The sequence below is a fragment of the Vigna angularis genome, chromosome 10 (assembly GCF_016808095.1).
Source record: "Vigna angularis cultivar LongXiaoDou No.4 chromosome 10, ASM1680809v1, whole genome shotgun sequence".
Classification (NCBI taxonomy): Eukaryota; Viridiplantae; Streptophyta; class Magnoliopsida; order Fabales; family Fabaceae; genus Vigna; species Vigna angularis.
The window spans coordinates 8,364,040-8,436,128 of record NC_068979.1 but is presented as its reverse complement, the minus strand read 5'-3'; the positions used below and the strand labels follow the sequence as shown (position 1 = coordinate 8,436,128).

The following is a 72,089-nucleotide window of genomic DNA, read 5'->3' as shown; positions in this document are numbered from 1 at the left end:
CGCCCAAGCCTCCACTGGGCGCCCAAGCTTCACGGTTGACTTTTCTGCACTCTGGTTGACTTTTCTGCATTCCAACTATTTGGTACTTTAACTCTTCCTTCAAATCATTCCAATAGCCTACAAAATCAAGCGAATTTGTTGATAAAATCATCAAGTATAACCTCAACTCTCTTATTCACAAAACTAAAGCAAAAACATGAGTCAAAGCAAGTTTCTAAGTCAAAAATGATGTATTTAGTATCAAAATTACATCACAGATAACAGTATTTTAAATCGTTATCACTTACCTCCTCAACAAGACGAACTTCAACCTTCAGATGTACAACTTTATTTGAATCTTCAAATATGATGTCGTGTTTGCCCCCAACTGCATACACATCACACTTGCTTAAAATCTCATTTATAAGAGATGACGAAGTTAGGTTCAATCAAGTAATAAACAATGCACAACGTGGCAGAGAGTTAAAAGGGAAGTTGTCATCAAACGTGGGCTCCCCATTTGCCACATCAAACAAAAGTTAACGTCGTTCAATTTTAAGGACTAATTATAAGAGTTTCAAAACTAAGAGGACTAAAATGAACAAATATTTCGGATAGGGACTAAAACCAAAATCGCTTGATAGTTGAAGGACTAAAAACATATTTAACCCTAAAAAATATTTAGATGATAAGGATAATAACTGATGACTTTTTAAAAATAAATTTCAAATGAATAGGTAATAGGAAATATATAAATGAATTATAGATATTATTTTTGTATTTTGTTGTTAGATTATAAATAAATTATAGATATTATAAATAAGTTATGTTGTTATATTTCTAATAAGATAGATGATGATCAAATTTAACCAATCATTTTGAGTTGGATAAATATTTTATATTAAGGATTTCTCATCTTTTGTTATTTTTTTTTTGGTGTTATGTAAATGTGTGGTTTTTGGTGTGTTTAATATTTTGAGACTTAATAATAGTTTAATTGGACTTTTAGAAGTATATAAAAGAAAAATGGTTAAGTGGAAGGAAACACTACCTTCAAGTAAGTGGAATTAATTGTTATATATATTTAATACGATGACAGTTAGATAATTGAATGATATAAGTTCATATGTATGATCTTTATAGAAATGATCATGTTAAGGAGTGATTATGAAGGACTCAGTATAACTTGAATTGATAAAAATATGTTTTTTATTGTAAGAAATTATATTATCAAAGTAGATGATGAAATAGATAAGTTTAAAATGACTCACTATAAAAATAATTATTTTTAACTGATGTGTTATTTTTTCTCTGGGTTTTTAAATCCTGTTAAGAGCATTACTCGCAGTTTGTTATATTTCAGAAAGAGTAAGTGTTGCTAACAGCTTATTTGAGGTTTTAATAATTTCTAATTATTTGAGGTTTTAACAATTTCTAAAATGACATATGAAACCTTGGTACTGTCTGTTGTTTGAAACCTCAATTACTTTTTTGGGTTTATAAAACTCTAATTACTTCTTGAAATTTATAAAAGATCTATTAATTTAAACAAGTTTAACCATACATATTTTCTCCCTACAATCAATAATTATTACATGTTATAAATAATAATTATTATAATAAGGATCATAAAACCAATAATATATGACAAAATGATAGTGATAACTTTGGTGAAATTGAAAACAAAGTTTTAATAATGAAAATAGGAAAGTTTGCTACTAATAATTAGATAAGTCTAGCAATATACATTAAACAAGTGATTCATATGTTGATTAGACGAGTCTAACAATATACATTAAACAAGTTTTTTCATATCCAAATGAGACGAGTCTACTAATACACATTAGACGTGTATGTTCATTCACTGGTTAGATGAATCTTGCAATATACATTAGACGAGTATCTTCATATACTATAATTAAACAAGTTTATTAATACACATTAGATGAGTCTATTAATACAGTAACTAGACAACACAAAAGATAAAACAAGTCCTTTCATGCATTAATTAGATGAGTCTAACAATACACATTAGGTGAGTTTATTTATACATTGATTAAACAAGTCTTGCAACACACATTATATGTGTTTGTCCATACACTCATTAAATGAGTTTAACAATATACATTAGACGAGTTTGTTTATACACATATTATACGAGTCTATTATTACACATTAGACAACTCTGTTTATTCTCTTATTTGTGTTTTGCAATACACATTAAATAAATTTATTTATACACATTAGAGGAGTGTAACAATACACATAATATGTCCATATACTAATTAGATAAGTCTAACATTAGATATTAAATAAATCTATCATACACTGATTATACAAGTCTAACCATACACATTAGACAAAATATATGTTCATACCCAAATTTGTATTTATAACAAATATATTCAAAGTATTTTTTGCATAGTTTATATTTCCAGAGAGTTTATTCTGTATTTTTTCCCATGTTATATCTTTTTCTTTTTTCCAAAATTTACTCTTTACATTTATATGTATGAGATTTTAAACTTATGAATAATTTTTCACGTTAATTTTATTTAAAATATAATTATAAACTTAAAATTTTCATTATTATTTTCCTCAACCTCTAAATATATTTTAATATAATACATATTAAATATATTTTAATATAATACATATTAAATATATTTTAATATAATACATATTTACTAACATAAAAAAGCACAAAACATCAACCTTGCGTAAACATGAGTTTATTCAAAAACATTAAACTCAACGAGAAAAAGCATTACAGTGAAAATATGAGAGTTATAATTAAGATTGACTAAGGGGTAAAGTTTGACGGGGTGTCAGAAGTTACAGGTTCAACTTCCTTCACCAACAATTTGAAAATATAATATTGATTGATTAGTTTGGATAAAACAGTGACGATGTGATGTGTTTAATTTCTTCTACTAACAAATACCAACAAAAAAGACCAATAATATGACAAAATGATAGTGATAACTTTGGTGAAGTTGAAAACAAAGTTTTAATAATAAAAATGGGAAAGGTTGCAACTACAATAATTAGCATAAGAAATATAATACAATATAAAAAATAAAGACAAATTATAAATTATTAAAAAATTTACTTACGATTTACTATGTGACCTAATATATTAAATAGCGTTGTTATAATTTCGCCTTAAAATAGTTTTTTTAAGTCTTTATTGTAAAAGAATTATTGCTGAATTTACAATAAAAAAGAATTAGATGATTGAAAAATACATCTGATTGACATTAAATTTCTGAGCACCATATCCTTGGTGCAGTTTTTCACAGCTTAAAAACATAGTCGACAACAAAGAAAACATTATGGAAGATAGAAACTCCGCATGCACACTGTATTTATTTGAAAGTTGGAAGTTCGAAGAACACCGCTACTCATGAAGAATCAATAATTGTATTTTTGAGTCGAGATTTATCAAAAGTTTATTTTCACCAGAAACTATGTCCATGACTGCTAGGAAGCAAAAGACCAACATGCTAAATACAAATGATTCTGCATGCACAAAATCTCTTATTCACACAAAACCACTAATCCTGCATCATTGATTTTGAGATTTGGAAATCTGTGATGTTTCCTTAATCCTTTTTTTTTCTTCGAGCACTTAACAAATATATAACACCAGACAATGTGACAGTAAAATAAAGGTTCTTTTATATGTACCATACAATTTCTCAAGAAAAGCATATAAAACAATATGAGGTTACAAGCTACTCGTGCAGCACGTCAAATATCCTATCATTTTATCATAAGGTCGATGTTGGACTTTCAACACACCCTTTTCACGCCGAGATATATCTCGTGCGTGATAATAGAAATTTGAGTGGTTCTAATGGCCCCATAGCGGATGAAATAAGAAAATAAAATGTCCACTTAGAACTCGTTAAATACAGTTATGGAAATCTGTAACCAAAATTATAAAGAACTCAAATTTTTGTCCAATTGTCATATACCACGGGATCCGGATGATCCACAGAAAACCTTTTATTTTCTCAATTCTGGCTCCTTACCATTGTGACAAGCCAGATAATGGATATCCTTGAAGCTGAAGCAGCACCATTTTTTTATTCTGAAATCAAGAGGCAATGTAGCAGCAAAGGAGACAAGCTAGGTGATGAGTAATGAGGTTTTCTGATTGCCAACACTACGAGGACATGCCAGTTATGCAACAGAAACCCATTTGAATACTATTTTGGCCTGTATTATGTCACAAATAATAGTGCACAATGTTTGGTAGAGATGTGACAAACTCACCTAATGAGTAGGAAACACATGCTACAACCACATGCTCACGTTCATCATCAGTGCTGCCTATTTTCTTCACCAATAGGAATGGATCATGAATTGTGCCTATATATAGAGTTAAGGACTTGGTTAGACCACCAAAACATTGAGCTTCCTTTGGAAAAGTACACAACATAAAAAGGGTAATAACCATGGCAAACAAGTTCCATATTCGCTCAAACAGTTTCCCTACTGGATCTCATCCTAGCATCAGTAGAGTAGAGGAAGAGCTGAACAAGCTCAAAACTTGGGAAGCCACTTCCACATCCACATCAAAGTCAATCGGCACTGGCTTGTCCTTGTTATCAGATTTGCATATTTGCTTGGAAGATATTCTCAACATGGCTTCAACCCAGAAGCTGATTTCTAACCATCAGGGTGAGAAATGCATAGAAGAGCTTCTGGATGGTTCAGTGAGAATTTTGGACATCTGTGACATCACAAGGGACACCTTGTTACAGATTAAAGAAAATGTTGAATCCCTTCATTCTGCTCTCAGAAGGAGAAAGGGGGATTCGAGCATTGAAAGAATTGTAGCCGAATATACATTGTTCTCAAAGAAGATGAAGAAGAATGCGAAGAAGTTGATGACAACTTTAAAACAGATGGAGAACAAATTTGGAGTATCCCCGGTGTTGGATGAAGACCAACAACTTGTTTCTTTGATTAGAGTGGTTAGGGAAGTCATTGGAACGAACATGTCTGTCTTCCAATCCCTGTTAGCTTTCTTGGTTGTGCCTGCTTCAAAGTCAAAGGCAACCAAATGGGTATTGGTAGCAAAATTAATGCACAAGGGAGTGATAGCATGTGAAGAGAAGCAGAAGAATTTGAACGAGTTGCAGTGTGTGGAAGCATCTTTAAGCAGCCTTCTGAGTGAAGGAACCAATGTTGCAAACATGGAAGCTGCTAATGAAAGATTGGAAGCTTTGGAGAATGGAATTGAAAGCATAGAAAATGGTTTGGAGAGCGTATTTAGGCGCATGGTTAGAACAAGAGCCTGCCTTTTGAACATCATGACTCAATAGAAACTACACACTATTCAGTCATCATTTTCTCTCCAAATCCTCCATAGCATCCAAGTTTTAGGGATCAACGAGGATTGGAAATTTTTGTCCTATTAATTTGTACATGTACACAATTCAATAGTTATATACAATCAAATACAGCAAAATGTTATCTATACTCTATATTCGATATACTTTTGTTTCAAGTCACCTTTTTCCTTGAGACTATTCCTGCACTGTTATACTGTTTCTCTAGGTAAACGTGCAATGCTCCTTAACACCTGCAAAACGCAATTGAGACATAATAAGTTTATTTATTTTGTTAATAATATGGAACTCAAAATCACAATAAATTAATTTCTAATCGGTGAAAATATTCTTCTCTTACACTGAGATTAAACATCTGAAATATGAAGACAAGATTTTATAATACTACAAACAGATTAACAAGTGGTAAATTGATTTATATTTTTTAGGCTTTCACTTTCTTTTACCATAGTTATAAAATAGTCATAAACTATTCCCAAGTAAATGTTTCAAGTGACAACACAATCTGCATTTTTTATCTGTATCAGTGTCAAACATAGAACAAAACCATCAGCTCGGTAAAATCAGAAGAGGACAAACAAGCACAAATGCCACTCGTGCACACGCCAAACTAATCTAATGCAATAATTTGCGCATTATTTTGTTCTTTGAATTGTAATAAGCTTATCTGTCACTTCAATTATTGTACATTTTCTAGTATATCTCATGAGATCAAGATCTCAACCTTTCAAAAACAAATTCAATTCATTGCAGTTTTAGCTCCTTCATTTTGAGACAACTTAGTGCACATCTCTGAAGCAATAAACAGCAACAGTATATTTTATATTTGAAATCAAGAGGGTAGTGCTGAAACAGAAAACTAGTTGATGAGTAATGATGTTTTCTGATTACCAACACTCAAAGAACATGCAGTTATGCAGCAAAAACCTATTTTATTATCATTGTGTCTTACAGAATATCACAATGTTGGGAAGAGGTGTGACAATCTCACCTAATTCAAAGGGAATCCCATGAGGGCACCACATGTGTTCTATGCATGTTGATTAAGAGAAGGTACTCATCTTTTTCTAGGCATTTATTGAAATCATGGAATGATTAATGAATTGTCAATGGCCACTATATATATAATGAGGTAAAGGACTAAGTATGAGTGCACAATTCTGCAAAAATAACAAACAAAAGAGAAAGTAACAATGGCAAATATGTACCATGTTCGCTCAAATAGTTTCTCTTCTACTTCTCATCCCAGCTCCATCAGAATAGAGGAGGAGCTAAGTAAAATGAGGACATGGGAAGCCACATCCACGTCCACTTCTGAGTCAATTGGCACTGGCTTATCCTTGCTTGAAGATGTGTTCATTTGCTTGGAAGATTTTCTCAACATGGCATCAACTCAAAAAGTGATTTCGAACCATCAAGGTGAGAAATGCATGGAAGAGCTGTTGGATTGTTTGGTGAGAGTTTTAGATATCTGTGGCATTATAAGGAACACCATGTTACAAGTTAAGGAAAATGTTCAAGCCCTTCATTCTGCTCTCAGGAGGAGAAAGGGAGATTCAAGCATTGAAAAAAGTGTGGCTGAGTACAATTTATTCACAAGAAAGATGAAGAAAAGTGCCAAGAAGTTGATCTCATCTTTAAAGCAGATGAAAAGTAAATCTAGAGCATCCCCAGTGTTGAATCAAGATCAAGACCCTGATGCTCTGATGAGAGTTCTTAGGGAGGTCATTACAAAGAACATGTCCATCTTTCAAACCATTTTGTCTTACTTGGCTGTGCCAGCTTCAAAAGCAAAGCCAACTAAATGGTTGATGGTGGCAAACTTGATGCACAAAAGGGTAATATCATGTGAAGAAAAATCCCAGAATTTCAACGAGTTGCAGTTTGTGGAAGGATCTTTAGGCACCCTTGTAAGTGAATGTACTGATGTTTTGAAGGTGCAGGCTTTGCGTGAGGGATTAGGGGGTTTGGAGAATGCCATTGAAAGCATAGAAAATGGTTTGGAGAGAATGTTTAGACGCTTAGTTAGAACAAGAGCCAACCTTTTGAACATAATGACTCCATAGAGGTGCTCAGTCGTAGTTTTATCTGCAAATTTTGCCTAAAAATTTGTAAATGTATATATATATATATATATATATATATATATATATATATATATATATATATATATATATATATAGACGATTCAATAGTTACACAAACAAATACAACAAAAAGTTCATAGACAATATTTGGATCTCTTCCTTTTGAAGTTATCTTTTCTTTCTTAACTGCCAGACCAAGAATTACTTTTAATGTGTTGTTCTCTACCTAAACACTATAGTGAGTGAGATTGGTCAAATAAGTAAGTTGAATAATCATTTGTCTTTGGAGAAATTTAATAAGAAAACCTTCGATTCACTGATACTTTTGATCAGGGTTGGAAGCAAGAATAGAAATGAGTCAAGTAATCATAGGAGCTAACATGATCCCATTCATTTATTAAAAAAGTTATACTTAAACGTTTTTAAAACCCTATTTAGATAAAAAGAAATCAAAATTTTAAGCCTTAAAAAACTTAATCAACCTAACTGATTTATATATATTTAATTTGGGAATCTAATTAGACATTTTCATTTATTTATTCTGTTTTATTTGCGTCACTTCTACCGTTCATATTTAAAATAATTGTCACACAATTTATAGTGTTAGGAATAATATAGATTATGAGTTTTTTTTTTATAAGTTTATGTTTTTGTTAGAATCATGAGTTGTGTGTGCGTGTGTTCCAACCAATCTTAGCTGGTTGGAAGTGTAGCCAACATATTTTTCCTCCTATAAATGTAATTTGAATTGTTGAGATATTTCAAGTCCTCTATAAATATATTTTCTATTTTAGTTTCAAGTAGCTTATTAAATATAAGTTTACATATAAAAAAAGTTTAACATATTTAAATTAAAATATATATAAATTAATTTGTTCTTAAAGTTTAAAAATCAAAATATATCAAAATCTTTTATATATACAAATTTTACTTAATCCTAAAATAAAATTGAAGAAATATATATATTAAAATATGTTATATATATATATATATATATATATATATATATATATATATATATATATATATATATATATATATATATATATATATATATATATATATATATAGTTTGCTATCTTATGTAATTACCAAATTTTGTGACATCCCAAAATATAGTAACTACATCATATAATTTAGGAGTCAACATTCCCAATAAAGAGAACAGTTAGAGTATGACTTGCAATTAAATACGGAATTACAGTCATCCAAAATATAATACAGAATTTTAAACTTAGACAGTTTAGAATATTTAATATCCAAAAGTTTAAATATCTAAATTCTAAGTAGATTGTGCAACAACATCATTCTCCTCCAGCTCTTGCTCCAGAGGTATTTCCTCAACAACATCTGCTCTCATCCAAGTGGATCATCATCGCAAAGAAAAAAAAACATACACAAGCAGCACACAACACAGAAGCAAGGGTGAGCTAGATAAACAGGCAATAATCATACTGTTCAATCAATTAATAATCATCATGCTTAGTACATATAAAACAGTTAATACATAACACTTTAAACCATGACTCAAACACTCACGCGACTCATCCAGATTAGTATAACTGTCGAAATATTGGTCGTCTTTGCACTTGCGTAGTTCAGCTGGCACTCCCCAACACTATGCAAGGTAAATCCCCCAATCTGTCTATGTCTAAACTCTAAGACTATAGACGAGGACCTCCCTCTACTCTCACCACTTACACTGCTCTCCTCTATCTGAGTATGAACAGTGCTTCGAGTGTAGGGATAGACATACCAGTTCAAAGCTCCATACAGTTATACAGAACAACATCATCACTCCACACATCACTTTCAGTCATCTCTCCCTGAGATGTCCTCTTCATATTCATTTACATCATCATATGTAACACCCCTTTTTAGAGTATTACAGTAAATTTTTTTTTTTAAACAAAGCATTGATTCACATTTAAAGTCACAACACTTAATATTATTACACAATAATATCGTCAAAGTTTTCAAGAGTATTTATTGAAGTACAAACCAAATACTAAAACTCTTTAAAATTACAAACCACACATTTCACAATTTAAAATACATGTTCTAAAATCCCATAGAGGTTTTCACATTGCATCCTCGCACTAAACTTCTTCAACTTTACCTGAAACATCATCTACTCCCGTATAACGATACAAGTTATACGATCATCGTAGACACATAAATAGGGTGAGCTAACCAATTACAGAAGGACATAAGTTATAAATAAACTTTTTTTTCCCATTTCAAACAACAAAATAATAACATTAAATGTTATATCTTGATATTATATCGTATAAAATAAATGGACACGAGTCTCACTTTGTTTTCCATTCCTCACACATGGATATTAGACTTATCGGTTTTTTGTCCTTCACACACAACTAATGGACACTGGCCCTTCACACGCAGCTATTGGACCTATCTCGGCTCTATCCCACATATAAATTTGATAAACATATATCAACACCGGTTCCTCATATGAACCGTGGATAAGAGTCGTCCTCCACCCGCAGCTTCGGACATATCTTCCTTGTCCTTCAAGGTCTTACGAGTAAAAACTTTGGTGATCAACATCTATTCACCAAGCACAATACTCAGCACGAGAGAGAAACTTAAGGTAAGACATCCATATTCCTTCGTAAGAGGAAAATAACAGGACTCGAATCCACCTATCGCCTTTTTCAGGTAAAAGGAATTATCCTTTTAATTACCGAGATAAAACATAAATCTCTACTGGTTATACACGATAATACTAGAGAATCATCAATGGTTATTCTATCAAATCTCAATAAACTAATCTCATGCAAAAATTGCATTAAATCCAAAAATCACATTCAAGACAATTTGTTGTCAAATCTTACCTTTGCTCAGTGTTTTACTCATAAATTTTTCTACAGAACTCTGAATGAGTTGATTCTTGTTTTATTGGATTCTAAACTCAAACATCTTTCTTTAGACACCAGATTCGAAATTTTTAGACCACAGAGTCCACTGCAGTACCGATTTTAACGTTCTAATTACGTTTTTTATAGTTTTCAGTGATGACCTTTACTCACTATTTTACTCATTATTCTCTCCACAGAATTCCAAATGGGATGATTCTTATTTGGTTGAAATATAGATTCAAAATTATGTCTTTGACCACTAAATTCTAAATTTTTTTTTTATACCACTTTACTAACTGCAGTACAGTTTCCAAAAGTACAATAAAAAAAAAATCCAAATTATCAAACACTTAATAATACTGGAATACTACATATATATTTGTTATAGCTTCTGACTTCTTATTGAAAATCGGACCGGTCAAAATAAACTTATATATATCTAAAACCTGTAATAAATATTTCAGTTCGATCCAATGGTTGATGAAGTGGAACTCTTAAATTTTCCTTACGTGGTTTAAAGATAGAACTAAGCTGAAAATTCAAATACCTCAAAATGCGAAATCTATATATCCACCTTTATACATTATTTGGCTAATCCAAACGGTCGAATTCACTATTGATGTCTTACAAACCATATATCAAAATTTCAGATCAATCCAACGGTTAACTTGGCTAGAATTTACGTTTTCCCGAGGGAACTTAGTAGCAGAAAATAAGGTGATCATTAACTTATTCCATCATGCGAGATTTATTCCTCTAAGTACAGGCCTCAAAGTAACCATCCGAACGGTCAAGGCAAAATAATATATCTTTTGGTCCACATATAAAAATTTAAGGTCAATCTAACGGTTCACTAGGTGGGAATGTATGTTTTACCGTAGAGACTTAGTAGCAGAAATAAAGCAGTCATCAAATTACTCCAGCATGCGGAATTTAATTCTCTAACTACAGATGATAGAATAATAATCCGAACGGTCAAAGAAAATTAATATGTCTTATGTCCCATATATCAAATATTTGGCTATATCTAACGGTAAATGAAGTAGAATTGGACAGTGTACTAAGGTAACTCGAAAAATAGAAAACAATAGGAAACTAAGATTCACAAGAGTAGACAGATAGCTATTGTTAATAAATTCCAATATGCTCCTAATTAGATTCATGATCATGAAATATGAAATTGTAATATCTAAGAGATGGTTTAGCTTCCCTTACCTCAAGTCCAGTAAGGAATCCTTCACTCCTACTGCTTCTAGTCCACAGCTAGTTTTTCACTTAGCTTGCTCTCAAATTCACAATTTGACGAAAGTTCTTAGTTAACTCACGTTCTCCTCCTCTGCCCTTTGATATCCCCCCATTTCATTTCTTAAATAGAATTCACTTAATAATTGGTAGGAGAAGTTTTTCAAATGAATGGGTCCCAACTTTCATAAATTAAATTCCATGTCTCCCGTAGATTCATTTTTCTCATTTCATGGTTCATTTCATGTTTTGTCTTTTTTGGTGCATGAAACCAAGAAAGTCAAGATGCTATGTTGGAAAGTAAATAACTACTATTTGTGTGGGGAAACCAAAACATAATTGCACATTATGGAGGAATAGAAGAGTAAGGTACGGTTTATTAAGAAAATTATTGCATAGGGAAGCTTAGCTTAAGAAAAAATAAAATAATGTTTAGTGTTTAAATGGCTAAGTCTAACGTCCATTCAATAAGCCTCTATTACTAGTAAGATGACTTAGCACAAATAATTTTCAGAAAACACCAACAAGTGGCAATAAAAAAATGTAACCAAGCATGAACTTTGAAGAGAAAAATGTTACTGCCTATTGATGTCAATTACAATATCAGAAATTTTTTTTATTTAACATATTCCGCATTTAATTCCTGAAAAATAATTAATTCAAAATAATATCACTTAGTTTAACTTTGATTCATAAAAAAATAATTTTTAACGTAATAAATGATTTTATGAATATTGTCACTCAACAAGAGATTCTTATAAACTAAACAAAATAATATTGATCGTAATTATTTTGGGTCTTACATCATACATACACGTACACAATAATCTGTTAAGCAACCTACATCAAACAATCCAAATGTATAAACATACATGACACTTTGCCAAGCAAACAACATTAATCAATCCAATACACATTACCAGACAATAACAGTCCCAAGAGAACCACTAAACAGTACAAAACCCCGTAAAATCATACTTAGACAAGGAAACTAACTTTGAAACCATCACCAACAGTTTCGGAAAGGCCCAAAACCCCTAAGACGACCTAGAGAACGTCCAAAAATGATATTCGGAGCCCCGAAAACCACCCAAAACTGTCTTGGATGATTTTCCGACAACAATAATCTATTATCATATGTGATAATCGATTATTTGCGAGAGCTTTGAAGAGGATACAACTCTCTGACTAGAATAATCGATTATCAAGTGAGATAATCGATTATTCTTATCAGTCTGTGACAGTAACGTGATTTTTTTCTGGTTTTGGTGCATCTTAGACATATTCAAATGAACAATTTCAAATCTGTAACACTAATATTGATATGAAACATGTTTATAGATGAAAGTAAAGTATTGCATTGGTCATTTGGATAGGAATTAGATGTACTAAACCAACTCAATTTCTACTCCAAAACATCAAACTCAATAACTAGAGGACCCCAAACCCAATTTTAACACTTTGTACCTATTCTGACCAATTTGGTGACTCAAACAAGTCACAATCCACTTGCTAAGACTGCCCCAATAGCCCAATTATACCCAGAACCCCTAACTCTCAAATTCACTACCTGACTCTTCATTAAAGTCCCAATTTTATTAACTCAGGACCCAATTTCAATCCTACCATGTTGCTAATGGCTTTGCTCAATTTTATGACCCTAACCAGTTCTAATAGACTCATACCAGCCAGCCCCACTATCCAATTTCACTCAAGACTCCCTAGGCTCAAATCCTCTACCTCAATTCCTCTCAAAAGGCATAAAACATTACTCTCTTAACCCTTTACTCTTCTCACAAGACCAACTCATCAATTTCATTCCAACCACTCTTTACTACCCAGTTGGTCAACGGAGAAGAATCAGATGTCTGAACGCATCAGTCTCACTTCGACGCCAACACATATGACTAGTCACAACGTACTGGACCAGGCCAGGGCTGCTCTATGATCAGGGATGTGCCAACTCAGGTTTTTAAGATTCCTCTATCCTACCAACACAATACTCTCAACAAGTCCCAATTCAGCAACCTAAGTTATCCAAACTGCCCTATAGTGTTTTAGACTCTACTTGCCCCATTTCCCTTATCTCACTTCCCTTTACCGTAAGCTAACACAGTACCTGCACACCTATTTATTAACCCCAAGACCAACATTACATACTCCAGTCCTCTCCAACAACAGTCAGTACAACCAACAAATATATCCAGGTAAAATCAACATCAGTACAACATGATCACACAATTTCTTCACTTTCAACCAACACAATTTAAACATGTTCATCACCAAAACAGCATAACAGTAAAAAGCAAAATAAATCAGACAAGCATATCATACATCATCTAAAATTGTAACTAGCTCCCCTTACCTTGAATTTGAGCAGCACAACCCATTAGAACGCTCTAACAGTACCTCACAGCAAGGACCTAAACAGTGCCCTACAACCACCAAAAATGTGATGGAAATCGCTCTTAGAGCTGGGATGGACAGAGAAAACAAAAGGACAGGCTACCAGCTGCATGCAACCAGTAAAGTGGCATGCCCTAGGTTCCAAAAACAGTGGAGGAGAAGGGAAAACGACTTACCAGTCGGAATGAAGAAAACGTTCGGTAGAAATGGAGCTCTCTACGTCGTGGATGCTTGGGCAACACAAAAATCAAATTCCTACGGTTCTTTGAGCTGGAAATCTAGAGAGAAGGCAGAGAGAGTTTAGGGCATGAGAGTTTTAGAAAGAAGGAGAAATGAAGTTCAGGGGAAGAAAATGAGTTCTGAAGAGCCCCTCCTAAGGTCAAATTGGCTTTGGTCTGATGGGCTTGGCTGCCCCACATAAGGCCCAAAGGCCCTTTTATAAATTTACAGGCCCTTACAAATTTTACTTAAAAAAAATTTATATTCATAAGAATGACTTATTTTAAACATAAGGTATTTTAATAACTTTATTTTTAATTTAAAATAAAAAAAATCATAAATCATTTAAATACTCTTAATTTTAAAACTTAAATGAAAATATTTTTATATACTAAAATTTGATATACATAAATTAACAAACTCATGTATACATCTATATATATATATATATATATATATATATATATATATATATAAACATATTTTTCACATTTTTAAAGATAATGATTTTAATTTTATAAATATACTTTTTTTTACTGAGCAATTATTACTAAATGAAGTCTTTAAAAAGGTTACCAAAGTTTTCTTTTTCCTTTTTATATCTACAGTTGATTCTAATATTAAAAAAAGTAAAAATTGATAAACAATTATTTTGATAAATTAATATATTTTTGTTACAGCAAGAGTAAATAAAATAAATGTGATTTTATTTTCTTATATATAGTGTATCACGCCCCGTGAAGTGAAGGGAGAGTACAAAACCCTTTCCTATACTAATTCCAATCCCTATCACAGTTTCTTCACGTTCCCCTATTCGCAACCCGCAATTTCCCAAATCTAGGATTTCGGCAATTGTAGTTGTCGTCTCCGCTGCAAACCACTGCTCACACCACCGGCGGAATTGTTGCTACTATCAGGTCTGTTTTCTCTCTCTGCTCTTGTATTTGTATCGTGGAATGAATGGAATTTATTGTTTTGATTGGAAGGCGTAGAATGACAGAAGAGTGTTTTGAGTAATCGGGATCTAATCAAACTAGAATAGGATACTGAGCCAAAATGTTGGAACCGAGGTTTGGACTGAGTGTGTTTGGAAAGCCATTGATTTATCATACGCGTCCTGTCGAGAATCAAAATAATTGAGCTGAGTGTTTTGTGGTGGTTCCAATTTTTGCTGGTTTTTTAATGTTTATTGTATTCTGATCAAAATTCAGAGAATGTTTAGTTGTATCTAATTATTTGATGTCGGTGCTTGCCCCAAATTACTTTGCTCTTTGTTTTCTATTGCTTTCCAAATTTTAGTTTTGTGTTTCCCTTGAATGTAATTTCAGTTGTAAGGAGAAATGAGTTTCTTTGAAGGATTCTAATAAACATGTCATTGAAAGTAAAAATTGAAGTTGTTTATTGTATTTTGATCTAAAACTCTAAATGTATACGATAGTTATTATATCTAATGCTTTAATACTGGTCCTAAATAATTTGTTTTGCAATGCTTTACGAATTTTAGCTGTTATTACAATACTGTTATTATGGATAATGATTTATTTGTTCTAAAATATTACATCCAGATTCTTGATGGGGAAAAATGAGTTTCTCACACCAAAAGCAATTGCCAATCGAATCAAAGCAAAAGGATTGCAGAAGCTTCGGTGGTATTGCCAGATGTGCCAGAAGCAGTGCCGAGATGAGAATGGATTTAAATGCCATTGCATGAGTGAAGGGCATCAACGTCAAATGCAAATTTTTGGACAAAACCCACACCGTATAGTTGAGGGCTATTCCGAAGAGTTTGAGAGCTCTTTTCTAGAGCACATGAAGCGCAGCCATCGATTCAGCCGTGTGGCAGCCACTGTAGTTTATAACGAATACATAAATGATAGACACCATGTTCATATGAACTCCACCGAGTGGGCAACTCTTACTGAATTTGTCAAGTACTTGGGTCGAACGGGCAAATGTAAGGTGGAGGAAACACCCAAGGGATGGTTCATTACATATATAGATAGAGATTCAGAAACCCTTTTCAAGGAGAGGATGAAGAATAAGAGAATCAAGGCAGATATGGCAGATGAAGAAAAGCAAGAAAAGGAGATCAGAAAACAAATTGAAATGGCTGAGCAAATGATGCAGCAGCCTACTCCTGAGGCTGATCAGCCACAATCTGAGCCTCCAAGGGAACTAAATATGGAAGATGGAATTAAGATAGGGTTTTCTCTTGGGTCTTCATTGGTTAAACAACCTGTGACCAAGGAAAAACGTGAGGCATCAAGGGTGGTGTTTGAGGAGGCTGATGAAGAGAAATATGGGGAAAGAAATCCTGGAAACAATTTGAAGAGGAAAGAAAGTGGTGGTGGAAAATCAACTTTGGAGGAAATGATGAGGGATGAAGAGAAGAAAAAGGAAAAAATCAACCGGAAGGATTACTGGTTGCACGAGGGAATTGTTGTTAAGGTTATGAGCAAAGTTTTGGCAGAGAAGGGCTACTACAAGCAAAAGGGTGTTGTGCGGAAGGTGATTGACAAGTATGTTGGAGAAATAGAAATGCTTGAAAATAAGCATGTGCTCAAAGTTGATCAGGCAGAGCTTGAAACTGTGATTCCACAAGTTGGTGGCCGTGTAAAAATTGTCAACGGCGCGTATAGAGGATCAATTGCTAAGTTGTTGGGCGTGGATACAAATAATTTTTGTGCTAAGGTGCAGATCGAGAAAGGACCCTATGATGGCAGAGTGCTTAAAGCTATGGAATACGAGGACATTTGTAAAGTAGCCTAGTGAGTTGGATGAAATTAATAACTCAGTGCTTTATATTGCTTGTAGTGTTCGTCAGTATATATATTTGTCTGATGTGTTATCCTTATAGTGTTATATAGAAGTCCTTCCATGTCAAGTTTTTGTCTGCATACCAAATATCAAATACCCATAAAAAATATTATAGACAAGGACTTAAAACTTATGCAAATTCTAATTTTTCAATAACTCTTTCATATAAATGTTTAAATAAGGAACCTATATCCAAAATACTAATTTTTCAAGAACCCAATTAAGTATTTAATTGTTATCTTATATTGGATGAAATCTTGGATGATCATGTATTTCTAAAATTTCGGAAAAAAATTCATAAAATTCTTTCTTAATTATCTGTATGTCGTGTCGTGACTCACATTATCATCGTGAAATGTTTGTTCACATGTCTTAATAGGTAAAAGTTCATATTTTAGAAGGCTTATGTAACAAAAACATTTGTTTTAGTGTTCGGGGTACTGGTAAAGGAGACGGATTCGGTGATTTATTTTCGAAAAAATTCATGTAACTTTTTCTAATTTTTATGTGTTGATGGTCAATTTGAATTATTTAAAAAAATATATGAAAAATTAATTAAAAATTGAGTTACGTGAATATTTTTTTCATCGAATATGTCTCCACAGGACAGTACTAGTTTTAAATAGAAAAGGAAATCGATGCCCAAGTTTTCTTGAAAAAAGAAGCCTTGTTGCTGAAAAAAAAAATGCAGACAGGAATCGTGTATTTTAATAAAGAAAAATCTTGATGGAAAATTCTAAAGTTAATAGAAAATAAAGAAATGTGATATTAATGAATAAAAGACAGTTTTTTAAGCAAAAAAAAAACTGAGAACATTGTTTATTGTGTATTTACAAAAAATTATAATAAACTATGTAACCTACGTAAGTTTTTGGTTCTTTTTCAATTAGGTCCTCATAGTGTTTTATCTCTCAATTAGGTCCCTAAAGATGAAAAATTTGATCAATTAAAATCTTGCCGTTAATTTGGGTGAACAGCGTTTAAAAATGTTGTGCGTGGCAGGGTGAAATTAACAAGTTTTACTGACGTGGCAGAGTATGGTGTACTGAGTTTGATAACTTCCATAACATTAAATTTTATTGAAATAAAATTACTGAATCATTGAAAATGCAACGTTTAAACTAAAAAACATTAAATGAATGAAACGCAACATTTAATTGAGTGAGCACGTTAATTGAGTGATAACTTATTAGAAGAAAGAGAATTTTAATTTCATTGTTCAGTGGGTGCGAAATTGGGATTTTTGGGAAAGTAGGGTTTTATCGAGGCAAAAAATTGTTGACTGGGTGCGAAAATTCGTATACGTGGTGAGAAAGTAGGCTTCGTGTGAAGATTTTGGAGTGATCTATCGGTTCTAAATCGGTGAAATCAGGAAGCTCATGGCGGTGAATCACGTGGAAGGCAGTGACGAAAGTGTTTGAGGTGAATCACGTGTTCAGGTTAGTAAATGCGTTTTTCATTGAATTGTTTGATGATGTTGTCCTTTTATGGTTGTCCCACAATGTTGCATGCTCTATCCTGTTTCAATTTTGAGTGCAATGTGGTCCCCCAATATTAAAGTGTTGTTGGATTGTCTTTTTCAGTGGGTTGTGGTTTGCATATATTCTTACTAAATATTGTTGTCCTTCCTTTTTTATTACTTTAAAGGTTAAATATAAGTTTATTTTGTATGTCATGGAGGAAAATTTCCAAGTTGTTTTCCACCACGGTGGAAAGTTCATAAATGAAGGGAAACTTAACTATGAGGGGAAGAGTACAACTTTGTCGTTTGACCCAGACATGTGGAGCTATTTCCTTGTAGTGAGTGTAGTGAAAGGGCTAGGTTATGAGGGGTTTAAGGAGTTGTGGTACTGCGTAGGTGGTGGTTCTGTGTTAGAAAATAGGTTGGAGCCTTTGTTGGATGACATAGGAGCCATGCACATGATTACCTTAGCTAGGCTTAATGGTGAGGTGCATCTTTTTGTTGTTCACACAGTTTCTAAACCTGAGGTCATACATATGTTAGAATATGTTACTCAGAATACAACTGAAGTAGAAACTGTTCAGGCTGAATGTCAACAGGATATTGGGGTGAATGTCAACAGGATCGTGAAAGACAATGTGAGGTGCCTGCCAATGAAGGTGAGAGAGGTCAATATGATGGTATGACTGAAACTGTTGTTGTTTCAGAAGAAAGATGTGAGGGTGATCATGTTGTTGAAGGTGAAATTGAGTGTGAAGGGGATGTTAATGATGATGGTGGTGATGTTCATAGTTGGAGTTCTAGTGGTGAGGATGTTAATGATGATGATGGCAATGATGAGGTTAATTATGATTGTATGGAAGGTCTGGTTGATGTAAATGTTGAGTGTGATATAGAAGAGGAGGTAGGAGATGGAGTTGGTAATGTTCAATGTTATGGACCATCATGGACTCAGATATCCAATAGTGATGTTGATGATGGAATAAATAGTGATGATGATAAAGGTTTGTCTGATGATGAATGGGAATCCGATGAATTAGACAGTGCAGTAGAAAGTGATGGTGAAGATGATGAAGACGAGGGTTATGGGAAGTTTGTAACATTCTCTATGCCTAAGACAATGGTAGATTATAAATGGGATCTGGGCACTTATTTTGCTGAGAAGCAAGACTTTGTGGATGCCATAAAAACGTATGCAGTACAAAATGGCAGAAATATTAAATATGTTAAAAATGATAAGAAGAGAATTAGGGTAAAATGTATGAGTGGTAAAGGAGCATGCCCCTGAATGGCATATTGTGCTTATATGGAAGCCATTAAAACATGGCAACTAAGGACTATTATTGACAACCACAACTGTAGTAGAGAGCACAAAGTAAGATTACTTAATTCAAAATGGCTCAGTAAGAGGTTGGAAAAAACTGTTAGAGAAAATCCCAAAGTAAAAGGAGTGGAAATTCGTGAAAAGATAAATAGAAAATGGAATGTAAGTGTATCTAGATGCATGGCTTATAGGGCAAAGGTTATTGCTTCAGACAATGTTGATGGGTCTTTCAAAGACCAATATAAAAGGATTTATGATTATGCGAATGAGCTCCTAGGTCGTAATGAAGGATTCACAGTGAAAGTCAAAGTTGAAGATACTGGCAGTGAACCCATTTTTAAAAGGTTTTATACTTGTCTGAAGGCCTGCAAGGATAGTTTTGTGTCCTGCAAGCCAATTATTGGGCTGGATGGTGCTTTTTTGAAAGGAAAATATGGTGGTGATATATTAACAGCTGTTGGTAGAGACGCAAATAATCAAATGTTACCTCTTGCGTAAGTCGTGGTGGAAGTAGAGAACAAGGATACTTGGAAATGGTTCCTTGAACTTCTGGTTCAAGATCTTGGTGGGGAGGTAGTGAGTTCATCATTTACATTCATGTCTGACCAGCAAAAGGTAATGCACATGACCTTTTCCCCCATTATGTTCATTAACATTCTTATTGAAATAATATTTCTAACAACACTGTCATTATTCTGATTAAACAGGGACTACTGCAAGCTGTACAAGAAGTGGTTCCTGGAATTGATCAACATTTCTGTGTTAGGCACCTAACGCAAATTTCAGAAAAAAAAATTCCCTTGAAAACATCTCAAGCGTTTGATGTGGAAGGCAGCATCAGCAACCCATCCACAAACATGGGAATCAGAAATGAGAAATATAAAACAACTCAATGATGAGGCTTTCAAATACTTATTAAAAATTCCTCCCAGGTTTGTATTTATACTTCTTTTCTTTAATATTTGAACATGGTTATGTGACTTGGGTAGATACTGGTAGACTTAAATGTTCATTATACTTAAACAATGTAGATACTGGTCAAGATCAAGATTTAGCAGCACACCCCAATGTGATACTTTGGTCAACAACATGTCAGAGGCTTTCAACAGTGTTTTGGTGCATATAAGGTCTAAGCCAATCATAAGCATGTTGGAGGACATTCGCCTTTACTTGATGAAGAGATGGACAACTAACAGGAGTAAAATACAATCATTGTCTGGGACATTTGTCCTAAAATCAAGAGTAGGCTAAACAAGGAGTCTCAGTTAACTAAACATTGGATTCCGAGGTAACCTTTACTCAATTTTCTTTATCATTTGTGTTAGTATGTGAACTTTTTATTCTTTATTAATTTCCTTCTTTTTACTTTACAGTTGGTCAGCAAACAAGGTTTTTGAAGTTCGCCATGTGTCCCAAGCTGGGGACAAGTTTGTAGTGAATTTAGATCAAAATTTGTGTACATGCAGGAAGTGGGCTATCACTGGCGTACCATGTTGCCACTCCTTGGCTGCTATGAAATTCCTAAATCTAGATGTAGAGGACTTCATACCATGTTGCTTTAGGAAGTCAACATATGAAGAAATCTACTCTTCAATTGTCCATCCAATAAATGGTAACAAGATGTGGGAGATTACTCCATATGTTGATGTCCTCCCTCCACCAAAAAGAATATTTCCTGGGAGACCAAAGAAGAAGCGAAGGTTGGAGCAATGGGAGTTGGTCAAGGACGACAAAAGAATGAGGAAGGGTGGTTTAAAGAAAAGATGTGGCATTTGTAAGGACTTGGGCCACAACAGAACCTCTTGCACCAAAGCAACCCAGACACGTGATGTGAACTCTCTCTAAACACAAGATACTAACCCATCAACTCAACCAATGATTCCATCATCAAATCAGGATGAAGTTGTAGGTGAAGGGGATAAATGATGAATTGTAATGTTTAGACAATTGTATAAGTCCTATGACCAACATTTTGATGCGTGTGAGATAATTTTGTATAACTCAACACTTTGTTAATCTTTAGACAATGTTAGTGTTGTTTTATCACTGCTTATTGTATCCTTTGAACAAGTGCAAACTGTGGCTTGTGCCATGAAATATTTTGGATTCACTGCATATTGAATCTTTCTTGTTGCTTATGACAATGACTATTTATGTCTCAGTTGTTATTAACTATTTATGTATAGTTTGTGACTATGTACAGCTTATGACAATGATTTATTCATATTTTGGATTGATTAACCAATATGAAAGTGAGTGAAGTATAATGACAAATATGAGAAACAGGAAACCAAATATGAAAATGACTAAATCTAAAGCCTGACAAATCACAATTGCGTATTGGTGACTTTTTTAAGTTCAATTCGTAAAGTGAAACAATGTATCTAAAGCCATGTGAACATATCAGATTCTTACTCAAACACAACTCTCTTTAGTCATATCAGATTCCTACTCAAACACAACTCTCTTTAATCATATCAGATTTCATACCATATAAAACCAATATACGCACCTCTCTTTAGTGATAAAAGATTCCATAACCAGAATTCAATTTCTTACTCAAACACATCAAACAACTCTCATTTTCATTAAAATGGAATAAAGGTGCATCATTCAAAGACATCATCCCATTCTCATCATCATTGAAACTAAAACTGTGTTTATTACACATAAAACACAAACCAAAATGATGAACACCTTCATCCACTTTTCAACAATGAAGACACATTTCTGTAACTTAACTAACATTTTCCTAATATTATTCATTTCTTCACTGTTCAGCAAACTTTGTTTGTTTCCTTCACACTTCAAGCATGTCCCCATTTCATGTTCCACAACATCACTGCACCATTTGAAGTAGTTGCAACCACTGTCTTCAGTACCACTCTGTAAACACAACAATCTATTCTCAGAAACAGTTCCACATAATACATAGCTGAAATCGATCATACCTTATACTTTGAGCATCCCCAAAATTGCTTCCCACGATTCTTCATAGTTTTAGCAGTTCTCAACGCACATCTCTCTCCATAGTGACAAATCGGTGAACACACATTAAAGTTCTCCTTCCGCCACACATTGCAGCTCGACGAACAGCATGAATGATCCTTGGACATCGTCTTAGAACAAGTTCGTTCAGCACCCACCTGCGTCGCACAGAAACACCCTCCAACAATAAACTAAACAAGGTTCAAGACCAACATCGCTCTCCTCAGGCACACATTTAAATTAGGGATTTGAGTGTTCCAATTTAGGGATTTATTGAAATCCCAATTATTTTGATTTTGTTTCCCCAAATAATGTTGCGTGCTCACTTAGTTAAACGTTGCGTTTTATTCATTTAATGTTTTTTAATTTAAACATTGTGTTTTCAATGATTCAGTAATTCAATGGAAGTTATCCAACGCAGTACACCATACTATGCCACGTCAGTAAAACTTGTTAATTTTACCCTGCCACGCACAACATTTTTAAACGCCTTTCACCCAGATTAACGGCAAGGTCTTAATTGATCAAATTTTTCATCTTTAGGGACCTAATTGAGAGATAAAACACTACGATGACCTAATTGAGAAAATTCTTCAGAAATAGGGATGTTCTAAATGATTAAACCTAAGTTTTTTAGCAAAAGAAGAGAAAAATGAGGTTAAAAGAGCTAAATAAAATGATAAAAGTGTAACTTTTAATAAATTTATATCTAATTTGTAATATTTGTTTGATTAGACATGCAAAATGAGTTTAAATTCTTAACGTGATGTTCAAACTGGATTGAGGAGTAAAAGTAATTTTTTTAAAAATTGGATCAAATTAAACTTGTAGATTAAATGGCTTTGATCCGTAGGTGATTTGACCATCACCATTATTTATTAATTCTTTTATAAATTTTTATTATAATTATTTATTACTTGTAATTATACAAATCAATAATATAATTAATTTTAGAAATTAAAATGTTACTCAATAACATTTAAATAATTTGGATGTTTATTAACTTTTTTTAATTAAATTAGATAGGTTTCAATTATAATAATATTTAGTATAAAAATGAAAGTATTGATTTTAACAAATATATAAAAAAAAATTTAAAAAAAAAACATAAGTCGTATATAATTTTATGACTCACGAAAAAGTAAACTTCATTAAACTGATTCATTTTAATTTTAACTTTGAATTTGTGGTGAGATAACTTATACTAATGAACTGATATGGCTCACTTTTAACACCTGATCATATATAATTAATACAGTTATATATTTGTTATTATATATTTTATCATAAGGTTATAATAATAATAAAAATAAAAAATAAAAAATAAAAAAAATCAAAATGCTACAGTCCAACTCTGAAACAAAGTGATATTTTGGGTGCTGGTGGACTGAAGGGCATAAAATCTGAGTGACATTATCTTGAGTTTCTGAGATATTTAGATTGAATGGCCCCACCAATGTTCTTGTCTTAGAAATATCTTCCATTCAGCAGTGACTGTCTCTGCATATATTGTTGATCCTGTAATGCTTACTGCATTATCTCTTCAGCTCAAATATTGGTGAAACATTCTATTGGTAGAAATGGAGACTGAGTTGGTGAAACGCAGAATTCACATGATCGCAGCCCACTTTGCTTCCAAGGATGATACTTCAGCTACCCATGTTCTGCCAATGGTAATAATACACTCTGCTCTTTTCTTTCTTTCTTTATTTCCATTAACACTCTTTTATCTTCTTACTTTGCTCATAATAATGGAATTTTAATCTTCATGTCACTACCTTTGAATAAATTCTGAAATATCACTTACAGAATGTCTGGTTTTCTATGGTTTCATCAACCTAATATTGCATATTTTCATGTATGTTCTTTTAATAGACCACTATATTTGTTTTGTAGCTTCTGGTTTACAACTTCTGATAATCTGTATGTACTATCCTTGTTTTTCTTGAATATATATGTTCACCATCAGAACTGCAGTGGCAGTCTGAATTCTGTGCTCAGGAGATGCGATAATAAGGTGTATTTTGCACGCCAAGCATCTTCTTCTCTTGGTTATTTTATGAGGCAAACTTCAATTGAAGAGGTACTTAATGTGTTCTTATTGTTTTGAAATACTCCACAATGTTCTATTTACTTCTCTTTTTGGTGAATGATTCATTTCTCACTGGCTTCTTTGATACAAAATTTTTTCAGGGTGGCTCAACTTTTGCTCCTAAAACTCATCATGGTGTTGGTGCTACATCTGAATGCGCTTCTACTGCAAGAGCACCATGTTTTGCTAGACCTGCGGTGGCAGAATCACTCTCAAAAAATTCAGTGGTCCAATCACTGACTCCGGAGCAGGGCTTTGATACACTTGAACCACCTACATTTGCCAGGCCAAACAGACAGACTAGAGGAGATCAGTTGCCTTCTGAGAAGAAAACGTGCTATTCTGAAATTGGTGGTTAGCACTTTTGAGCTCAGAAAGTTATTTGATGTTATGTTAGATGATTAGCTATAACAAACAGAAGCATATAAATTATTTGAATTATTGGTGAAACGTCTTTTATGGTGTCTGTCAACTGCTAAATAATGATTGTCAATTGTGCAGGAATTGAGTGGTCTCCAAGGATGGATGTTGCAGAATCAGAAAGCAAATATGTGATCACAGTGGAAGTTCCAGGTGTGAGTATCAGTGACATAAGAGTGGAGGTTGATGATCTAAAGTAAGAAGCATATCTTATACTAATCATTTTAATCTTTGCAATTTATGGTACTAAGCATTTAGTTCTGCTTAATCAATAATAGTAAGGGAATGTTGAAGAAAAGGATAAGGCTTAATAAACTATTGTTGGATACTAGTTTTATTGAAAGTCATTATTGTGTTTTTTGGAATGGTTCTTCTTGGGAATCCAAATGAGTCGAAGTCCCATAGATAGAAATGAAAAGATAGAATACTATATAAAGGTGGTGAAAGTCCCATTAACTCATTACCTTAAGATTTTTGACAGATAGTGGTATCAATCCCTTTATATAGTTGGGCACCAATGTTATTGGTGTTTGTGTCTTCCCGGTTAAACTCCTCCTCCTTAAACCCAACGGTTCTTTCATTTGTTATGAATGTTTTGAAGTACATGAGCTGTTTTCATTCTGATAAAAGAATGAATATGTGAACTGTGACAGGTTGTGTGTGAAAGGTAGACGCTCTACAAGCTCTTGGACAATTTCTAGTTGTCCAAATGCTTCATTTTCTTCATACCATCGGAGGGAAATATTGTATGGACCATATGAGGTGGTGTGGCAACTTCCTTCTGGTGTGAACAAGGACAGAATATCAGCTGAATTTTTGTGAGTTATATCTGTGTTTCTTAATGTTAACTCATGAATTAAAAACTCTTCTAATTTGGTCTATTGCATTATATGATTAGTACTTGTTTTAGTAGTTTTGGTTATTGGATCACTAAATCATTATAGTAACACAAGATGGTGTGTTAAATTGTAAGCTTGAAATTCAATTAAATAACTGAGAAATCCATTGAATACCTAATGTTCTTGGCTAAAATGGCAGTTAGATCATGATGGTATTTTAAGTACAGAAAACCTGAATCTATGCCAATGTTAATGCTTTGTTTGGCATCTACAGCACTTCCATGGATTTATGATTCATAGATTTTTCAATCTCAATGCAGAAGCTATATGATTTATAACATCTACTTAGAAAATACCTTTTTATGCAGAAGTAGTATGTTATGCAGAGGTTCAAATATATGTGCTTTACATTTATACATTTGAAGCTGATGATTTGTTGTTTCTTTCTCCATTTTCAGGGATGGACTTCTACAAATCGTAGTTCCTAAAACTATAGTATGAGTGAGAAACATTGATTTATAGCACATATATGTGTAAGTAAGTATATGCATATACCTACAGAAGCAAAGGGTATTCTGCATCAGTTATGACATGCCCTATATATAATGAACAGATATTGAATTTCATATACAATTTTATTGCTAGACAGAAAATTTAATCAAATTAAGTATCTTTTTATTTATAATGAGTAGCTGGAGATTAAAAGTTAAAACTCTCTTGAAGTTAATTTTCAAGATCAAGTTATCAGTATGAATGTCAAAACAAAGAAATATTAGATTTTGGAAAAAATTTATTCATAAAAATTGAACACAGAAAAAAAATTATAATAACTTAGATACCATGCTTAACTTGCAGAACTAGATTTCCCCCACAATTTTGAAGCTTACTTTTATATTTATATACTATGTTTAACAAATAGTTTATGAATCAATAACAGTTACCTTTTATAAATATTACAATAATTACAGTGATATAACCGGCTTTTTTGGTTTGAAAATTTAATGTGGTCAAAGTTTTCTTTTTTTTCTTTTGAACAAAATAATATGGTCAAATCAAGTACATTTACTGTATTTAATGTTATTCAATATTAAACATAATGATTTTTTAAAACTCAAGCTACAAATAAAGGTGCACAATAAGGCAGTTTTATTATGAAACTGTCACTTTCATCCCTGTTTTATTAACACAATATATTATTGTTAATCTAATTACTTTCTTTATTTTTTTTATGATAATTCAAATTTTCTGAAAATTTTCCTGGGTAAATTTAATCCTATGGCCTAACGTGAATTTTCAAATTCCTTTACTATTCAGAATTTAAGTGGGCAAGTTAAATTTGAAAAAAAAAATATAGCAGAAAAAATAATTAGACTAAAAAATAAAATATATGGATAGAAAATGAGTGTTTATCAATTGAAAAATCTATCATTTTATGAGGCTATGTTTTAGTTAGCTTTTCACATCATGCAATCATCTCATTCAAATTTGATGTGGCCCATCCATCCTTTTTGTTTTCTCAATTCCAAAATTAAATACATTTTTAATGTAAGTTACATGGTACATACCACATGTAACAACATGAATTGGACTCTTTAAAGCATTCAAGAAAAAAATAAAAAACTTTAGCCATTGATAATAACTTTAACAGTTCACACTTTAATTTATATATTTAATATTTATGATAAGTTATTTTTTTGTGAGTAATAATTATTGATTTCTTTTTTTTTTTTTGCTGATTGATTTTCGATATAGTTATTTTAGACTCAAGAAGATAAATCAAATTTAAAATAAATAAAAATAGTTAGAGACTTTAAAAGTTAAAGTCTTTGATGTTCAATATAATTCCTTGTTATTTTCTTTGTTACCATCTATTTCTTCACTTTTCTATTTCTCTTTGACTCTACATAACTTTGAGTACTCATTTGAAAATCACCCATTTTTATTTTTGTACTTAATATTTTTAAAATAATATTACTCATTTGGTTTCTATATTTTAATAAATTTTACCTTTTAATCTCTATACTTATATCCTTTAATCATTATATGTTAATTTTAATATATTTAGTTTCAATAGTTTTAGATACAAAATAACTAAAAGAGACTAATTTTGTATGTATAAGAACTACAAGAAAATTAAAATTGATAACTTAGACTAAGAGGTAAAGTTTATACAACTATAGGAGCTAAATGATTAATAAATTTATATGGACTACAAAGATATTAAAATTGTATGTGTTGGGATTAAAATTTTAAGTATGATAAAGATTAAAAGGTAAAATTTGTAAAACTATAAGGACTGAATGAGTAAAACTCACTTTTAATGCATATGAAATCTCTATCTTTTCTTTCTCTTTCACTTTGGAAAATCACCTACGTTTTATATCATATTACCAACAAGGTGTGAATTTTAGAAGGTCCATAGGGAGCTTTGATCTCTCCCAATTTTTTTAATATGTAAACTAATATATAAATAAAAATTAATTTTATCAAGTATATTTTATATATTTGATATTTCTAAAAGTTTAGTACATCTATCTTATTATCTCTAAAATACTTTTTTGAAAATCCATCACTAATTGCCAACTTTTTTTTAAATAAAAAATCATAACTCTTAAATATGCATGCAAAGGCCCGTGGTTTTGTTTCTTGTAACTTGGTCCATGTGGACCTCATCCATTTTCTTGATTCTCTTATAAAATGCCAAACGAATCTATTTGATTATTAAAAAAAGTTAAATATATTTGTAGTTCATAACTTAGTTGCGAAACTGAAATTTATTATGTTCTAAATTTTGATATATTTTTATTTTTAAACTTTAAAAATGAATGCATATAGTCATTTAAAATGGTGTTCTATGATGATATTTGAGTTGAAACTTGTCAAATGGTATAAAAATTAACACAGTTGGATTATGAAAACTATATCTATTCATTTTTAAAGTTTGGAAACCAAATTGTATCAAAATTTTGAACATGGACAAATTCTAATTTTGTATCAAAATTTAGAAACTAAAAACACATTTAACCTAGTTACAAACTATCTACAAAGAAACATCAAACAAAATAATTTTATTCTTCCTCTTTTCCCTTTCCCTGACTTTATATATCCAATTCAATATCACTTTCCATTTCAAATCTCATATACATCCTCCTTTTCTACCTTAACAATGGTTCAACCAAGTAATGTAACTCCCCTATCATCCACCCCACTTTCTTCCTCTCATGACAACACCTTTGATGATGTTACAGATTCTTCCACTCATCGAAAATCTCCCTCCTCCTCATCATCATCAAAGAGGACACGCGGTAGGCCTATGGGATCCAAGAACAAACCAAAATTAACCCTTGTGATTGACCAAGACAACGAGCATAGTCAAAAACCTATTTTCATTCAAATCCCTAAAAATTCTGATGTGATTGAGGCACTAATCCAATTCGCCTATGATTACCAAATTAGCATCACGGTGCAAAGTGCATCAGGATCTATTATGAATGTCACTCTCCGTGGTAGTGAATCCATAACTTCTACTTTCATTTCTCATGGACCCTTCACATTAGTTTCCCTCATTGGCACTTGCATAAATAACAACTCTTGTACTGTTTCATCATTGTCTAATCTTGACATTGATTGTTTTTTTAACATTTCCTTTTGTTCAAATATAGGTCAAAGCTTTATTGGAGTTGTTGGAGGGAAGGTTATCGGAGGTAATGATGTTGTTGTAGCTGCTACTGTTTCTAATAACTTTTGAGAATAACAAAAGTGAAAACCAATTATGATCATGGAGAAAAAAAAAGATAACAATAGTTGTTATTCATGTAATCTAAATGATAATTAAATCGTGTTAACGCTTCATTGGTGTCACTATACATGTACTCATCTTAAAATATAAGTGCTATCATGAACAGTGATTTGTTAGTTTTTTTTTTTTTTTTCTATTATGAAACGTCAAAGATATTTGTAAAAGCATGGTAATTTGTAGATTTATTTTGATGAAGTCTAATTGACAGGAAATGCTTTGAAGCACTTGTTTTTGTATATGATTGATGTAACTTTTTTTTATTGTTGAGCTTATGTAAGTGAAGTGTTAGTTTCAATGTGCTTTTATATTTGTGATTTTGGAATTCCATGAAGAAGATTTATTTTGAAATCTAAATCTTAAAAGATACCGATAAATGAAAAAAAAACAAAGTTACCAATTCACCAATTCATATTACTTGATATGAATGATTATTCTATTTTTTTTCAATTCACAATTGATTTCACCATTGATACAAAGTTCAAATATATATGACTTACATTTATTTTTTTCATTCATAAATATTTAAATTTTGAAAGTAAATAATCTATATTTATATGGACCCTTCTATTTATATGGGTTTTTAATTCCACATAAAATTTAATGTGGTCAAATTTTTTGTAAATCAAATTAATGTGGTGAAAGGAAAATTATTTATTATATTCAATACATTCAATACAAACATTAAAAAAATTTAAAAAGTTAATGCAATGGTAATAAAGCTACAAATAAAAGTGAACTTAAAAGGTAATTTAATGGAACTGTATTGACAAATTGGTAAATAAATTTCATGATATGTTAAAGTAGCCAACACATTAACTCTAGCTTTCTTTATTAACTCTAGTTTTCTTTATCGAAAATTCAAATTGGATTGTATTTCACGTCAGTAGACTTAATCTTACAACCTAATGAATTTTTTTTAGCTTCTCTATTGTTTAGCTTTACAGTAATGTCTTATTTACTACTTAGTTTTATCATAACAAAATTTAATTTAAAATTTGGAAAAAAGAATTATAAAGGCAATATTCGACAACAGCAAATAAAAATATTGGAGAGAAAATAAATGTTTAATGTGGAAAATCAACATGCCCAGAAAAATGAAGTCATGATTTAATCCTCGGTGCTCATTTAAGTATAGTTTATCTCCAAGATGTTTTGTCCAGAGACATTGATCCTATCTTTTATGAAATATGTAATTTTATGTCTACATACAATATTAATATATTTCTTTTATAGATTTTCTTAAAAATTAAAAATATTGTATTTTCTTTAGTTGTTTTAAAATTTAAAGAAACAAAATAAAGGATGTGTTTGGAAATGTAGAAAGTCGAGAAAAACGTATGGTAAAAGATAAGTAGATAAAAATTAAATAAAGAATCGTTAATTAATATGTTTTTTTTTAAAATAAAAACTTATGGAAAGTAAATATTAATAGTAATAAAGTAAAATCATTAATATTATTTTTGACTAATCTCAAAACTTAAATTCTAAAAAACTAAAATTCACTTTTTCTTTTATATATATATATAGTTGTAAAGGGAGACGAAATCACAAACAAAATGTAATTTTTGAAGTGTATAGATTTATTATCTTTAAGAATTATCCCTAGTTTATTGTGTAAATTTCTTAAAATATAACATAAAATTTGTAAATGTTTTGAGAATATCAAATCTAGCAATTGGGAATCCAAGTGTGAGTCCAAGTCCCACGTTGGATAAAAATGAGAAAGTAGAGAAGTATATAAAGATGAAAGACCCATTAACCCATTGCTTTAAGGTTTTGGGTAAAGAGTGGTGTCGATCCCTTATATAGTTGACTCAAATGTTATTGGTGTTTGTATAACCCACATGGAACATCCTTCTCAATAGACCCAACAGTGGTATCAGAGCCGATGGTTTGTCTTGGTGACCGGCTCAGACGAGTATAATGATCCCTATACCGAAAGTCTTCCTGGCAAAGGGTATTCAGGTAAGCGAGTTCCATTAAGATGAACGGCGGTTGGAAAGGGCTACTCGTGGTTGTGGTTGGTTGGGGGCAATGCTTCCGCTGAAGATTGTTGGGAATCCAAGTGTGAGTCCAAGTCTCACATTGGATAGAAATGAGAAAGTAGAGCAGTATATAAAGATGAAAGACCCATTAACCCATTGTCTTAAGGTTTTGGGTAAAGAGTGGTGTCAATCCCTTATATAGTTGACTCATATGTTACTGGTGTTTGTGTAACACACATGGAACCTCCTCTTCGATAGATCCAACAAAAGAATAAAAGAACGAGAGAGAAGAAAAGAAGTGAGTTGTGTTTTCGGAGGAAGCAAAATGCATGTATTTGTAGACACAAGAGAGAGATATTTGTATAGAGAAAAAAATTTGTATTACTTCTGCAACTCGTGCAATGTACAAAAAGGTTTTATCTGGTGTTTATCTTATAATAACCCCCCACATATTACAAAAATAAGAAAAGAAAGATTGAATGAAGAGAATCATGAGATTCATAAAAGATGTAGTACATTAGAACTAGTATAGTAATCTATATGAATCAATACAATATAATTGATACAAGAAGTTATATGAACCAAAAATACTTTATCTGTGTTAACAATTTATCAATCACTACATATGACACACAATAGCTTTAATAGGTTTTTAATTAAAAAAACAATCATTAATATACCCTTTGTTATTAATAAAGATATGGGTAAAAAAACTTATTTTAATTTATTTCCTTAGAAACTTTTATTGATTGGTATATTAATTTAACTTAATTTGTTGTCTTATTGTGATCCTTCACTTCAATTATCACATCATTTTAGCCCTTATTTATACTTATGTAATTAATATTTTTCACATTTACGTGAATTAGAGATGTCAAAACGAGTAACCCGGCTCGTCCCGGTCCGGCTCACCACGGGTTGATCACTTAGTGAGTCAACCCAACCCGACTCATTTATTAGCGAGTTGAAAAAATTCGAACTCGGCCCGACCCACCACGTGTTAGTGGGTTAAACGGATTGACTCATTGACTCATTTAATTATAAGATTTTTTTAAAATAAAAAAATTACAATTTTTTAGTTCAAATCTAAATAAACGTCACACTAAAATGATGTTAAACACCAAAGACAATTCAAAATAAAAGAAAAAAGTATCATACAATCCAAACGTAATCCAAAAACATGTACAAAAGGTTAAAAAATAAATTTTTAATATTGATAATTTTTGTATCACTTGTCCATTTATAATATTAGAGTCTTGAATAGATAAATCTATAATATTTTTTTCTCTTGAAACATCTCCTTTTTTATCATCATCTACAATATAATAAGAAAAATGTTAACTAATGATATTGAAACACAAAACTAATAAATAATTAAATTAAATTAGGTGAATTGGTGAGCGAACTTAGCTCACCACGGGTTTAACCCGGTGAGTCGGGTTGAAAACTAACTCATATAAAAAAAATTACATTTTTTTCAAACTCAACCCGACTTAAACCCATGGTGAGTCGGGTTAGCTCGCGGATTATAACCTATCTTGACAACACTAATATGAATTATGAAAGCAATACAATTACATAACTTAGGATTACCATAAGAGAGAATAACAATAATTTCTTCGTATTATTTTATAACAGAATTTGAGACTTTAAGCCATAATAAAAATAAAATTAGTACTAAAAACTCAATTCACTAAATTATGAATATTCATGGAATAACGTGAAAAATTAAAAAATAACTAATTAAAATTTTCCAATTATAAGATATGTTATTAAATAAAAAATATTATAAAATACACAATTATCTTTCATTTAATGAAACGCAATGTAAGAAAATATTTTATTAAAAAATATTTTAAGTCTAATTTGATTTTATTGTTTTATTTATTATTGAATTGCTATCAGATCATTCTTAATATCTAGTCTTGAGATATATATGTCTTAATATTAAGAAGTTATATTGAAAGTCTCATATTAATTAAAAATAAAATCAATTTATAACAAATACAAATCTTACTTTACAATTTAATTTTATAAAATTAAAGAATTAGATGTTAAAATGACACTTTTTGCGTTGGGAAAAACAATTAATGCATGCTTTGGATGTGGAGGGTTTGGAAGAAACATCCACCTTCAAGCTTCACAAATGCTATCTCTCTTTATCCTCGTATGTTTCTCTTTTGTGTGACATTCCTCTAATATGTCCATTTATGCACGTGTCAAAATGTTAAACAATTTGCATTCATTTTTTTTCATATATGAGTTCAATTGTGTCACTGTTACTAATAAAATTCTGACAGTAAAACCCATTAAAAAGGGAAGCACATGCACCTTCTATATTAATTGTCATTTATATTAAGTTGAAGCTCCACTGTCATCTTTATTTTAAGTTTTCACATTATTAGGAATCTAAATATATGTTTAAGTCTCACATGGAATAAAAAAAGATAAAGTTAAATATAATATCAGATAAAAATTTGTAAATTCATTGTTTTAATATTTTGGTTAGAAGTGTATCAATTTTTATGTGTAGATTAAACTCATGTCTCATTTGTATTGTATCTTTTTAGTGATTCTTCTTCAAAAGACTCATTAGTAATATTAAAATCAGTAATTAATTTTGGTGACCAAGTCAAATGAACATGTCTTACTAAAATAAATGACAATACAAAAAAGAGTACCTATGATTAACTCAAAGAAGAGTGTAACTCTAAATCTTATATTCAATAAAAGTAAAAAAAAATTAAATATCATAAAAAATAAAGACTAATAAATTTATTATTTTAAGAGTTTGACTTAGAGATAATGTTAATTTCTTACCTTACCTGTGAGTATTGATGATTTATTTTCAAGAAAGATTATCAATTAATCATATCCTCTTTTTCGCAATAAATTTGAAAAAACTTTAACTTATACAATACTTGCTATTTCTTAGTTAGTTTTTCACATATTAAAATTATTTAACTGAAATTTTATGTGGACCATATACCTCCTTTTGCTTTTAACATCCAAAGTTAAATTCATATGTGGTTTTTAATATGTGGTTTGTTATATGGCACACTTCTACATGTAACAATCAAGGATTAATCTCTTTAAAGCAATCAAGAAAAAATAATAAACTTCTTGATGATAACTTTAACAGCTCACATCTTAATTCATATATTTTAATGTGTTTTGTTCTTTTTTTTGTCGTTCATTAATATAAGGTATCATCTTTTTACACTCGACAACATCGATCAAATTCAAAATCAGAAGATGTCAGGATTTTACAGTTCAAGCCTTCAATTTTCAAAATAATTCTTCATAATTTTCTTTGTTACCATTTTTTTTTCTCTTTTCTCTTTCTCTTTCACTCTATGTAAACTTTAAAGTTTAGTTGCTCATTTTATCTTTATAGTTGAAAAAACTCGTACTCACATTTAAAAATCACTCATTTTAATTTGTATACATACTACTTTTAAGATAAAATTGCTCCTTTGGATTTTATACCTTAATAAATATTACCTTTAATTTAGTCGTTATACTTAGAAATTATATCATTTAATTATTATACATACTATTTTTAACATATTTAATCCAATCATTTTAGATACAAAAGAACTAAAAAGAAATTAAATTTTATCTATTGGAATTATAAGAAAATTAAAATGGATAATTAGAGACTAAAATGTAAAGTTTGTTCACACATGAAGACTAAATGATTTATAAAATTTATTTTTAAAATTTGTAAGAAGAGGATTAAAATGGTACATTTTTTAGATTAAAAATTTAACTATAATAAAGATTAAAAGGTAAAATTTGTAAAACTACATAAGTAAAACTCACTTTTAATATGGTTGAAGTTGGTATTTTAGTCCTCAAATCCCCTGTTTCTTCCTGCTGTTTCACTTTTGAAAACCGCATATGTTTTGTATCATTGTCGATTCACTTTTTGACCAGAAATCATAACTCTCAAATATACATGCAATAGGCACACTTTATTGTAACTTGATCCTTGTGGATACCATTCATTTTCTTATCCTTTTATAAAGTTTATACCCCTCTATATATTATTACAATTATTATAATAATTTATTTTTTAGTAACAATATTTCTATTCTTTTATTTTATAATAAAAGAGGATGTGAGTTCAATTTTCTCTCTACTATTTAGGTATTATATTAAAGAATTTAAAAAATAACTCAAATAACAAAACATTAACTATTAATATTTTTTTATAAAAAAAAGAAAATTTTCGTCGGCTTTATATATCCAATTCAATATTATTTTTTCATTTCAAATCTGACATATACATCCTTTTTTTCTACATTAACAATGGTTGAATCATTCAATTATCATCATCCACCCCACTTTCTTCTTCTGATAATATCTTTGATGATGCTATTGATTCTTCCTCTCATCCAAATTCATCATCTTCCTCATCACCATTAAAGAGGGCACGAGGTAGACCTATGGGTTCTAAGAACAAACCAAAATTAACCCTCCCGATTAATCAAAACAATGAACATGTCCAAAAACCTATTTTAATCCAAATCCCTAAAAGCTCCGATGTAATTGAGACATTGATCAAATTTGCCCGTGACTACAAAATTAGCATCACAGTAAGAAGTGCATCAGGATCTATTCTGAACGCTGCTCTCCGTGACAATCAATATGGAACTTCTACTTTCATTATTCATGGACCATTCACTTTAGTTTCTCTTACTGGCACTTGCATAAATAACAACTCTTCTAGTGCTTCATTATCATCTAATGTTGATCTTGATTGTTTTTTCAACATTTCTTTTTGCTCAAATTCAGGTCAAAGCTTTATTGGAGTTGTTGGAGGAAAGGTTATGGCAGGTGACAATGTTGTTCTGACAATTACTGTTTTTAAAAACTTTTAAAATCATTGAGAAAAAGATAATATTGATCTTGAAAAATGAGATATTGACATACCCTAATCTGTTCTTTAGATGACGATTACAAGATTGGTTAAGTTTTATTTAAGTTTTGTCATGTGGTGTATTAATTTTCTCTCACTTTTTTATTCTTATTAAGTGTCATTAGAAGCATGATAATTTGTAGATTTATTTTGGTGAAATCTAAGTGGTGGCAATGTTTTAATGTACTTAATGTACTTATTTGTGTCTGTAGTTTGTGAAACTCTTTCTTTTATTGCTGAACTAATATTGTAAGTGATGATGTTAGTTTCAATGTGTTCTTCAGTTTATGATTTTAGAATTCCGTGTAGAATACTTATTTTGTTATATAAATTTTGAACAACCCCACAAATAAAAGAGATAGGTTATCAATTCATGACTGTATAAGAATTAATTATGAATGAATAATTATTCTATTTCACCATTCATTAATACAAAGTTCGAAAACCTTTCAACCTTTTAATATTTATGCAACTTACGTTTATTTTATATTTACTTTTTTTTTCATTTATAAATATTGAAATTTTAAAAAATCGATATTAATATAGACCGTTTTATTTGTTTGATTTTAAAATCTCTTATAAAATTTAATGTGGTCAAATTTTTTTATGAATCAAATTAATGTGGTAAAAGGAAAACATATTTATTATATTCTATGGCATTCAATAGCAGCATTAAAAAAATTTGAAAAATTTATTGTAGTAATAAGTCTACAATGAGAAGTGAACTAAAAGTAATTTAAATATGGAACTGTAATGACAAATTGGCAAATACTCTTGAATACTGTAATGACATTAACACTATTTCCATTCATCTAATCACTTTATTTATTATTGAAACTTCATAGTAGAGTGCATTTCTCGTGAGTAGATTTAATCTCATGACATAATAATGAAATTTAGCTTAGAGTAAGGTCTTATTCACTACTTAGTTTTATCATAAGAAAAATCAACTTAAACTTTGAAAATATGAGAGCCCATTTTCGACTATAGCAAATAAAAACATTGGAGAGAAAATCATTGTTTAATATGTGAAAATCAATATGCACAAAAAAAAATGAAGTACTAATTTAATCCTCCTAACCCGTTTAAGTATAGTTTATCTAGTGACTAATAATTTTTGGTGACTAATAATTTTAAGTTGTTAGTTTATAAATTAGTATCTAAATTAGTGTGATTAATTATTTTTTATCTCTAAAATTAATTGTTATTTAATTATTTTCTTATAGTGTGTGAAAGGTAAAAAGAAGGTACGACTGTGATGAAATATAGATAAAAATTAAATGAAGTAATAAATGTAAGACCCATGAAAAATATTTATAATTTTATTACTAGTAGAAATAAATTTCATTGTTAATGTAATAAGTTTATGTAAAAAAAAATTAAAAAAAATTTAAAATATTGATAGTGGATAAAGCACTCAAATTTTAAGACATTATTGAGGGATCAAATAGGCCAAGTGGTGATTAAAATATTAATATAATAAGATAATATTAAAATAATAAATAATATTAAAAAAATTGTTAAATAGTAAAAATTTTGGACTATAAATAGCCATGAGAGGAGAGGTTATTCTGCACAAAGAGAAGAAGAATCAAGTGAGAGCTTGAGAAATAGAGAAGAAAGAGTTAGGGAGAAATTTTTAGTTGCAAAAAGAGTAGAGGTTCTGAAGGGTTTTCGGGAAAACAAATTCGGAGCAAGAGAAGTCTGGAATAGAGGTAGGGGAGCTAACCTTTCTAAGCTTTTATATTATGATTTAGTATTGTTTTATTACTATTCATGTCTTGAAATTCTGTGTGAATACTGTTAATGCTTACTATATATCTATCTATATTGAATTTTTGTGCTAATATTATATGCTGTTGTTTTGAATCTGTAAATAAGAAATTTGTTAAAACTAGTTGAGGAACACTTTGGCTAAGGAAAGACTTGGTACTTAAGTTGTCCATTGTGACGCACCTCTCTTTCCTGAAAGTCTACTCGACAAGTTTTTAACTTAAATCTTGTTGAACAGATTATGTATTGTTAAATTATTGTGTAATATATCTTGTTGGAATGAAAATTTCTGATGAATTCATGTTATTGTGGTAGATATGAAATTATGAATTATAATTGTGATGGTAGGATAGAGGAATCTTAAAAACTGGAGTTGGTACATCCCTAATCATAGAGCAGCCCTGGTTAAATCCAATAAGTTGTGACTAGTCATATGTACTGGCGTTTATGGTGAGTTTGATTCATCAAACATTTGATTCTTCTCCGGTGACCATTTATGGTGATATTTTAGTATTGTTAATTTATTTTGTGATATATTCATTTTGTATGATTTTTGCGATGATTGGATTTTATTGGATTTGAATTTATGCATCTGAACATGATATGAGTATTATGGGGAGATTTTGTAAGGGTATAATGTGAGTTGAGGAATATGAGCATGGTATGAGTATCGTGGAGAGATTCAGTAATGATATAGTATTTGTGTATATGTTGATGTTGAGGGTCCTGTAGTTGGAGGCTATCCTGATACTCTAATAATCATCTAGTCTCAAGTAGAGAATGATGAATTATGTGGTGAGAGGGGCAGGAGGTCCTGGTCTATGTGCCGGTTTTGGACATAGTGTTAAGGATTAACCTTGTGAATGGTATGGAGTATTTTGGAAGTGTATTTGTAAGAGGAAGTAGAAGTCATCACAAGTGCATAACCTCTCATGACTGCTCATCAACATATCATCGGAATGAGTGTCTATTGAGTATTGTGGAAACGAATGTCTATTAAGTATTGTGGGATGAGTGTCTATTAGTAATTGTGGTATTCTGGGATGAATATCTATGATGCGATTGTTGTATGATGGTATGATTATCTATGATGCGATTGTTGTATGATGGTATGAGGGTGTCTGACATAATTATTATATGAGGTTTGTTGAGTGTATCAAAGTAATTATGCATGTTTTATAAATGATTGGTTGCATGTTAGCTCACCCTACTTGTTTGTGTTTGGGTATGTGCGATGATCATATAATTCGTTATACGGGAGCAGATGAAGGAATGTCGTCTGATTCAGTGCCAATGAAGAGAGAGATAGAAGGATAAAGTAGAAGAATTCAAGTTATATTTATGAGTTTGTAGTTGAAATCTGAGTTTAAAACATGTATAGATATATATATCAACTATGAATTTTCAAGTGTGAGAATTTGGAATGTTACCTTAAATGTAATGTTACAATATATAAATTATGAATTATAAATTTTACTGGAATCTTTTTATAATATTTATTGTGGATAAAAATAATTTCAATAAATAATAATAACAAAATAAAAGTATTAATATCATTTAAGTAATCACAAAATTTAAATTTTAAAAAATCATAATTATTTTTCTACATTAAAAACCTCCAAATAAATATATAATAGATGCGCCTGGTTTTAATATTTTTTTAGAAAACAAAATAGCTGTTTTCATTAGTCGTTATATTATATATGACAAATAAACTTGTAATGTTGATTGAGAATTTTTTAGTTAAATGAAAATTTATATGAATACGAATAATATTTTCTTTTTTAAAAAACTAATTACGAATGAGAATAAGTATTTGTGTATATTTGTCCACGCTTTCATATACATATTTCTTTTAAATTATCAAAATAATTTAATTTATTTTATACTGAATTATCTGTAATATTTGTGCTTTTTTAACATTTAATTTTTGACCATATTATTTGATTCCCACTTCTAAATTTTGCAAAATGAAAATTTGAAGATACTGTATATGTAACTTTTATCCAACAAAGTTGAGACATAAACATATACAAGAAGAAATACTTGTCATGAAATAAATTAATATCATTAAAAAATACAAAAAATAAAAAGCAAGACTTTGTCAAAAATGATTAAAATCAGAACATAGAAAATAAAGTTTGACATATTCTTTCCTCTTTTATTCACGTCTTCTAACTGTTATTAATTAATATTGGTCAGAAATATCATAAAAATTCCAAAAGACTAAAATGACATAATGGTGTTACAAAAACATTTCTTTTATTGGGTATTAATGTTCTGACATTTAACAAATTTTTACACATATTTTATGTTCATTACTTTATTTTTTAATTTTTTATAAATATAAAAATTAACTTTTTTTAATAACTAAAATATTCTTAAAAATGAGTTCTCACTGAGAAAAACATTTTCCTTACTTGTATTTATACAAAGAACGTTAGAGCACTAAAAGAAATAAAAACAAGAATTGTATCAAAATGTTGTGAATCCATTGTAATATACTTCTATTTCTTTATTCCTTGTTATTTAAAATGATGACCCTCAGGTTATATTATTTCTTTTTCGAAGATATATATCCCAGCAATAGGTCAATTATAGTGTTCATTCTATACTTTTTTATTCTTATGTTTTACGAAACATTAAAAGGTTTTTATATTTCTTAATTAAGTTTGAATAATTTACCTGTTTTAATTAAGTATAAATATTTATAATTCTAAGTAATCAAAGTATTTTTAAAAATTAATATTTTTTAAATTTTCATTCAATTAATTTTTTATATTGCAATTGTTTTCACATTTTATGTAATACTTTATTAAAATTTCTCATTCAAAAATAACCCCGGTCTATATGTGTATTTAAACTAAAAACATTTAATGTATGATATAATGATGATATGATGTATATTTATAAATCTAAAAACAATTATTATTTATTGTATTATTTAGAATAGTAGGTTAGTGGGTTTGTTAAACAAACTCACATAAAATTAAGGTTTTCTGCCTTAAGTAGTTCTTCAACGGACATATTAACATTATTTAACCTTTTCATTCTTATTTAATATATATATATATATATATATATATATATATATATATATATATATATATATGGAATTTGCTAACGTGCGTACATCTGTTTTTCAGTTGGTACATTTTAGCAATGTGTACTGGGTTTTAATAGACAAAAATACCCTTATATAACATGGATTCTAAGTTTTAAGGTTAAGGGTATTTTAATAATTTTCATTCTCAAAACTAAAAAAAAAGAAACCCGCAAACCCTTTCTCTTTCATCTCTCTCACTCCAACATTTTTTCTGTCATCCTAGTAGTCCCAAGTGAAAAAAATCAGAAACTCTAGCAGTTAAACAATCTTACAAAAAAATAATTTTATAATGAGTTTTCATTTTATAATTTGTCTTATCTAATTTTATCCAATTTTCACAAGCATAAAGGAATTAGTAATTGACTTGGAAAAACCAGAAATACTAGCTCTTAAACAATTTCTTACAAAAAAAAATAATTTTATAATGAGTTTTCATTTTATAATTTTTGTCTTATCTAATTTTATCTAATTTTCACAAGCATAATGACATCAAAGGAATTGGTAATTGGCCTGGAAAAAAATCAGAAACACTCGTTGTTAAACAAGTTCTTACAAAAAATGATTTTATAATGAGTTTTCATTTTATAATTTTTGTCGTATATAATTTTATCTAATTTTCACAAGCATAATGCATCCGAAGGAATTGGTAATTGGCCTGGAGGGTTTTCTTAGAGATGATGATTCAACCTATGCAGATGCTGAAATTAGAGAGGTTAGTAAAGATGGTGAAATTGAAAAGATCGTGAATGAACCTTTGCATGAAGGTGAATATGTCAATGACTCAACTATTTACAAAGGCAAATTGTTTAACGACGAGTGTTTTTGATTTTTTTTCAGTTGGAGCTACAGTAAGGATGAGAGAGAAAAGGTTGGAACGCGAGAGATGAAAGAGAAAGGATTGAGAGGAATGAGAGAGGTGAGCAAGAGTTTCGGGGTTTCTTTTTTTTTAGTTTTGAGAATGAGAATTATTAAAATACCATTAACCTTACAACTTAGAATTCATGATATATAAGAATATTTTTGTCTACTAAAATCCGGTACACATTGCTAAAAGTACTTACTGAACAGGCATAGGTGCGTTAGCAAACCCATATATATATATATATATATATATATATATATATATATATATATATATATATATATATATATATATATATATATATATATATATATATAAGAAAATAAAAATTAAAGAAATCGAGCAGCAGTGAGTCGGTAGAACTTTCAATTAATCTAATCTCCACTTATGTTATCTTGTTGTATTTTTTATAGATAAATGATAGATTTTGGGTCAAAATGGATCTCTTTCACCACTCTACTTTAATGGAATAAAATATAAATAAATAATTATTGTGATTTTTTCTATTTAAATTGACTTAATAGCTCATTTATGTAATATTGATATTAATTTTTATTTTTTATTTTTCTTATACTTATAAATTTTACATATTTTGTATTTCTATGGAAGTCGAGCTTCTTTAAACATGCAACATAATTTGAATGGTTTTGAAGTTTCTAACGTATCCTGAATGTTGAAATGCAAGAAAATATCTATTTGTAAAAGATTTTACAAAAGAGAATTTTAGGATATATAGAAATAGAATAATAAATTTAAGTGTGATTGAGTATATCTTAAAACCAGTTGTATTTACATGATTAACATAAATTATTAATTTATAATGTAATATTAAATAATATCATTAAAATAATAACAAAATGATACAATAATCTCTAAATAGGTATTTAGGTAGGATGATTAATTTTCCTATCTTCTTTTCTCTTTAATAGAAGAAATTAAAGAATAAAGAAAAACATATACATATAACTAAAAAAACTAATGAATTGATATTAGGAATTGTAAATAAATTTATCACCTTGAGTATTATTTCAAATTGTTCCAATTTTGACAAAAAAAAATTATGTATTAATTAAATAAGTAATGTCAATATTTTAAATTAAGTATAAAACAAAAATAAGAATAAGTATTTATATATTCACACTGCATTATTGCTCATCCTCGTTTTAAATTTCTAAAACATATTTGTTTTAGTAGGATTTTATGAGACTGAGAGACTAACTTTTTCTGACGCGTCTTCCTTTCTTCTGAAAGCTGGGATTGCCTGAACTGCTTGCATTTCTTCTGTCTGAACCGTTCGATTAGCTTTCGTCTGGGCCGTTCAGTTATATCAGTCTTGGCCAATCGGTTGCCTTCGTGCTTCAGGGAGAAGTACCTGCAAAAGATACTTTGACACTCAAGTTAGGCGTGAATTTGAAGAATTTTGGTTCTTAGTTGAGTATTTAGTGAAGCGTTATCACTATTGAATGTTTGGGTGTCATGAAGTGTCAGTTGATAAAATAAGATTCAATAATATCAACTGACACTTCATGACACCCAAACATTCAACAGTGATAACCCTTCACTAAATACTCAACTAAGAACCAAGGTTCTTCAAATTCACGTCTAACTTGAGCGTCGTTGGAGTATGCAGGTACTCCCCCCTGGAGCACGAAGGCAACCGATCGGCCAAGACTGACGTGTTCAGACAGAAGAAAGGCAAGCAGCTCAGGCGATCCTAACTTTCGAAAGGAAAGGAGTTGTAAGATCCTTCAAAATATTTGTAATTCAGATACTATATTAAAAAAAAAGTAAAAAGTGAATAGTAAATTGTGAATAGTAAAAAGTGAATAGTAAAAAAAAAATTATTTGTGGAAGAGATAAACACTCCACGTAGAATTGAATCATCAAAGATAAGAATTTAACAATTAGTGATTAAAATAATATTTTTGTAATAGTAAATGAATAGTAAAAATAAATAAATAAATAAAAATGAATAGTAAAAATGAATAGTAAATTTTTTTGCTATAAATAGCAAGGGAGGGAAGGCTGAAACTTACACCGAAATTCTAGAAAATTTTGTGAGAGAAGAGAGTTGGAGGAAATTCTAGAAGGGAAATTCTGGAAGTTTTCGGAGAACGGTTTCAGAGGAGGAAATTAAGTCTGGAATAGAGGTAAGGGGAGTTACATTTTTGTTTTGTATTATCTTGAGTCTTGCATATGTTGCTTTTGTTTGATCCTAAATCTTGAATATGAAGTATTTTGTTTCTGTATGATCTTGAATTTTGGAATGAGAATATGCTTCTGTGTTTAGATCCAAGTGTGATAGTTGTAAAATGTGATGTTGATTATGTTATGCCATTTGTATGTTATTAGTTATTTATTTTTGTATTTTTGGATGGATTAGAAGTTGTCTAACCGGCTCTGCCAGATTCAACTTCTTGTTTCCCCATACTCTTTATTGTTTTCCTTATTCGTTTTATTTTTGGAAGGATTAGAAGTTGTCTAACCGGCTCTGCCAGATTCAACTTCTTGTTTCCCCATACTCTTTATTGTTTTCCTTATTCGTTTTATTTTTGGAAGGATTAGAAGTTGTCTAACCGGCTCTGCCAGATTCAACTTCTTATTTCCCCAGACCTGTTATTGTTCTTATTATTTAATTACATTGTATTTTTGGAAGGATTAGAAGTTGTCTAACCGGCTCTGCCAGATTCAACTTCTTATTTCCCCTGAATTTTTATATTAAGATTATTTTGATGGCAGAGGAGCTAATCCTTTCTTACATATGATATTTATACATATTATGATCATGAATATGAGTTATGATCATGTTAAAAATTTTGGTAATGGTAGTTATCTGTTCACTTGTGTAAATTTAGTTTTCATGATTATAATTTTTCTATGTTCGAGTTACCGTGGTAAAACATTTCTTTTAATTGTTCTTACCGTTGGATTAACTTGACAATTTGATATATGATTCCTAAGATATAATACTATAATTTGACCGTTAGGATTTGTAATTAGAAGTCTATGTGTTGAGAAATAAATTTCGAAATTTTGAAAAGTATGATGAACACTATATTTTTGTTCTTAAGTTATTATGGTAAGAACTTCGTATATATTTCAATTACCGTTACATTAAGCCCAAACTTTAATATTTAGTTCCTAAGATATGTTGATGTAATTTGGCTGATATATGACCTTTGATTTGTGAAAATACGTTAGGTTATACTCGTTATGGGAAAAATGAGTTTATAATATGAAGAATGATATCTCGCAATGTGTTTAATTTGTTGACACCAAAATGAGTTATTGTCAATTTAGGAGTAAAGAATGAACATGATTGAGTTAGGTAGATAAGAGAGTATGATTCGTTGATTCTTATGAAATGTGGGAGTGGATATAAGAAATTATTACATATGAAATGATGTTTACTACTTGGAGTAGTATGTTCGGTTTATACCATGAGAGCTTGATATGAGCAAAGTAACACCGAGGTTTGTGAAAGCAGGCAGAAAGTGGTCTGACCATAAGGCTTTGACATAAATATATGGTTCGTAAGTTTTATAGAAGCAGGCAGAGAGAGGTCTGACCATAAGGCTTCAGAAAGTAAGACATAGTATACAGGTGAGGCTTAAGGAAGCAGGCAGAGAGCGGTCTGACCATAAGGCTTCGTGAGTAAGCATGGTACACTTGTAAGGTTTATGAAAATGAGAAAGATGATTTTGAAAATGATGAATTAATGACATCGGGATAATGGTATTTTATCAATTGCAGAAATACATGATTGGAATATTTTTATTACAAGTTTAATGATTTTATGATATGGTTGGCTTACCCTTATTTGTTTGTGCTATGATCATATAAATCATGTTATATGTGAATAGATAATGTTGCAGATGCGGTTGAAAAAGCTTAGAGATGAGATAGATGCGGGGAAAAACTTTCAGGGATTTTTGTAAAAAGAATAAATTTGTATTGGGAAAATTATGTTGTGTAAGACTTATAAGTTAAATTTTCAAATTTATGTTAAGTGGTGAAGACTATATTATTTAAAGTTTCTAAGTTTGGTATTGTACTTTGGAGGAATTGAAATAAAGTTTGATTGTTTATATGAGATATCAAATTAATTTAGTCTCTACTACCAGTAATACCCTTTAAATTATTTGGGTGTTACAGAAGTCGCGTCAAAAAAGGTTAGTCTCTCAGTCCTATAAAATCCTAACGAAACAATATTTATATTAAATAAGATAAAATAAAATAAAATTCTCTTTCATCCTATAACTTATTCTTTCAAGACAAATTATTTTATCACAATTACAATAACTTTTATCATAGAAGTGGAGTGGAAGAAGAAATTGTCGGTTGTTTATGTAGAATATTCTAGCAGCCCGTCCTCATTTAAGTCTGTCATACATATATCCCTGTTTAGTTTTCACATCATTCATTATCCTCTATATATACTAAAATGACCACTTTGTTTAAACTTAAAATAAATATTTAAAAGAATTTCTTATTTTTTATATAGATAGAACATTTTTTTTTAAATATTATTTTTAAAATAAACAAAAACATACTAACCCATTAGAATAAAGATAATTCTCTAACAAAGATCATTAACCTTCAAAATTATATCACTTATGTTTCGGTAGATATTTTTTGGGACAGAGAGACTAACCTCTTCTGGCGTGTCTTTCTTCCAAAAACTGGGATCACCTGAGCTGCTTGTCTTTCTTCAGTCTGAGATTTTCGGTTGACTTCCGTTTGGCCGTTCGGTCACGTCAGTCTTGACTGTTCAGTTGTCTTCTTGCTCCAGGAGGAGGTACCTGCAAAAGATACTCCGACGCTCAAGTTAGGCGTGAATTTGGAGAACCTTGGTTCGTAGTTGAGTATTTAGTGAAGGATTATATTGAATGTTTGGGTGTTATGAAGTGTAAGTTGAACGTATTTGGCTTGTGGCCCTGAATCTCTATTTATAAGTTGTCTTATAGACCTTAAGCTGACATAAGCCCAATAAAATATAAATAGAATAAAATATAAACAGATTACCTAAAAATTTGGTTTGTTGTTTATAATCTGCTTATCAATATCTTTAATTAGATATTCTTGATTATTTTATCATCTGCTGGACTATTGGCCCAATAACTTAAATGTTTGCCCAATTGCGGCTCAATCTTTGACCTGGTTGACTGTAGCGAGTGAACCGAACGGTCCTGAGTGGATGGACCGAATGGTGTCAAATGTTTACCGTTCGGTTTCCACTAGATATGATACAACTTATAAAATATCTCAATAAGCTGGCGGATAAACTCAGTGCAAGAGTAACTCTAAAAAACTTACTTATTATCTTTATTTTTATTTTTATTTTCTTTTAATATAACTGTTACGGTAACTAGTTCGTTTTTTCATCATTATATTAAATGAATAAAAAAATATTAAAAATGAGAAATAATTCTTTCTATAGTATTGTTTTACTTTAAGTGTATCGCATTATCTATTTCATCTTATTTTTCTACTGTCTTTTTGTTCAAGTATTAAACAGGGTTATATTTTGCAGGTTATTTTATATTCACATGCATTGATAATTTTGTCATTTGAGTTCAATTAAACAAAACCAGGTTTGATGAAAGATTTAGAGCCTTAATGAATTGGTTAATTAAGGTTTGAGTTTGGTTAAAAGACAGTTTCACGTTAGTGTCCGTGAGTATTTGGAAAACAATGTCCCTTTTGAAAGATACATATACACATGAGCACGTTTTAGGTGTAACAACTAATGATGATTATTGCAATCCTTAAAAGGAACTGTATGGAAGTGTTGTTCGTGCAATTCAAAATTATGATAATAATTTTTTTGTCTTCAATAACAAAAAGACAAAAGATATTCAATCTTAAATCTGTCATATATGTAATATAACTTTCATCATATTGCTCAATGCAACTTCATACAACTTTTCTAAGTTTAGTATCAGAACTTTCAAATACCTTTAAATCATTATTTTTTAAGAAACCATAAGAGAAGAAGAAAAGAAAGGAGAGAGAAAATGATAAAATAAATTAGTTTTTTTAACTAGTTGATAAATACTAGGTTTAAACCTTCCCTTTGACCTAATTTTTGTATGAAAATCTCAGTTCGGTTATCATTTTTTTATCTGTCTCAATCGGGTCATATTTTTTTGTAAAAATGAACACATTTTACCCTAACCGTTAACTGGTCTCAGATGACGTTAAATTAAGGCCACGTGGTGCAGAAAGAATGTGCTGATGTGTGTTCCTCATTTATATGACATCAATACAAACATTATCTGACCATGAAGACTCAAGTACTACACTGGAAGGTTCTTATTCAATCAAAACACTCCATGTAAATGAGGAACACACATCAGCACATTCTTTCTGCACCACGTGGCCTTAATTTAACGCTGTCTAAAACCAGTTAACGGTTAAGGTAAAATATGTTCATTTTTATAAAAAATATGACCCAATTCAAACAGATGAAAAAATAAGGACCGAAATAAGATTTTCATAAAAAAATAAGGACCAAAAGAAGGTTTAAACCTAAATATTACAAGTATTATCAACGAAATCAATGAATACTTGATGCATTAATATAATTATTGAAAATAAAATATTGAAAACAAAAGGTTTTCATTTGATTATGTTGTGATGTTTCTTTTTCAACTGTAATAACTACCACTGCTGTTGTTGCTAAATATATTGACAATTTCTGCCCCACTCTTTAATACATGATTGATTTGGTGAACTATTATCACAAATCACTGTAGCATATGATTTAATTTTCAGCCACAATTTATAATTTGGTATCAGATAATAATAATTGGTTGCTGATAACAAGAATAAAAATAATTGCTCCAATTGGTTGCAAGTGATTCTGTGTGACCAATTTAGTCACCATTCCTAGTACTTGTTATCTCAGGTGCTAATTTAACCAATCATTAAATTAGTTGCTAATTATATTATCCGTTATGATGTGAATATATAGTTGAATATAGCTAGTTTTGTTAGTTGCAAAACTATTTTTAAATAACATTCAACTTTTTTATATTTATTTCATATAAATAAGACAATTTAAGTGTTAATCTAACTTAAATAGTACTTTGATATTAAACAAAGTGATAAATTGGGATTATTAAATATATATTTGAAGTATTGTTTATTTTAAAATTTAAAACTATTTTACCGTTTTTGTTTTTTAAAAGGACAATGATATTTTAATAATTTTTTGACGATAGATTATGTGACACTGTTTTATTGGTTTGTATATTTAAAATAGACCAATCACAGAGTTGTTTAAAAAAAAGTTGTTAAAAAAATATTTTTCTTTTAAAAGATATCTTGAAAGTGAAAAATATATTTAAAATTTTTAGACTGGATATGTGAAATTATTAAGTATAGGAAGAATAGGTAAAAGTAAGAAAGTTAATTACATATATGAGATAGACCCATATATTTATTGTAAAGCTTTCACTTGAAAATAATATCTTCCTAACGAGAATTCTCTCTAAAAATAAAGAATCTCAGTAGTATATTTTCTTAATGAGAATTTGCTGAAAAAGTAAAGAATCTATGAATGAGATAATATAGATGGTTTTGAATAGAAATTGATATAATTTTTTAAAATGTGAAGTTTTAGATCATGTTCACTTGAATGGATTTGGGAGAGAGTAATTGAGGAGATTTAAGAGGATTTAGAGATAAATTTTGTTGTTGTTTATTTGAGTAAATTTGGAGGTAAGTGATAATGAATTTGAAAGTAAAGTTTGTGAGAATTAGTATAAGATTTGATTGACGTGACAAGATTAAAAAAATTTACTCCCAAATCTACTCTCGTTTACCTCCAAATTCACTAAAATAAACAATAACAAAAATTTAACTTCAAATCATCTCCATTAGTCTCTCCCAAATACATTGAAGTTAGGAAAGATAATCAGTGTTGAGTGATTCCCTTACAGAATTATGAGATAAGTGTATGGTTGTACTGTGTAGAAGGTGTTGATGCATGGGGCCTTGGTGTGCATGATTTTGTATGGAAGTTGAGTGACTCTGCATGAGGGACGGTGAGATAAAAAAAAGACATGAGGCAATTTGAGAGGACCACCTTATACCCTTTGTTACACATACATAGGCTTTCCATTTAAAACACGACAAGACCTCACAACAACATCCCAAATACCACACTGTAACCATTATTATATAACACGTACATGCTTTCTTATATATATATATATATATATATATATATATATATATATATATATATATATATATATATATATATATATATATATATATATATATATATATATATATATATATATATATATATATATATGTTATCAGAAGCACAACATCTCTAACATCCATGGCTTCTATCTTTTCACCAAAACATTCTCATGGCTATGCCATTCGATCCATAAGCTTGCCAACCAGATCACATCCAAACACACTTCGAATTGAAGAAGAGCTCAACAAGCTCAAATCATGGGAGGTTTCGTCTTCCTCGGAAGTGGAGAGAATTTTCTTTGGTCTCTCAGGCCTTGCAGAGTTGTACAAGTGCATGGAAGATCTTTTGAAATTGCCACTCACCCAACAAGCACTGTCTCTTGATCAAAACCAAAAATGGGTGGATGAGCTGCTAGATTGTCCAGTGAGATTCTTGGACATATTGGGAGAAACAAGGGATGCCATGATGCTGATGAAGGGAAATGTTAGAGATTTTCAATCAGCACTCAGAAGGAGAAAAGTTGGAGACTTGGTGATTCAGAACCATGTGTCTTCGTATTGGAGTCTGAGAAGAAACACAAGGAAACAATGTACGAAATATCTTGTTTTGTTGAAGAACACTGAAGAGTCGTCATTTGGGGCATCTCCTCCTTTGGATCTGAATCAGCATCTTTCAGCAGTTGTGAGGGTTCTGAGAGAAGCTAGCTTGATCACCAGCTGCATATTTCAGTCACTTATGTCGTTTCTTTCTTCACCAATCTTAAGGTCAAAGGTGACTAACAAGTGGAGATTTGTGTCAAGAGTGATGAGGAAAGGGAGAGTTGTTCAAAATGTGAATGAATTGGAAAAAGTGGACTTGGCACTTTGCAGAATGTTGATGGATAATCCAGCCAAAGATTTTGAAGTTGAGAATATTCAATTTGCACATAAAGGGCTTGAGGCTGTGCTCGTAGTCATTGAAGGGCTTGAAAATGGATTGGATTGCTTGTTTAAGCACCTTATTAACACTCGAGTATCTTTTCTTAATTTAGTGTCTAACTAAGGTAAAATATGATACACAAACAAGTTAACCTTATTGACTTTTTTTTATCAGCAATTTCATTTTTCTTTTTTCTGTTTTCTTCCCTCTCTTTTAGCTTTACATTATTATATTTCTTGCAATTTAAACAAGAACCATGTAAGTGGTGGTATTACTTTGCTGACAGGATTAAGAGGAATAGAGAAGTATATCAACATGTAATTAAACTTTCAAAGCAAACTCTTATAGAAGAAGTTATTAGTGTTTTTATAGAATAAGGAGCCTTCACTATAAATTGCATAGAATAATGATACTATAAAAATAAAGGAAATTCCTCTCATTATCCAGTGTTTATATCATCATTATTAAATTTGGATACGGTCTGTCTGTTAATTATCTATCATGTGGATGTGTTTTTAAACCTGAGTTTAATCTATCCGAAAGTTTTGATTAACTAGCTTAAAATAATCAATATATCATATCATCATATAAATTATTCTTTATTTTATGAAGAATAATATTTACAAAAGTAAGAAATTTTTTAAAATGATTGTATATTAAAAATGGACAAACACAACATGTACAAAAAGTTTGAATCTTTTCCTAGAATAAAAAAAGAAAAAAAAATCTTTATAACCTAAAATAATTAAGCAATAAAAAACTTATATAATAAGGGAAAATTCCTTTAAATCATGAACATTTATACCCATAGGTTGAACTATCATTCTATTAACCACTGTAAATAATCACTCTCTCTGTCCAAAAAACATAATAATTTAATCTTTAAAAATATCTAAGTAAAAAAAAATATAATAACTTAATTAGTTCAGATAAATTAAATTTATCTAATATAATATATATATATATATATATATATATATATATATATATATATATATATATATATATATATAAATCTTAAACCATTCAATCTATTTGAACTGGAGCACTTAAAATATGCTATTATGCACAGTTAATTCCTGAATATTATTTGTTTTCTCATTATACACATAATTATTAGAACAGGAGCACTGAAGAAGATGGGATGTGTGACAGTTTTGGAACTAAAGCTACTGGTTACTCAACCACATATTCAGGAAAACTGATGGATTTAGCAACAAGTACACAACAAGTGCAAGAGTGCTTGCTGAGCAAAATGTGGCAAGACTTCAAACTAATATGCATTTCATCATATAGCTGCGAACAGTTTCTTCAACTACCAACTTGGAAGACTGTGACTACAAAATATTAGTGAAGTTGGGGAGAGGATGGGAAAGGATAGTGCATTTAATGAATAAGGAGTGTTTGATATCATATATTTTTATGAATAGGGGACCAAATAGACTTAAATAGGCCTCAGTTTGGACAAGATCCATTCAAGTTGGATGCTCTAGGAATACATACGATTTGGTGTAGTACAAACTTGCATCATTTCTGTAATTATCTAATGTATTCACATTACTTTTATGGATTGCAATTGTAAATATATACTTGTAACTTACACAGTAATGCAAAAGACATCTCTATTTATAATTAGTGATTAGTGATATATCGCTTTATTTTTCACACTCCCACATATCACAATTTCAATCAGCTCAGGGCTGAAAGTGTTAGTATGCATAAAGACTGGGATTCATATTATGTTTCTACAGCAAAAATGCATATTTTACTGTTTTCTCATACTATGTTTCAGCCTTCTATAGACATCTTAAAAAAAGAAAAGATAAACTGAAGATAAAATTATATATTTTATAATTATTGACAAAAAATAGATACAAAATGAAACAATATTTTCTTAAATCATCCATGCCCATTTCTCCACTATTTTCTATCTACTTCTATTTTTTTTATAATAAAAATGGACACTAGGTTACATGATGAAAATTTAATCAACAAATGTATGGCGATGTTTACCCACGTATGTAACTAAGAATGTCAGAAATCATTCGCCGGAGGAATTCTCCTCACTATCTTCCTCGTATATGTGATATTCTTCGTCGCTACCATTTGTTTGCAGGTTGGCACCATCAACTTCATTATGCGGAAAGCTACCAAAAAGTTCCTGTAAATGAGTCCTTGAAAAATTCTCAATGTTGGTATCTGAACATTGTAAGGGAGTTCAAAAAGTGCCAGTTGAGAGCCTTGAGGAAACCTAACTTACACGATAAAAATTCATCTTCTCTTAACACGTACCAATCTATTAGCTTAACAATGAGAAACATATCTTCTATGTGCAAAATTTTAAAAAGCATAATTGCGGTAGTATGTATGAATAATATAATTATGAATTTTTAGTTCTTTAAATAACTAAATTTGGAGTTGAAATAGAAAAGGATACACGACTGAGACTGCAGAGGAATTTGAATATCTCCAGCCTACATGTGTCAACAACATAAAAGTCATCACTAACCCAATCTAATGACAAAACATAAAAGCATAAAATAGATAGAAAAAAAAATCACCAGATCAAGTTCTTCTTCCCATTCTTCTTCACTATCGTTACCCTCAGCTGCCTCCTCTTCTTCATCTTCAGCATTGTCAAGTTCTTCATGCTCTTCCAAACCTGTGTCCAAAACAAATTTTTTCATCGATAATTTCTTAGTCATATTAAACAACAAATTAAAAAAACAAAAATTTGTTCCAACAACATTAATAAAGTCTGATACAAATAGCCATTTGAGGAAACAAATTAAGAAAACTTTGGCTCGGAAATACCTGAAAATAATTCTCCCTTACAAGTTTCAATCAATAAATATTCATAAATATGTAGGGGCTTCTTAAGAAATAGAAGTGTAATAACTAATAAAAGGCTAGGAACTAGACAAAGTTTAAAAGGGGATTTAATTATTCTTCTTACATCATATTATTAGATGTGGAATTATTCCGTTGGCTCTATTAAAATACTAAAGCAATATCAATAATAAATATAAATAATTGTGGGAAAAGAAAAAGAAAAAATAAATAAAAGGAGAACCTAAATTAGGTTGTTGGCATTCTTCTTCATCGAGCTTCATGGCATGTCTGTAGCTCTCCCTCCTCAATTTTTCAAACTTTGAAATAGCAGCTTTGTGTAAACTCTCACCACCAGGTTTGGGAAATACCGATAGGAATCGCACCATAAGACGTTGTCTGATACAATTGATCATGTGTTGTGAGAACCAACCAGTTGCATACTGCAAGTGTAGCATTTTAGATCTAACTTAGTTAATGAGATTTCTCATAACTTCAAGCATGAAATATTAAATCAAGCCTTTTTTTTTGTTATCTTCTGTGGCATAAATTACACAACAATTCGATATGCACAAATTTCAGAGTAAAACAATATTATATGGAATAAATATTCTACTCCTTGATTGCTAAAGCAAAAAGGAAAAATGAACAATTCCACATCATTCATAGAGAAGCCATAAGGGACCTCTATGCTACGCAATAGGAAAAATATGAAACACGTAAATGCACAGTAGCAAGTAAAGCATGCTTGTCTATTAAAAGTCAGGCGATATCAAGTGTGTCAGCACAAAATGTGAGTATGTCTGCACAAAATGTGCAGCATAATTAGCGAGATATTAAATAAGATTTCATATAAAAGAAGTACAGTGCAAGTTGTTCGGAGTGGAGGCTTCTTTATTTCTGATTGAATATAATCATCAACAAGGTCAAAAAACTGCAAGGAAGTCTGGAACTTGTAAGGGAAGACACGAAAAGCACATATATCCTCCCATTTATGTTTTGATCTGCATGAAATAATAGCCCTTTCAAATGAGAAACAACTTAAATAGCAAGATAATAACGAATGAGAAAACAACTTAGTGGCAAAAACCAGATATGTTGTATCAACCTAGAGGTCAGCAAATAAATTTAATTGTGATTGTAGTAAATTCCAGTGATCTCTTTCTCTTCTCTTCACTTTTGTGATTCCAAATCACAGTCAACAGCTTTGTTAACATAGAAAGAGATAAAGTGAAGAAAAAGACTTACTTATTGGCTGAATGAGCATCACAGTAACTTCGTAATGGGACAGGTACTCGATAATCGATTCTTTGATAACTGCTAAACCAAAAGGCTAAATGTAGTCAACAGATTGAAAATTCAAATTTATTGAACAAAAGTACAGCAAACAAAAATTCACTGAAAAAATACTTGACGGAATGAAGATTGTGTGTTATTAAAACCTTGGTAAAAAATATATAAATTCATATTTGAAGATTCAATGTTATAGGCAAATATCATAGGAAGCTCATGGATAGTTGATCAATTATGAACCAGAACGGAATCTGAAACCAGATTAACAAATAAGCCATCCAGTTTCTTCATATCGGTGCGAGGGACTCCTAAGAAGAGGCATGGAACAAAAAATAGATAATCTATAAAAAGAATCCTCGCCCTGATCTGATATAAAATCTGAAAATAGAACTTGAAAAGGGATTAAAGCTAAATACACCAAAAGTAGCATATATTTAGCTAGAAAGCCAACTCATCTTGGTCTTACCAAAACCTGTGAAGCTCCTAAGGACAACTGATCCTAGTTCAGAGGGTACACCCCTGGAGCACATGTTTCTTACTCCTGTTGTATTTTACTGCTCTGATAGATACCAACAAGTCATTGGTCGTTGCCTCAAAAAATGAAAGAGGAAGTCAATGAGGTAGTTGCAATGATGGCTGTAATCGTGTATCTCAGCGTCGGTTCATTTTGTGCCTAGGTGTTACCAAACTAAGGTGAATTGCTGTACTGTAGGGACCAACATAATGGCTCTTAAGCAAATTACAAAGTAGTAATAAATTCTAGGTAAAAAGTAAGACTAGGTAAAAAGGCTTGAATTAAAAGGCCATGCAAGCACCTAAAGTAAAGGCACAATTTTCCACACAAAAAAAAACCCAAATTTTATGATATGCCTTTTTAAACCTAACATTGTACAATATTGAAAATTCAAAGCTAATACTCTAAACTAACTGGAAATTCCAGGTCATACTACCCTACATCGTCCATCAACCATCATTGAGAAAGTTAACGAAAAAGGATTAGGTTAAGCTAGACAGACTCAAAATGAGGAAATAGGAAACCAAATGGAATGAAAAATAATAAATTAGATTTTGTCATCATTTTGAAAGAATAATACAATATTTACCAAACACCTTTTTAGTGCAAATCCATAACTAGAATCCAAGGCATTATTTAGAATTTATAAAGTAAGTCTCACATGCGAGAATTGGGATCCTTGCGTGGATCATATCCTTTCTTGATCCAGAACCTCAGAAACGGGCCACTGGAAAAGTAATAAGAAATTCTAGATAGAAGCCTGCAAGAAAGAACAGATGGTCACTCGCAATTCAATTATTAGAATTTCCAAAAGCTAATCCCCTGAATTTACTTCAGTCACCTTCTGAGCATGCCATGCGAAAAGCTTAAGCCCTTCTTGTGCAAGCGTTCAGTAAGAGAATTTTTGGACCATATAGGTCGCTCATCAAACATTCCAGATACAACCATCTGTAACTCCCACTGATCTGAGCCTTGTGGTATGTATTCCTCCCAATTCACTTTCTTAGGAATATGTAGGATAGCTAAGGAAATATAGAAGCACAAAGTGCAAATTGCACTAAGATCTATTTATCGGAAAACTTTTTCCAAAATTTTATTCAAAAAGTGAAGAAATATCAACAAAGAGAAAAACTATAAAATTTATATAAAATTTAAAATAAAAATTAATGGGTCCAAATAGGAAAATACACTGAACATGCAGCAATAGTGAGATACTAAATAATAGTATTAATTTGCAAGTACTTTGTTGATATTGGCAATGTGCTAAAATTAATCAAGAAGGGTTCAAATGTATACTATAAAAGCAATTTAGGAAAAAAAAAATACACTAAAAGGAGCTAAAACGATAAAAATAGGCATAATATAATCAAATAGAACTTTATAACTTAAATAAGTTTGAAATACGATGATTCTACCAATTGATAAAAGGATATCTTTAATATCAAAATCAAGTGCAAGGACTGGCTCCATCTCCATGTCCATCTGCACACATCACAAGGAAAGTTTTTCTTAAAATAATGCATATGACCGATGACAGCAAAGCAAAAAATTACACAATTCATTTTAATTCTTTTTAATGTATATGTCACCTAGTATCCACAGATTTTCATTATGGATATTTTTCATTACTGCCGAAAATAAATGACAAATTAACAACTATCACCATGGAAAAAAAACTGTCATTTGATTTCAGTAACGAATTTTTTACCAGAAACAGAACAAGAGTATAAATTTTTCAAAGGAAACTTAGATCTTTCCTTTTTTTTGAAGCTTTACATACCTATTATCTCTCTATTTTGCACAAGCCAACGATAATTAATGTTCCTTTAGGTCAAGACCCTAATTTTATTTGGAATTTTAGTTTCACAGGTCACAGAAACTAGAGTGGTAAATCAGCCAGTCAATACAAACCCTTTTGATCTTATTAGATCCTATCAATTTCTCTGCTAATTTATATAGGATAGTTTGGGTTGGATTCTTCTAGTATATTTTCTTCTAAATCCTTATTTTTAGCTTCCAATGCACTCAACTGCTAACAATTGAAGGTCCCTTATTTCATTAAACCACTAACTCTAAATTCAATTCTTTTAAATGAATACTGATTCTTAACAGGACTAGTGACATGAAAGTACCACTTAAAGATTCATAAGCCTGACACTTATTTGTCCTATGACAAGAAGCATGGGTGAACAACACAAATACTAGCTGTTACAGTGGAAAATCCCAAGGGCTAATAAATCCCATATTTGAATCTCATACAACATGGGTTCATGGCCTGTACCTTACAGTTGAATCCTAACATTAAACCACACCCTACAGTCCCAGAAACTACACAGGCAGCTATATACTTATTAGCCGTTTGACCAGTCCTCAGCAAACACTGCAATGTGTTTGCAGCAGAGAGACATGGCGGAAATCTATAATACCAATTGATAAGAATATTGGAAGACCACACAACATAAGCTAGCCATTGTAATTGGAGAGCCCAAAGCCTTATGAACATCACACTACCATTATATACTAACAATGTAGGATTCAAGTCTCATACCTCGCAATTAGATCCTAAAATATTAAAAGGGTCTGTGTTGTTGAGTATGTGTGTGTGTGTTTATTTAATTTTATATTTAGTACGGTAGGTACTTCATTCACCTCTCTCTAGATATATCTAACCCTTTTACTTTAATGTAGTTATTACTGGGCCCCACAAGGAAAAGGTATTTACATGTTTATATGTATGAAATGTCAGGATGATAGAAGGTTGCACAGATAACGAATGGGTCAGACTAATTAATAAAAAATTTCAATCAATAGACTCATGAAGGATTCTGCAGAGATGTAATTGTGACAAGGAGCCAAAGAGACTCAGACAAGTCATCAACACTTACCAAATGTAACTGATATACTCCTACCTACGAAAGTGATTAAATTTTATGCCTATATCCTATTAAGAAATTTATCTGAATTATCCTTACCTCGAAATGATGTTGTTGTACAACTTCCTCTTGTTTCTTTTTTGAGCTCGGCATGGCAGCTGGTCTCAAACTGAAATAAGAAAAGGACTAAGTCGCTTCAACATAAAGTTAACACAAGATAAAATTGCCAGTCAAATCTTTACAAGGTTAACTAACAAAAGTTACAATAAGAAACTTATGATGCAGACAACTAAAAGGAAAACCAAGTATAACTGAGAACTTCATTGCCAACTCCCATTCCATCAGTGGAGAGAAAAGACACGAGAAATGAATATATTAAATACATCCATTTTAAGAATCTAGTGTGTCATATTCTCCGAAGACCGCAAACTGCAGAAATTTTTTACAGAACATACAGATATAAATTGGCAAGAAATACAGCCTCGCTGAAAGGTACCACAGAGGCAATACACTATAAATGTACACAAGATGACAAAATAATTTTAAACAAACTAATCCTGAAAACTAGAAATGAACTAGAAGAGCTAAAACAAAAAAGAATGACAGATAACACAATAAATATCCTCTCAAGCCAGTCTCTAGAGCTTTCCTCATCATGAAGATTGAGAATAATGTCCAGATCATTTTCTTTGTATTTTGAACAATTATGGTATTGCATGTTGTTCCCTGACTTCTCTATTAAATTAAGTATCTGATCACTAAACAAGAAATTTCATAGAAACTTACACTAAATTTTCTGGCACATCTTTTGGAGAAAAAATTGGAGGCACTATAATCATAACATCCTCATGATCCGGATCCATGAAAACACCTTTATCTATGACAGAACACAACACAAGCCACTAACTTTTAATAACAGCCATTAAACACACCACAGACATTATGTTGAAGTAACAGAAACATTGAAACAAAATATTCACCAAAAAGCGGCTCTTCTAGCTCTGACCAATTACGCTTCTTCCTCTTGGCAACATCAGCATGGACTGGAATCACATGCTGGTAGTCCGCCATCCCTTTATTTTTTTTAAAATACAAAAATGAAATCAACCGTATAACTCGTTTAAGAAGTTGCATAAATCTAATTAAATTCTATAAAAGAAAAAAGAAAAAGTAACACTTTCAAGTGCCTAACCGTCAAAAAAATAAGCGTCAGTAACTCGAGCAACGATGTCAGCACAAAGACTTTCCTCTTGCTTCCGCTCACTTTCCGGTTGATTTTCTTGCTCCCCATTTTTCACTCCGGAGCTGCTAGAAGCTTCTTTGGCTTCACGAACACTGGGAGACTTTCTCTTCGAAATTTTGAGAAGCAGAGTGTTGGTGGGACGTAGCTCCCCAAATGCAGGGTGCGAATACGGGTCTTCCGGACGGAAACGGAGCTCTAACTTGTTTGATTGTGAACTCCGAGCCTAAAACATCACTCCAAAAGCAAAAATTAACAGAAGCTGCAATCAGCGTGAAGGAAGTAGAAAGAAAAAGCCATAAAAAAATCATAATTTGAACAAAAATAACAGTAATAGGCAACGACATTGATTAATCAATCTAATCATACAACGAAATTAGGGTTAGCAATACCTTGAGAATGCCTTGAATTCCACCAAGAGTGTCAACAGCTCGAGAGATAGACGAAGGATACGCAGGATAGTGCACCAAAAATCCTTCAGGTTCGGGTATAACCCCTGAGATTGTTCCATCCTTTATCACTCCCATTGTAAAATTTTCAGTAACATATAATTCAAGTGATGATGCTTTCTGAAGTAATAGTTACGCTAATTCATAAAAAATGTTACTCTTGGTTTCAATTTCAACGAACCAAGAGTGAGTTCAAAGAAGTGTTACTGTCTGAATTCGTTGTCGTGATCGAACGAACAGTATCAGAGTGATGCGTGCCTCTGAAAATGTGGTTGGGCTTTTCACGGTTCGGCCCTGATATTTTATCTTCTAACAACCTCTTTCTTCTTGCACCTATAAAACCCAATTTACACCTTAACAATCCTTATTCCTGGTACTTACTAACCTCAAACATTATTGCCAGACAACCTCATAAGAAATTATGTACTTCAAAAATATAATATAGAGGGTTTAGAATAAAAAATTACACAATTCTTTAAGTTATATATGTATTCTACAATTGTAACACCCTTAATTTGGATGTTATGAAAATGCAGCAAAATTTAAAATTTCGGCGTGTCAAGAGTGACTTCTCAATTTATGTTCGATCATTTTAATTGTTACGATTCAAATATTCAATTTAAATTGTCTACAAATACATCAATATGCAAAATTTGTCAGGTCTCAAATCTGAAATTCATTTAGTATATTAAACATAAAGAATTTCGATATATAGCATAAAATTTTATAAAGAAAAAAAAAATTATATATCTTGAAATAGTCATTAAACAATTCCAATTCAATAATAATGAGTTTGGTACAATTCTTTAATCTTTTGCATAAACTAAATAAAACTTGAAGCAATATTCGCAGATGTAAATCCCCACTCTGTTAAACCGCAACTTTAAAATCATATGCATTCCCTATTTGAGGTCTCATAATATAAGTTATACTATCATTGTACACCACACACAAACAAATGTAATGATGAGTTAACGTAAAAATGACACATAACCAAACAAGCAAAACCACTCAAAAATATGATATCACCCGTATTCAAACAATGCACAATTTGACCACGACAACAAACCAATTATTTCCCTCATGGTACATTACTTCCAGTGGTCTAACAATTATCAAACCATACTCCTATCGGGGGTTGAGTAGTCCAACCCACTCTTACTGTCTCAATACAGTCGGAAGAGTGCTCCCCTTCGCTGCTACTTGCAAGCGTAAGGAAGACCCCAACCTCGGGTATCAACACCAAGCACAAACCATACCCCTATCGGGGGTTGAGTAATCCAACCCACTCTTACTGTCTCAATACAGTCGAAGAGTGCTCCCCTTCATTGCTACTTGCAAGCGAAAGGAAGACCCCAACCTCGAGTATTCTAACCAACTCTCTAAACCATTTCATAGCCCCAGGGTACACTCTAAGTCTATCCATACCAACCTTACTTGGACATTGCTAATTCTATCATTTCTCAAGTGTTCACCAAACATGACTAGACAACTTGAAAGCAAAAGATATTCCATATGACAACCAATTCAATCAAAGTGATATCAAAACAGCCATATAACATCAAGCATACAACACCCGTGAACAAAATTGTCCAAACATAATTATGATCAACACAATCACTCCATCCAACAGATATACACACTAAACCATCATATCAATGTTAACCAATTCATAAGCACAAACGCATCGCATTTAAACTACTTAAAACAGCCACCAATTTCTCTGTTACGTTCCAATATCTTTAAAGGCTCGATCATTATACTATCTCTACATCACAAGCTATCAATCTATATCCACCAGTTTCATTGATTAATCAAGATTCATAACACGACAAATCATATACAAATCTGAAATTAATTCAGCAAAATTATAATATCAAGATTGATCATACCCCTTTAACACTCCACTTTGACGTAACCAACCAACATCCACAGACAATGTATAAATCATACCATCAATTTAATTTTCTAACATCAATCCTGCAATTATTTTTCAGCAAGAACAAGACTTTATATCAATATCATAATAGCATCCAACAAGCATTTTATGCAATTTTTACAGCAATTACAGAAAATATTTTATGTTTTTAACCCAAAACAGCAAAGAATTTCTGCACCATTTTAACCAAAACAGCAAGACTTTTTGGGCAGCAAACAGCAAAGTTTTAATTGCAATAATAGCATCCAGAACAGCCCAAACAGCAAGGTATTAGGTGCAGTAACAGCAAAGGTTTTATGTAGATTTTACAGTAAAGACAGCAAAGGTTTTATGCAGATTTTACAGCAAAGACAGCAAAGGTTATGTGCAAATTTTACAGCAAAGACAGCAAAGGTTTTATGCAGATTTTACAGCAAAAACAACAAAGGTTTTATGCAGATTTTACAGCAAAGACACCAAAATTTTTTTTGGTGCACCATTTATGTAGTCTATACAGCAAAGACAACAATATATAAACAAAATTTATAGCAGCTAACAGGAAGTCTTCGTGACAGCAAACAATAAGGTTTTTTTTTATACAGAATTTTCTTTCTAAAGAAGCTTCCCAACATATCATATTAGTGTCTTTACTCATTAGTGATGATCTTACATGTATATGCCAAAGCTTCATATATACTACCCCTGCCCTACCAGTTCATACTATATCCAATTATTTAATCACTAAAAAAATTATGGTTCATCAATTATCTAACATATCCAGAGTTCTTTTCTTCCAAAACTAATTTATAATCAAGTCATACTTGGCTCTTTACTAATCATTCTAAAACCCATATATTGATTCTTTATAATTTTAACCGAACAGTACGTGAAAGCATAGCATCTCCATTCCCTAACTTGTACAAACTCAATTCATAGAATAAAGACAATTCATTCACCACTTTTAAATTCTCGTCCCAGTATTACTTATTTTATTTTCTTATGATTTTAATAGATTAAAATAAACGACACATCACCAATCAAATATCAACAATTCTTTACCTTAACCCATTTTCTGATTTTTGTTTTTAGATCTTGATTCCACCTAGTTCAAACAGTACCCATTTACACTACACCTATATTATCCCTATATTACTCTTTCCAACTCAATTATTAATTACTACCCCAAATTCCAACTGCATCAAACTTATTCCCCTGTTTTCATTCGAATGTAATATCATACAAGTTTCCCACGTTCCAAATCATGACAAGACCATTTCCAATTCAATATCAACTATTCAAAATGAATGCATACATATGTCCCCTCCAATTCGCACCTTATCTTTTCCAGACCACAAACACAGTTTTAATTCAAACATATATATCCCACTTTATCCCTTTAAAATTACTTCAAGTTATATACCTATTATTTCAACTCATAACAAATCCCCAATTCAATTCAACAGAACATATACGAGTTTCCCAATTATGAATACTCAATTTCAATACCACTGAGCCCAAAAGGAATTCATACAATCAAGCATATCACGACCATATAATTAAACCACCACAAGATACAAAAATTCCCAAATTTTCCAACCAGCATCAAACCTAACTAAAATTTCCGTACAAGTTCTTATCAACCCAAACCATCATCTTGATACATCATTTCATTCATGAGATAAGAATAAAGACAATAATAAAATCCAAACATAATCAGTTTAGCTCTCGGTTAAGTAGTGAACTTTAAACCTAACTCAACATCCACAAAACCGGCTTGTAAGATAATATCTACACCCACTTATATATTATAAATTAACTTTATCTCTAGTCAATATGGGACTTCCAACACTTCTCATAGAATTGTTTAATTAAGATTACTAATCTCATACATTCCAAACTCCAACTGCCAGTCGAATTCAGAATAACAAAACACCACGATGCATACACAATTTTCCAGCACATTCTTAATTCCACTATAATTACCAACTTTCAAACATAACCCATTATATACCCATATCCATCCACAACTATCCTATTCTTCTTTCCATTTAAGAGAAGCTTTACATATATAACATTACCATATAATACTAATCCCATAAATAGTTACGAAACAAGAGACACATTTGTATTATTAAATTTTACTACTGTTTAAACAGAAAACAGAGGAGAACTCTCATCTTCCGTTACCCCATAATAGTCCAAACATCAAATTACCTATTTGTCACCCAAGTTTGTATATTCCGTAACCACAAAAAAAAAAACACATGCTAATATTCATATAATTTTCCATAATCTAGTTCATCACGATGTACTTAATTACCCAAAACAATTCAATATCAATTTAACAAATATTGCATACTCAATTCATCAATACCCATATGAACATAAAAGAATAGCGAAAGCATGTCATTCACCGCACACACAATTAAACATACTAAACAGCTTCCCATGCCTGAAATTGGTCCTTTCTCACAGAGACTTGTCCTTCTATTGAACTTTAAACATGCGTCTCTTTCTCGCCGCAACACACCTCCTGTCCCTAGGGTTCCCCAAAAGAAAAGGGAAAAATAAAGGAAAAAGAACTCTCGCGCTTAGTGAACGAAACCAGGTCTCCCGCTTTCCCCTCTCACCTTTCCCTCTGGGCCGTTTCACTCCATATTCAATCTCTCAACCTATAATTCTAAAAATTCCTTTTTTAACTTTAATCAACCTATAATATTTTTTATTTTACACTCTTTTAATAAATTTTAAACTTTATACGAATTTTAGAATCCGCTTTATAAATTTTTTAAATTACATTTTTAAATTTAAAATTTAATAATAATTTAACTTAATTTAAAATTTTAATATTATTTAATATACATTTATATCTTAATAATTATTAAAATATAATTTCTACTATTATAATAATTATATTAAAAAACTAAAAATAAAAATAATTAAAATAAATAAAAATAAAAAATAAATACTATAAATAATATATAAAATTTTAAATTAAATTAAATAATTATTAAATTTTAAATAAAAAAATTTAAAAAAAAAATTGTTTATCGAAATTCAATAACATATTTTAGATAAACAAAGTTTTCTAAAATTTAGTTTTTTATTTAAAATTTAATAATTATTTAATTTAATTTGATATTTTAATATAATTTAATATATTTAAATAAATTAAATCAAATTTTATATAATTATTTTTTTTTATTTTAATTACTTTATTTTTATTTTTTTTATATAATTATTATTATAATATAAATCATATTTTAATAATTATTAAAATATAAAAATATATTAAATAATATTAGAATTTTAATTAAACAAAATAATTATGAAATTTTAATTAAAAAACAAACTTTTAAAAATATTTATCGGATTTTTTTAAAATTTTTTTAATTTAAAAAACAAATGATAAACAGTTTTTTTTAATTTTATTTTTTATTTAAAATTTAATAATTCTTTAATTTTAATTTAATAACTAATATAATTTAATATATTTCAGATCTTATATTATTTTTTTATTTTCATTATTACTATTTTTATTTTAATTATTTTTAGTTTTATTTTTTAATATAATTATTATAATAATAAAAATTATATTTTAATAATTATTAAAATATAAATGTATATTAGATAATATTAAAATTTTAAAATAAATTAGAGTATTATTAAATTTTAAATTTAAAAATGAAATTTAAAAAATTTATAAATCGAAGTTCAAATTCCGTGTAAATTTCTAAAGGGTGCAAAGTGAAAGAGAAAAAACTAAAGAAATATTAATTAAGATTAAAATTGAAATTTTTAAAAAGGTCAGATATGAGAAGTTGAAAGTGCAGAGGGTAAACCACTCTTTCCTCTGGGCTTCTCGGCCCAACTCTAAAACTAACTAAAAAAACATAAAATAAAATTAAAAGTTAGGGAGAGTGTAATACATAGAGTTTGAAACCCTCCCACAAAACATATGCACATACACACAACTAGGATGGGCATAATTAAGCAAATTGTAATCAACTTATCTATACTATATTATATTTAAGAAAAACTAAACCGCTTTTTATTAAAAACTAATTATAATATTTTATAGTTCAGTTTTAAAAAAATTGAACTTTTTAATAGTTTGGGTCTAGTTAACTTATGAATTGTTTCTTTCTTTACATTTCTATTTAATAGCTTTTCGGGAAAACTTATATATTCTTTCTTAAAAAGCATTACACTCAATGTATCATTTGCTATCTCAAATTTGGTTTTTAAACCTACAATTTTTTGCCCTTATAAGATCATGCATTTTGTATGCTTTTTTACTCAATAATTTCAGATGTACTAATTCTAAATGATAATGGGATCACATGAAATAGTGTAAATATTATTTCGTTGAGGGCGTTTTATACTGTAAATATTTCTGATATCATATAATTGTATGTATAATGTTCCTGCTGCTGATATTAATTCCCTATTAGTGCTGATATTTGATTTTTCTGATATTTGATTTTTCTGATATTAATTAAGCAATGAATATGTTATAGAAGAATAAAATGCATGATCATATAAGTACATCGAACTAGAAAATAATTTATTTCAATTTCTCTAAACTATTTTTTTAGTTTAGTTCAATTCAAACAAACTATTTTATAGTTAACCATAAACTTGTATAGTTAACCATTGTAACATCCTAAAATATAGTAATTACCATAAATTAGAATTAATTACAATTAACAGTTAAAACATGCAGTCTTACACTAATCACAAAATTCCAAAACCGAACGTTCTTACGTACAGAGATAAAATACCGTACAGCAGTATTTCAAAGTTTAGAGACGAACGGTTTTACAAACTTTAACCGAACGTCCAAAAGCTAACAGAAAGAACAATAAAAGTTACAACTTAACGAGCGCTCTAGGGCTCGGCTTTAACCTCTACTTCGACCAGATTGGCGTCCTCCAAATTTTCTTCTTCCAGTGTTTCTTCAAACAACGTCTCTCCGTCTGCTCCCATCCACACGGATGATCATTGCATAGACAAGACGAACGTTCATAGACGAACGACAACACAAGGAAATAACACAGGGTAAGCTTATTGAACTTAATTCACAAGTCATTCATACACATATCATTTTCATATTCATAAAATATCACAACACATAAAATCAGTTCAAACTCTCATAAGACAGACCGTCCGGACTGTATGAATCCATGTACCTACAGGCGTTCGTGCACCCGGGTGATGTGATAACTGTAAACATTCAACAGCTGCCACCCGAGGTTAGCCCTATCAGTCCAAAGTATTCATTAGGACTAGGACCTCCTGCCATTCCCACACATGACCTACTCCCCTCTACTTGAGGACGAGCACTCACGGAATATCAGGATGAACTGCCATCAGCAGATTTACCATGGTCATACTACACAACTTCTCATATTCAAATCATAGAGACGTTCCTCCTTGGAACGCTCGTTCAAATTCCATATTCATATAATCATTCCATATAGTGTTCATCTTTTCAAACTTCATAATTCATCATCATTTACATCTTTAGATTTAAGAGCATAAAATGACGAACGTTCAGTCCTCTGAAGAACTAGGACGAACGTCCAGAGAAAAGTACTGAATGAACGGAGAATTATATAACGAACGTTACTATCTATTCGACCAGTTAAATGAACTGACTCGTTTTGAAAGTGCACTGGTACTTAAAGAAATTTCATTATGAAGACCTTAGACCAGATCAAATGTAAGAAGGAGGGTCAAGAATATTTAGAACTATTTTTGTAGTACTTCGCATACGAAAAACGAAAGCCAGTAATTGAACGAACGTAAGGAAAAGTGAATATTTTAATACTTGAACGAACGCTATTTTATCCAAGTGGTTATTCAATAATACGAGAGCTTGGTATAAGACCGAGCACCGTTGATGACGAACGTTAGGTAGATGACCGAGCACCAATTATGACGAACGCTTGGTACAAGACCGAGCGCTACTTAAGACAACACTTGATATAAGACCGAGCGCTATTTAGGACGAACGCTTGGTTTAAGACCGAGCGCTATTTGGGACGAACGCTTGGTTTAAGACCGAACGTTACTTATTTTAAATGTTTAAAGTATTTATATACAGCTGAGCTGAACCAAACGCTCAGACATAGTAATTCAAATGGGGACGCTCGTTCTCGATCAGAGTTCTTTCCAAATGAAAGAATTCCATTCTAAGTCATTTTCAGGGAACCGAACGGTATAAGACCGTACGATGACGAGCGTAATTTATCATAGAGAGAATTACCTTATTCAGATTTTTCAACTATAACAGATTCCAGATTTCAACATTTCAGCTTATACTTTATACTTCATATAAATTTCAATTTATAAACTTTATAACAATCATTTTAAATAATTCATATTCAACATCATCATACAGATTTATTTCATACACCATAAATATCCATGTTCATAATCATACATCTCAACCATCATCCATCATGCATTCATACTCATACTGCATACATACATTCTTTCATTCATCAACATGCATACGTTTTCAGCAACATACAACAGCGTATGAATTAAATCAATAAGCTCCCCTTACCCGGATTCGTACTGCAACTTCTCCTAAACTTAAGATTTGTGGCTTCGTCCAACTAACGTTTTTCTACCCTCAATGGTTACTTAACTCTTCCAAATCAAATCTAGCCACAAGAAAATCGAAACACTTAGACTACACACTTGCATGCAGCCAAAACTTAACTTTTCAGGAAATCTAAGAACGAATAACTAAGGAAGACACTTACCAGCTTCAGCTTCTGAAACCGAACGGTTCTTCTTGAAGCCCTTGTCACCAAGAGTCCTTCTATGGTGTCGGAATCGTGATCGGAGGAGATGAGACGGTGGTGATCTTAGAGAAAAGGTGGGGGAATCGTGGAGAGAAGGTGGAGAGAAAAGAATTCTCCAGAATTAAGAGAGGAGTGTGCGTGTAGAGAGAGAGATGAGTTTTTCTGAGAATGCATGCTTTGTTTCCAGTGCCGAACGAACGTCTGCTCCTCGTCAGCCACGTGCATTCCACTAACGCTTTCCAGACTCCTCTCGTCGTGACACCTGGCGTTCGTTAGTGAACTGTCGCGCTCTCCGAGTGACACGCAAACTGCACTGCGTTCCCCACTCCAGACTCCATGCAACGTAACACCTGGCGTCCGCTTTTGGAATGCTTCTTCCTGCTGCTGCCACGTACGCTATTGAGGTGTCTCGTTCTCCAGCTGCCACGCGTACTCCCGCGTACGTTATTTTCCAGGGTCTTACAACCATAAACTTGTATAGTATACTGCAATTCAATACACTTTGTCTATCCTACACACAACAACCATTATTCTACAAGCCTTTAACTGAAATTGTATTTATTTTATTTTTATTTAAGTTAATCTATTTTGTCTATTATCTTATTTTCACATTTTAATTCAAATGATTAATTATTTCACACTCACATAGACATATACACTCTACTATCTAATTATCCACATGGTATTAAAATAAATGTTAACTTAATATATTTCAAAAATTTACAATTTTAACTTTCAACATTCTTATCGATTTATTTTTATTTCCATATATATATGTTGTATATGACTAAAAATGAGATTTTATCTATAACTTTTAAAGGATAAGGATTGTGATCATTAGATAAAAATAAGAGATAAACATGAGTTTATGTACATATAATATATCAATTGGTAAAAGACATCTCGGAATGATACCAAAAATAAATCCGTATAGATTTAGTCCATAACAGATAATATCTTACCATTATGAAAATATACGTGTGTTTACTATTCCTACTATAACTAAATAATTATATTATAATTTTACGATGTTATAATTTGGAAGATATTTTAAGAAAACTTTTTTTCGTGTCACATTTGAAATATTATTAAATAAAATTTCAAAATATATTTATGCTTATTCAAATACTTTAAAATAAAATAATAAAATATTTGTTTCACATTACGTTCTGTTATTATTTTTTAATGTATAATATATTTTGGTATAGAATAGATGTTTGTAAAGTGTTCTAAAATTCCTCTTTGATAATACATTTCAAAGATCGTTTTGAATATATTAGATGCAAACGTATGCATAAGGTTGGTTTAAAATTTTTGAAAAAGTGAAGTGTAAGAAGACTTTGGAAGGCTTTTTAATTTTTTTTTTTTTGTGTTGGTGCAGCTTGGTTTTGGATCTTTGTGGTTTATAATTTAACTTTGTACAATTAAAAATAATTGTAATACTTTTTCAGATTGAATTGTATTAAGAAAATTTTATAAGTTACTTTCATTATCTAATGTATTAGTTTGATCATATACTATCATTCAAATATATATTTAAGCTGACAAAGATTATTAACTTTTTTTAATAACTATTTTAGAAGTTATACCTACAATAACTTTTAAATTATTTAGAATAAATTATTTTTCTTAGTCATAGTATATAAAAGTTAAACTAAATTAATAAAAGTTAAATTTGTTTTTTTATCAATAAAATTAAGATGTTAGTTTGGGTTAGTGGAAGGAGTTAAATTTATAATCTATTTGGTTCTTTCTTTCAAACTCTTTAAATCAATCTTATATTTTTCAAAATATTACGGAGAAGAGTTAAACGCATGATTCACATTCTTTCTAACTTTTATAACTAAATTAACATTATATCTTGTAACAAAAGTATGCATTCAATATTTTACATGTTTACAAATTGTTTTTTAATCTGTTTTATAAGTTTAAAATAAGAAAAATAAATAAAAATAAGTTTTCTAATAAATTAAAATTAACTTGTACACATAAATTAGAAGCCAGATTTTGAAAGAGTTGCCAATTTTTTTTTTATCAATCTAAATTAGAAAACAAAATCCTTTTTTACTTTCTTTTTCCTTAAAGTTTGGATCCCATCACATCAACATATTTATGTCTTCTCCCATTTAATGTGGGTTTTAATAATACAATCCACCAATATGTTTTTTCTCATATATATTAATTTAGCTTGAATAGACGATAACTTGACTAAAAATTGTTTTTAATAAGGATTAAATTCGATAATGTCTTAATAAACCTAAGCTTGAGTATATTAATTACTGTTAATTAAGTAGCTCAAATGTAATTTTGTATTGAACTCAATAATTTTGTTCTTTTTTCTTTGTATCTTGTGTATATATGCACTAATTTTCAAAAGTAAGTTTGAACTTTTATTCAAATATGGGAAAAAGTGTTAGTAGCAAAAAGAATTTTTGTTCTACATAAACCAT

At 30.5% G+C, this 72,089-nt stretch overlaps 8 protein-coding genes across 17 annotated transcripts; 7 read left to right on the top strand and 1 right to left on the bottom strand.

The window, feature by feature from the left end:
* The first annotated feature begins 4,406 nt into the window (after positions 1-4,406).
* Positions 4,407-5,376, top strand: LOC108335599 (uncharacterized). Its single transcript, XM_017571628.2, has one exon. The coding sequence runs from the start codon at positions 4,443-4,445 to the stop codon at positions 5,313-5,315; it is 873 nt and encodes a 290-aa protein (XP_017427117.2). The 5' UTR covers positions 4,407-4,442; the 3' UTR covers positions 5,316-5,376.
* A 1,151-nt stretch (positions 5,377-6,527) lies between these two features.
* Positions 6,528-7,408, top strand: LOC108334824 (uncharacterized). Its single transcript, XM_017570756.2, has one exon. The coding sequence runs from the start codon at positions 6,536-6,538 to the stop codon at positions 7,406-7,408; it is 873 nt and encodes a 290-aa protein (XP_017426245.1). The 5' UTR covers positions 6,528-6,535.
* A 7,497-nt stretch (positions 7,409-14,905) lies between these two features.
* Positions 14,906-17,062, top strand: LOC108335078 (KIN17-like protein). The gene is made up of 2 exons (XM_052869602.1): positions 14,906-15,095; positions 15,744-17,062. The coding sequence occupies exon 2, from the start codon at positions 15,751-15,753 to the stop codon at positions 16,945-16,947; it is 1,197 nt and encodes a 398-aa protein (XP_052725562.1). The 5' UTR covers positions 14,906-15,095; positions 15,744-15,750; the 3' UTR covers positions 16,948-17,062.
* Positions 17,063-19,745: 2,683 nt separating this feature from the next.
* On the top strand, positions 19,746-21,626 carry LOC108334825 (uncharacterized). The gene is made up of 6 exons (XM_017570757.1): positions 19,746-20,241; positions 20,341-20,396; positions 20,489-20,542; positions 20,613-20,713; positions 20,813-20,908; positions 21,155-21,626. The coding sequence occupies exons 1-6, from the start codon at positions 19,746-19,748 to the stop codon at positions 21,624-21,626; spliced, it is 1,275 nt and encodes a 424-aa protein (XP_017426246.1).
* A 2,658-nt stretch (positions 21,627-24,284) lies between these two features.
* LOC108335558 (uncharacterized) lies at positions 24,285-29,972 on the top strand. 3 transcript variants are annotated; one of them, XM_052869599.1, is made up of 7 exons: positions 24,285-24,442; positions 24,739-24,852; positions 24,963-25,215; positions 25,363-25,477; positions 25,935-26,099; positions 26,579-26,653; positions 29,783-29,972. In XM_052869599.1, the coding sequence occupies exons 1-6, from the start codon at positions 24,350-24,352 to the stop codon at positions 26,619-26,621; spliced, it is 783 nt and encodes a 260-aa protein (XP_052725559.1). In that variant the 5' UTR covers positions 24,285-24,349; the 3' UTR covers positions 26,622-26,653; positions 29,783-29,972. The 3 variants fall into 3 exon arrangements, with proteins under 3 accessions (XP_052725559.1, XP_052725560.1, XP_017427080.1); XM_052869600.1 differs by having other exon boundaries at positions 26,579-26,657; XM_017571591.2 differs by lacking the exon at positions 29,783-29,972 and having other exon boundaries at positions 26,579-26,753.
* LOC108334826 (AT-hook motif nuclear-localized protein 17) lies at positions 29,287-29,868 on the top strand. The gene has a single exon (XM_017570759.1). It carries the CDS (start codon positions 29,287-29,289, stop codon positions 29,866-29,868), a length of 582 nt encoding a protein of 193 aa, XP_017426248.1.
* Positions 29,973-50,917: 20,945 nt separating the features above from the next.
* Positions 50,918-52,085, top strand: LOC108334827 (uncharacterized). Its single transcript, XM_017570760.2, has one exon. The coding sequence runs from the start codon at positions 50,926-50,928 to the stop codon at positions 51,826-51,828; it is 903 nt and encodes a 300-aa protein (XP_017426249.1). The 5' UTR covers positions 50,918-50,925; the 3' UTR covers positions 51,829-52,085.
* Positions 52,086-53,533: 1,448 nt separating this feature from the next.
* Positions 53,534-65,491, bottom strand: LOC108334828 (uncharacterized). 8 transcript variants are annotated; one of them, XM_052869596.1, is made up of 16 exons: positions 65,257-65,491; positions 61,085-61,236; positions 60,847-60,950; positions 60,407-60,691; positions 60,195-60,287; positions 60,001-60,091; positions 59,314-59,383; positions 57,775-57,823; positions 57,183-57,354; positions 57,003-57,101; positions 55,783-55,854; positions 55,400-55,538; positions 54,779-54,977; positions 54,267-54,367; positions 54,143-54,179; positions 53,534-53,904 (listed from the first exon to the last, which is right to left on the bottom strand). In XM_052869596.1, the coding sequence occupies exons 5-16, from the start codon at positions 60,283-60,285 to the stop codon at positions 53,747-53,749; spliced, it is 1,278 nt and encodes a 425-aa protein (XP_052725556.1). In that variant the 5' UTR covers positions 60,286-60,287; positions 60,407-60,691; positions 60,847-60,950; positions 61,085-61,236; positions 65,257-65,491; the 3' UTR covers positions 53,534-53,746. The 8 variants fall into 8 exon arrangements, 6 of the variants coding, with proteins under 6 accessions (XP_052725556.1, XP_052725555.1, XP_052725553.1 ...); XM_052869595.1 differs by having other exon boundaries at positions 60,407-60,680; positions 61,111-61,236; positions 65,274-65,407; XM_052869593.1 differs by having other exon boundaries at positions 60,407-60,680; positions 60,847-61,236.
* Positions 65,492-72,089: the final 6,598 nt, after the last annotated feature.

What these genes read in the sequence shown, in the direction of transcription:
- LOC108334825 (XM_017570757.1), top strand. Translation starts at nt 19,746, where the DNA reads ATGGCATATTGTGCTTATATGGAAGCCATTAAAACATGGCAACTAAGG. An exon ending in TCATGTCTGACCAGCAAAAG is followed by an intron (nt 20,397 to 20,488) that starts GTAATGCACATG and finishes CTGATTAAACAG; the next exon opens with GGACTACTGCAAGCTGTACA. An exon ending in AGTGTTTTGGTGCATATAAG is followed by an intron (nt 20,909 to 21,154) that starts GTCTAAGCCAAT and finishes TTTACTTTACAG; the next exon opens with TTGGTCAGCAAACAAGGTTT.
- LOC108334828 (XM_052869593.1), bottom strand. Translation starts at nt 60,981, where the DNA reads ATGGGAGTGATAAAGGATGGAACAATCTCAGGGGTTATACCCGAACCT. An exon ending in TACAACAACATCATTTCGAG is followed by an intron (nt 57,824 to 59,313) that starts GTAAGGATAATT and finishes TGATGTGTGCAG; the next exon opens with ATGGACATGGAGATGGAGCC. An exon ending in CACTCCGAACAACTTGCACT is followed by an intron (nt 54,978 to 55,399) that starts GTACTTCTTTTA and finishes CTACACTTGCAG; the next exon opens with TATGCAACTGGTTGGTTCTC.
- LOC108334826 (XM_017570759.1), top strand. Translation starts at nt 29,287, where the DNA reads ATGGTTCAACCAAGTAATGTAACTCCCCTATCATCCACCCCACTTTCT.
- LOC108334824 (XM_017570756.2), top strand. Translation starts at nt 6,536, where the DNA reads ATGGCAAATATGTACCATGTTCGCTCAAATAGTTTCTCTTCTACTTCT.
- LOC108335558 (XM_052869599.1), top strand. Translation starts at nt 24,350, where the DNA reads ATGGAGACTGAGTTGGTGAAACGCAGAATTCACATGATCGCAGCCCAC. An exon ending in GGCAAACTTCAATTGAAGAG is followed by an intron (nt 24,853 to 24,962) that starts GTACTTAATGTG and finishes AAATTTTTTCAG; the next exon opens with GGTGGCTCAACTTTTGCTCC. An exon ending in GTGGAGGTTGATGATCTAAA is followed by an intron (nt 25,478 to 25,934) that starts GTAAGAAGCATA and finishes GAACTGTGACAG; the next exon opens with GTTGTGTGTGAAAGGTAGAC.
- LOC108334827 (XM_017570760.2), top strand. Translation starts at nt 50,926, where the DNA reads ATGGCTTCTATCTTTTCACCAAAACATTCTCATGGCTATGCCATTCGA.
- LOC108335599 (XM_017571628.2), top strand. Translation starts at nt 4,443, where the DNA reads ATGGCAAACAAGTTCCATATTCGCTCAAACAGTTTCCCTACTGGATCT.
- LOC108335078 (XM_052869602.1), top strand. Translation starts at nt 15,751, where the DNA reads ATGGGGAAAAATGAGTTTCTCACACCAAAAGCAATTGCCAATCGAATC.